The sequence below is a fragment of the Anoplopoma fimbria genome, chromosome 20 (genome assembly GCF_027596085.1).
Source record: "Anoplopoma fimbria isolate UVic2021 breed Golden Eagle Sablefish chromosome 20, Afim_UVic_2022, whole genome shotgun sequence".
Lineage (NCBI taxonomy): Eukaryota > Metazoa > Chordata > Actinopteri > Perciformes > Anoplopomatidae > Anoplopoma > Anoplopoma fimbria.
Window position 1 is genome coordinate 8887325 of NC_072468.1, and position 71500 is coordinate 8958824.

The 71500-nt window shown below is 41.2% G+C and overlaps 4 protein-coding genes across 10 annotated transcripts in view; all 4 read left to right on the plus strand.

The window, feature by feature from the left end:
* The first annotated feature begins 969 nt into the window (after nucleotides 1-969).
* pnisr (PNN-interacting serine/arginine-rich protein) lies at nucleotides 970-8076 on the plus strand. 2 transcript variants are annotated; one of them, XM_054622462.1, is made up of 12 exons: nucleotides 970-1041; nucleotides 1591-1699; nucleotides 1841-2017; nucleotides 2349-2602; nucleotides 3017-3179; nucleotides 3930-4120; nucleotides 4333-4473; nucleotides 4560-4659; nucleotides 5272-5325; nucleotides 5710-5904; nucleotides 6095-7193; nucleotides 7711-8076. In XM_054622462.1, exons 2-12 carry the CDS (start codon nucleotides 1612-1614, stop codon nucleotides 7742-7744), a joined length of 2496 nt encoding a protein of 831 aa, XP_054478437.1. In that variant the 5' UTR covers nucleotides 970-1041; nucleotides 1591-1611; the 3' UTR covers nucleotides 7745-8076. The 2 variants fall into 2 exon arrangements, with proteins under 2 accessions (XP_054478437.1, XP_054478438.1); XM_054622463.1 differs by lacking the exons at nucleotides 4333-4473; nucleotides 4560-4659; nucleotides 5272-5325; ... (1 more) ...; nucleotides 6095-7193; nucleotides 7711-8076 and having other exon boundaries at nucleotides 2349-2538; nucleotides 3930-4018.
* Nucleotides 8077-8933: 857 nt separating this feature from the next.
* Nucleotides 8934-17429, plus strand: coq3 (coenzyme Q3 methyltransferase). Its single transcript, XM_054622043.1, has 6 exons — nucleotides 8934-9201; nucleotides 9887-10023; nucleotides 11979-12079; nucleotides 14178-14444; nucleotides 16164-16323; nucleotides 16667-17429. The coding sequence occupies exons 1-6, from the start codon at nucleotides 9032-9034 to the stop codon at nucleotides 16852-16854; spliced, it is 1023 nt and encodes a 340-aa protein (XP_054478018.1). The 5' UTR covers nucleotides 8934-9031; the 3' UTR covers nucleotides 16855-17429.
* Nucleotides 17430-19510: 2081 nt separating this feature from the next.
* On the plus strand, nucleotides 19511-32816 carry faxcb (failed axon connections homolog, metaxin like GST domain containing b). Its single transcript, XM_054621751.1, has 6 exons — nucleotides 19511-20076; nucleotides 24009-24144; nucleotides 25676-25872; nucleotides 29287-29504; nucleotides 31163-31279; nucleotides 31815-32816. Exons 1-6 carry the CDS (start codon nucleotides 19817-19819, stop codon nucleotides 32135-32137), a joined length of 1251 nt encoding a protein of 416 aa, XP_054477726.1. The 5' UTR covers nucleotides 19511-19816; the 3' UTR covers nucleotides 32138-32816.
* A 25409-nt stretch (nucleotides 32817-58225) lies between these two features.
* fbxl4 (F-box and leucine-rich repeat protein 4) overlaps nucleotides 58226-71500 on the plus strand; it is a 15999-nt gene continuing 2724 nt past the window's right edge. The window contains exons 1-10 of one of the 6 annotated variants that reach the window (XM_054622096.1): nucleotides 58263-58390; nucleotides 58548-58632; nucleotides 59686-60322; nucleotides 62470-62806; nucleotides 65094-65338; nucleotides 65613-65826; nucleotides 67611-67682; nucleotides 68942-69066; nucleotides 69266-69453; nucleotides 70730-71500. The exon at nucleotides 70730-71500 is cut by the window's right edge and continues 2724 nt beyond it. In XM_054622096.1, the coding sequence (XP_054478071.1) occupies nucleotides 59826-60322; nucleotides 62470-62806; nucleotides 65094-65338; nucleotides 65613-65826; nucleotides 67611-67682; nucleotides 68942-69066; nucleotides 69266-69453; nucleotides 70730-70893 (1842 nt within the window). In that variant the 5' untranslated portion in view covers nucleotides 58263-58390; nucleotides 58548-58632; nucleotides 59686-59825 and the 3' untranslated portion in view covers nucleotides 70894-71500. The other 5 variants (XM_054622097.1, XM_054622098.1, XM_054622095.1 and 2 more) reach the window with 5 other exon arrangements.

The window sequence follows — 71500 nt, forward strand, 5'->3', positions numbered from 1 at the left end:
TAAATAAAAATGTAATTTAACATTGTTAACCTTTTTTATTCATGTTGTTGACAAGATGGGATTAATATACACATTTCAAGTGAAAACCATGTTACTGCTCAGTGGCTGTATAGCAGTGCAACCTACTGCAATTACTGTAACATGAGACCTGGTCTAACTTTCTTGCTTCATCTGAAACATGTAGAATGTTGACAAAGGTGCTCTCTGAGTATTAGTAGCAATCAACTGTAATACATATGACAGTCTGCATATCACAGTGTGATGAATCTAGATCACACAACATCACTTTAAAAAAAATGATCACAAAAGCTTTGACAATATCTTCCATCATCTAGGTCACTTAAAAAGTGGCCTATCAATTAAGCCTATTCTTCTTAGTGCTCATTGTAAGCAGTCTGATAGGTTAATAGTCAGATAAGTGTGTGTTTGTGTGTTTGTAAAAAAAAAAAAAAAAAAAAAAAAAAGACCCAAATCTACAAACTTGAAGTTAAATTTTTATTGATTGTGTTAAATATGTACAGGCAAACCGTCATGGAACTTTTGCATCATTCTTGTACACGTTTTAGTTTGTTCAGCATCATTGTGCTCATTTTCATCCACCTCATCAACATCTGAATGTCTCGCGGTCCCTATGCTGCCTTCAAGTGCTGCTCGTAAATTCTCACTTCGAAATGAAGAAGTCATGGTAAAAAAGCAAAACTGGTCAAGTAATTGGAAAAACAACCTACATGAGTGTAACTGATGGTTTAACTAGGCAATTCACCGCAAAATCTGCCCCAAATATACCAAACCATAAATCCCCAAATCGAGGATTAACTTTGCATTTATTTAGCTGATGTGCTTTGTGTGTTAGAGGTGACATTTTCAAAACGGGAGAAATCCACGCATGGAAAATCTTTAAAGATTAAAATGGCAAATAGTAAAAATTCCCGACCGCCTCTGAAGGCAGCAGTACCTCGACTCACACTTCCTCCGAGTAGTCCACTGGAGCAGCCATTTTGATTCAGAACCGCAGAGCTGGAGTGAACCCGTCTGGAAAAGGTGGGGACTATGTTACTCAAAGCACAGCGCTGATAGAAGTTCCTTTCACACTTTCCCACCAGTATACTCTTTGATTTCAATGCATATTTGTCCACCCGGTAAAATAACGTTAATGGTGCAACTATCTACTAGCTTATATATTTTAGCTTAGCTCACGTTAGCTTGGGTGAGCTTCCTTAGCTCACAATTGCATGACCACAGGCAGCTTAAGAGGTTGAGATTTCACCGGCCCAAAGTTTATTTCAGTACCGTGCGTCAGTCATGGCACGGTACGTTACCCCCATACCACATAACGCTGGTGTTTGTTTCCACCATTAACTGGGGAAATGGTTTCCAGCGTACTAGTCTCTAAACACACGACCCGGTCAGCTAGATGTAACGTTAGCACGGGACGTTTATTCGAAGCTAACCATCGCTCTTTTCTGACCACTGGAGGAGGAGACCCAAGTGAAATGTTGTAGCGCATTAACGGTTGCAGACCTCGGCATGTAAAAAGAGATGCTGATGTTGCAAATCTTACTCTAAATCTAGCTGGCCTTGATATTTCAGTTGTAAATCCAGAGACGAGAGATGTGGGACCAGGGAGGACAGCCCTGGCCGCAGTGGCCTCTGAGCCAGCAGCAGTGGATGCAGTCTTTCCAGCACCAGCAAGATCCAGGTTTGTGAATGATGCATTACTAGCATGCACTATTTAGGTATTTATTCTTCAAAAGAATTGGTCCCGTGCAGGGCTTCTTTGCACATATTTAACTAGACCTGTAATACCTTCTGCATCGGTGTATTTTCTGACTGTGTGCAGGTCAAGTGGACTGGGCTGCCCTGGCACAAGCATGGATAGCTCAAAAGGAGTCGACAGGACCAGAGCAGCAAAACATCCATCCCAATGGCCAGGACATCCCAGGCCTGGAATCAGTTGGACAAGGCAACCATGGTGCCTTCCAGGGTGACCCAGCATTTGGAAGAATGTGGCAGCCAGGTACAATTTTAACCCCTTTTGATCTTAGCAAGTTTCACCAAATTCTATGTAATTATTTTTTTTATGAACTGCGCTTTTTCCTATTCTGGAAAGGGTGCAGGAAAAAGTCAGTTCATTCAGTAACGGCTTACTCTTCTTTATTAGACTGAAGAGAATTAGTGTGATTTCTGACACAGTTTATGATCTCTCATGTGTCTGCACTTTGATAAACCGCAGGATACCAAGTACCTTTTTAAGAGATTTTGAGAATAATAAACAAATCTATTTGTGTTTACACATGTATATTTGCATTGCTTTGGCTTCTGTTTATTATTTGTGTTGTCATAAACAGAATGGGGAATGCATGGACAGCCCCCTCCTCCTCCTCCTCCACCACCACCACCACCCCCTGACCAGGCCTGGATCCCTCCAGGGTCAGGACCGATGGATGTGGTGAACCCCAGCGAGGACAGCAACAGCCAGGACAGCGTTGAATTCAACTCTGAGGCCCACCACGGGGTTTACCCCCAGAACAGCCATGGGTATGGGGCACAGCCCGACAGCTACGCCATGGCCCCCATGGCCATGAACCAGTTTGATTATCAGGTATGCAGATGCTACAGTAGAAACTCTTGAAGCGTTTGGGTTTTAGTGTGACAACCAAGTAACTCGAGACGGAGAAATCCATAGAAACTGTGCCGGGTCCCAGCATCTAGGTCTATCAGTCATTGCTCTCTTGATGCGCTGCAGAGGAACGTGTTGGCTTTTTGAGGATCCAGCATGGTTTGGTTTTATTTATTAGCTAATATTTTTATTTTCATTTTATTTTTCTAAATCTTTTTTTGAAAGCAAACAGACTTTCTAGGCCAGTCAGGAGCGGTGGATGGATGTCAGCTAACTAAATCAGGGGAAAGACAACAAAGACCCGACACCCAGTGCGTGCCACTTGATGGCAGTTAACACAGGACTTTATATACTTTGAACTAGCTTTAAGTGTCTGTTTGTGCTGTTTCTCCACAGCATGGAGCCGCCTCATCCTTCGCCCCCACACCCACAAGCTTCCACTCCCCGTACTGGCAGGGTCCTCCACAGAACAGACGAGATACCAGACCACCCGGCTTCAGAGACCGGCCCAGATCCCCTATCCAGATCCCTGTCAAACAGGAGGCCCCAGCACTGCTAGGTAAGTGTGTTTTCACTCAACTAACAGCCAGCATAAATATTAAGGATTTTTTATTTTTAGGGTGATGTGCATCGCTTCATTTGAGAAAGTAAAAAAATGACATTTGGTACAGCCCTAGGTAAAATACAACGCAGCCTTTTTTTCTTTTTTGGGAGCAAGCGGTGAGTCATTTGAGTGAAGCGGCTTTGAGCAGGAGAGTGGAGGGAACAAACAGCTCTGTGAGTGAGGAGCAAAAATTCTCACAGCTCCACTCCACTTGCACGCCCTGAACTGGACACGGGATTTAAGCAGGCAATCTCACCCAGCTTTTTCCGCAAATTCCCTGATGATTGTTTTACAGGCCGTGTGGAATTTTAACCCGCTGTTAAACATTTTTTTTGCAACAGACATTTCGTCTGTTATTGCTTTCATATGCTGGCAGGACAAAACAAGCAATTTCATGACATACACTTGATCTTTAGGAACTCTGATGGGCTATAGGTTACATTTTACTGACATTTCATAATCCAAATGACTAATTCAAGATGGAACATTTTTACAACTGATGGCTGGAGCCAATGTTATATTTGATAAACTTCATGTGGGATTGAGTCTTAATATAACACAGATCCCAGTTGAGCTCAGTAAACTGTCCACATGGTAAATGTCAATTTCCAAGTTGTAAACAAGTGTATAAAGACTCAAAATGGGTTTATGCAACAACATTGCAGTATGTAGATAACTCATTTTGACCTTGTATTTTAACCTTAGATGCAGTAAAAAGGCGCACACTACCAGCCTGGATCAGAGAAGGCCTCGAAAAGATGGACAGAGAGAAGCAGAAGAAGCTGGAGAGAGAGCGAATGGAAAAGGAGCGTTCGAAAATGGCAAAAGACGATGGCAAAGGGCGTGAGGCAGAAGAGGGAGGTGACGGGCCACGTGTGCCGCGCAAGAGTAAATTTGTAAGTGACACATTTCGGCCTTCACAGCAAAACATTTTACTTTGAAAAAGTTTAAACTTCCTGTGTTGCATTAGTGATATAAGGACATCCAGGGTCATGAACAGTTTTCCCTAGCACATGTATCGGTACTGTAGCAATGATTGCCTTCACAAATTGTGCAAACTTTGCTGCTTGTTGATTGACTATCAGTCCTTGTTTTCTGCATGCATCAGGATAGTGATGATGAAGGAAATGATGACCATGACGATGAAGAAAAGGTCTCCATCAAGAAAGAATTTTCCGGTCGGAGCCCATCGCCTCCTGCAGAGGACAGTGAGCCTGAAATGACAGAGGAGGAAAAGGAGTTCCAAGTGGTCAGTTTGACCATTCAGATGATCTATTCTGCATGTAGATGGTTGTAGTTGATCTGATTGAATATTATCTTTTTCTCGTCATTTAGATGATCATCACAAAAACACTTCTGACGGAGATCCTTCTTGAAGTCACCAATGAAGAGATCATTCATGTGGCCAAAGAGACTCACCGCAAAGCAACTCGAGGTCTGCTCTTGATTTTTCAAGATAATGCATCATCTATGCTTGTCACCAAGACATGTTTAAATCTGAAGATTATCCATCATGTGCATAATAACCTATTTAAACAAAACTCAATTATGCCCTGTAAACTAGGGTGATTGAGCAACAGACATGGGAGTATGTCTGATAAGCATTTTCAACCAGTCTCTGCTAATGCATCAGAAGGAGAGAGAGCAGAGCAATGCTTTTCACAAACAGTATTTAAGCACCTTGTGTTCTGTTACATGGTATTGAAGGTCCTGCTGAAAGACATATGAGTGATTTAAGTCTCAGAATTGAATTGGACCAGCATCCACCTTTAGATACAATGGACTTCCTCCATTGAAGTGACTGTGCATTAGTACAGATTGGTTCTTTCCCACCTGTGCGACTGTTTGACTTGGATTGTGTGCCAGAATGTTGTTCGTTAACCCTCTCTCTTTTCTCCATTTTTTTTTACTTTTTTTCTCTTGTTACCAATGGCAGCTCTTGTGAATAGTGCTTTATCAGTGACCCCCTTCTCTTGCGACTCTTGCCTATGAGAAAATGGCAGTATGTGTTTTAACATGTTGTTCCTGTTGTTGATGTGAATCAAAGCTCCTGCAAAACAGCTGGCACAGTCAAGTGCACTGGCTTCTCTGACTGGTCTCAGTGAGTATTCCCTTTTCTGTCACCGGGAGGGGAGGGAGGGGGAAATATTTAGTAGGGTGTTAGTAGGAACATAGGAAAAGCTGTTGGCACAAGCCATAACACCCAAATACTCTTCCTAACTTAAAAGATACATTTAAGTAGAAATGGAATCTCAGTGATGGATCTGGAAGCATGCTCTTGAAAACAAAGAATTTGTAGTAGTTCTTCTAAGGGCTATATCTATAAGTTAGTTTTTAAGGGGTTTAACAGTGTGAAATATAAAGTAAGTGCCTTTCACTGGGACTTTGGGTTGGGATTGAGGGTTTTCAAAAGTGAAACCCTGATTGTGAGAATGTTTCTTTGTCCTGACCAACACTCAACAACCCGGGGGTTCTGTTGTGGCAGGTGGGCTTGGTGACTACGGTTCAGATGGGAGCGACGATGAGGACGAACGCAGCGTGCGAGGGTCAGAATCCTCCGACACTGATGAGGAAGAGTTGCGCCACCGCATCCGGGAGAAGCAGGACGCCTTCCGCCGCAAAGAGCGGGAGATGCAGCAGCTGCAAGAAAAACAAGCACAGGAGGCTCTGCTTGCACGTGGTAAGACATGATGTGCATGTCTTAATAATTACATCTGGAGTTCAGTTGTCTGTGCTAGTGCAAATTTAGGGCTGACTTGATCTCATCTTGAACGTCACTCAAGATTACAACCAAAGTTAATGTGAACGTTGTGTTGTGTGTCCCCAGTCTTTACAGCACCTCATGCTTCCTTGTTGTTTTGTTTCCACAGAAGAGATGGCGAAGGAGAGATTGAGCAGAGAAAAGGGGGATTATGATGAGGGCCAGCCAGAGAATCCACACAAACAGGAAGTAAAGGAGAGGGAGGCGGAGCCCTTGGTAGAGAGGCGTAGGTCCCGTAGTGAGAAGGAAGGTAGCGAGAGCAAGCAAACGGGGAGAGGGAAGGAGCGATCAGGGCGAGGCGTCAGCAACTCTCCAACCAATGGTCACAGCAGCAGCTCCCGCTCCACCTCCAGCCACAGCAGCCGTCGTTCTTCCTCCTCCTCCTCGTCTTCTTCCTCAGCGTCTTCACGCAGTTCATCACGATCCTCCTCCCCACGAAGGAAGAGGAGGCGTAGCCGCTCCTCTTCCCACAAAGCTCGTAGACGCAGCCGCAGCCACAGCTCCCACAGGCATCGCAGTGAGAAGGTCAGGGACAGGAGGAGGAGCAGCGCTGAGAGATCAGGCCGCCACAAGAAAGATCGCAGTGATTCCAGGGAGCGGCGTAGCCGCAGGAGCAGATCCAGATCCAGAGAGCGAGACAGGGCCAGAGCCAGAGCAAGAGACAGCCGCAGTCGCAGCAGAGAGAGAGAAAAGGACAAAGAAAAGGAGAAGGAAAGGAAAAGGAGCAGGGATGGCCGGGACAGCAGTCGTAGTCGTAGCAGCAAACACAAGCAGAAGGCCTCCAGCAAAGACAGAGAGAGGGTGAGGGAAAGGAGTCATAGCCATGAGAAGGACAAAAAAAAGAGGGAGAAAGATTCAGATAAAAAGAAAGAAAAGCCAAAGGCCAAAGAGAAAGAGAAGGAAAAAGATAAAGGAAGCTCTGTAGTTACCGAGGAGAATGGCAAATCCAAGAAAAGGAAAGAGAGTGACTCCTGCACGGACTCTCAGAGTGACAAGCACTCTCGGCAGGATAGCAAACCCAGCAAGAAGGGCTCCGCCAAAGCTAGCAAGAAGCGCTCAGACTCTGACTCAAGTAGATCCCCTTCCCCGGAAGTTAGCAAGGAAAAGAAATCTAAAAAATCCAAACGTAGTCGCTCAAGGTCGACGGAAAAATATCACAAGTCTGGTAAGAAGGCAAGCCGCAAACACAAGTCTAAGTCGCGATCAAGGTAGTATTCGTTTTTTTCCTTTTTTTCCTACTGTATGTTTTCATTGTATGTCTCATTGTGATTTTGCTGGAGTCCTTTTTAATCTATATATGTGCAATAACTTTAGAATGATGACTGAATATTATGAAAATGTACTGTCAACTGCAGTCACTTCTGCTTAACTGTGTAAGGTCAAGTTGGATGCAATAAAGGGTTTGAATGCTTCATGCTGGTCTTATCTATCAAATGCAAAATGCCGTTTCTGAATTTCTAATAATAGCTAGAAGATTTCTCAACATCCCCCTTGCTATCTTAGTAGAGTCCAGTAGAGTCTGTTTAGTAGCACCTTGTTAAAAGCCTTACACTGCACTGCTTCTATAGAGTCTGTGTGCAGTTTATGTGCAGTTTCTTGTACTCTGGGAGTACAGTATGTCTGGTGGGAGGTGGGCGGGGTGTTTGTGCATGTTTGTATTTTGCAGTCTGAGTGGGTAAGTGTGATTTGTGCAGTATTAATCTTATGTCAACATCTCTCTTTCAGGTCAACATCCCCCTCCCGTCGTAGCAGACGCTGAGGAGCACAGTTAACCTCCTGATCTGTGCACTTTACCATTTTAAATTCCATGAGTTGAACAGGCTTGTCTCATTATAGAGGCAGTTGTGTAGGTGAACCCCCCTCATACATCTTTCATCTTTGTAAATATGTTGTTATTTTTAAAGTGTGACTGAAGAAACAAGACTTTTTTTGAATGGTAGGAGTTTTCACTTGTATCATTATGCAAAGATTAATAAGCCCCTATGGACACTAAAAAACTCAAGGTGTATCATTTTAAACCGTAACAGAATTAACGTTTTTTTTTCCTCTTAAAATTATTGTCAGATGTCCAATAAAACTGTTTGTTCATTGTCTTGCCTCACCGTGTGTTTTTGTTAATGCTACATATAACAACCAACAGCATTTGAACACATCACAGGGATTCCTAAAGTTACATTAGTAAGTCATCATAAAATCACAGAGAGTTGCTTTGATTCCCTGTTTGTCCATAATGGTTCATATTTAAGCTGGCTGAGTACTATTTGGTTAAGAATAAAATTCTTGAGGTCAGATGGGCTCGACAATTTCATCCCATTCACATCAGCTAATCATTTTTTTCCTGCTAAAAATAAGTGCTGCAATGCAGATTTGGCCTTAAAGCAGTTGAAAAATTTGTGTAATTCCTCAGAAGATAAGTCATATTTCTAAAAAGATGCTGTCATTTAACAAACCTGAAAATGGATGCCTTGAAATATCAAATAATACTAATAAACCTTGGATGGCACAGTTTACCATACAGCAAGAATACTTCAAATATTCTGAAAGCTGGCTAAGCAGCAATGATTGTAACGTTCATACGTTCAAACGTTCAGCTTGGGGCGGTTGTGGCACATGAGCTAGAGCGCTTGTCCCGTAACCACAAGGTTGGTGGTTCAAACCCCTCTACCGGCAACATGCCGAGGTGTCCTTGAGCAAGACACCTAACCCCAAGTGCTCCCCGGGCGCTTCATTGCAGCCCACTGCTCCTCCGGGATGGGTTAAATGCAGAGAAATAATTTCCCCATTGTGGGACTAATAAAGGATTGATTATTATTATTATAACATAAACATTGAGATAGTCAGGAATATATTACACAAGTAAATGTCTATAAACAACATTTCCTACAGGGTTTAGATAATTGTTTCACGTCGGTTTCAACCTGTACGTGTCTGACAAGTAGGAACTAAAGTGTATGTTGTTTCTGCCCGAGCAGAAAATACGCGCGCACTGTCGGTCAAACTGTCAGGGCAAGTTCACAGTAGCTAGCTGCAAAGCTGTCCGGACAGCATGTACGCGAATAAGTTCGGCCGCCTCATGTTAGGGTTGTTCAGCCGTAAAACGACCGCGGCGGGACGGAGCGCGTTTAGCTGGACTGCGGTGTGTAAACAGCGGACACTGTGGCTGCAGAGGCGCGCCTGTCTGGAGACCCAACCACACACGGTGCCCTGTCACACCAGGTACACCGACCACACTAGTAGGCAGTCACTTGGTTGACGGAAACGTACTTTAATTTTGTCAATCTTATTTCCATATTTGGCGGAAAATATGTAACGGTGCCGAGTTGTAAAGGATCAAAATTTTGGGACACATTAACCAATAATTTATTCAAGCTGCCAAACCAATCGGCACACACGTTTCCTAAATATGCAGTGACGCTATTATATACTCTTGTTAGAGGCTTGGATTTACTGGGTATAACAAATGTGGGAAATAGGACTGCAACCAGCATTTGCCTCATTATCGATCAACCTGTCAACAACCTTTTCGATTAATCATTTGTCAAATAAATGTCAGAAAATTGTAAAGAATGCCAATCACAATCAATTTCGCAGAGCCCAAGGTGATCTCTGATGCTTTTTTAGCCCAACCAACAGACCATTACCTGTATATTAATTATTCAGTGATTTGGAAAGAAGAAAATCCTTATATCTGAGAAACTAAAACCAGCTAATGTTTGACTTTTTTTATTTTTTAATTTCTTTGCTTGGTAGATGGCTGCAGCGATCTATGGATATTTAGACATGTTATAATTTATCTTTACCCAATTGACTTATAGACGAATCATTATAGCACCGATTGAAATATTTTGTAGTCATAAACATTGTTGAAGTAGTCCTGTATCTTTTTTTTCTCCATTCACAGTGCTCGGTCAGCCTCCCAGTCCACAGTGGACCCCGATGAGGTGAGGAGGTTCCAGTCACTGGCCGGCAAGTGGTGGGATGAACGAGGAGAATTCGCAGCTCTTCATGCCATGAACGACCTGAGGGTGCCTTTTATACGTGTGTGTGTGTGTGTATTTGCACATAATATGCATCTCAATAGTCGTATATTTTTGAAAGCCAAGATGTCCCGCCTGAGTCACTGTCAACACAGGATGGATTGATAGAGGCGTCAAGCAACTGTGGCAAAACATAACCTGGAGGAGATCCAGCCTTGTGGTATTTGAGAGCAGAATAAAAAAAAAACACACCAGGGATACGTGGAAGTAACATGAATTTGAAGTGACAGGATTCCTCCACACATCAGCGTATTTTCAGCAAATAGCATTTCAACAGTTTTGGGGCTGGCTGCGTCTGTTTTGATTGATAAGATCTGCTGTAGGGGCCCCCGCAAGATAATCAGTGCACTACCCATCCAGCCAGGAGCACGTCTCTGCTCTCCCCTTCCCCCCTCTGTGGTCCTGATGGTGGTGGTGACGGTGGTGGTGATGGTGATGTGTGTTTATGGTGACAGTATGACAGACCCAGGGCCAGTGTATGTCTGAGTGTGGCTGATTTGCCTGATATGAGTCTGCCCTCAGGGTGAGTCTAAATGAGACGCGCCACTGTTGCTGCTGCACCTTTTAGACTCCGACATTCTTGCTATGATGCAGCCAATCCTGCGTCTTGAAAACTTTGGTTTTATTAATGGGATATGTACTGTGAATATAGATAATCAAGTCATCAGCAAACCTTAAATATTTGAATCACTTATATGTTTACTCATCTAAATTACAGCCAGCTACAGTAATATTCAACCATAAATGACTCTATTGCATCAGACAGAGAAACATTTTGACAGTGATCAAAAGGGGAAAAATGCATTTCTTGTTTTTTTTTCTTCTTTAAAGAAATTAGCAATTTTGTTGCACTGCTTATCCCCTGGTTAATGTCAAAACAAGCAGAAATGCATTCAAACTCACGATGCATTGATTCAGAAGTCAGAACGCTAAGTAATACGCCTCTAACGTTTTGCAGTTTTTCTTCTCTGTTTAAAGGTGAGAATTTAGCAAATCATTGTGGCTTTTTTTTAATAACAGTTTTGCACATTGAAACTCTGTTGTGACGACTTGCCACCATACTTGCAGAAATACTTTAATACTTTTTGTTCCCCATTTATAATTTGTAAATGATTTCAAATGAAAGGCAATGACATGTCGAGGTAAAAAAGTAACAAATTTCTTTATTTTTAACTGCACTTTAACAGTAAAAAAATCTCTAGAATAATAGTTCTTATAATAGTTAATCATGTGGAGATGGCCTCACATTCCTCTCCAGACTGTGGCTAAGTAGTTTGTCCGCGTCTCTCTGTGCTGGGCTGACGTTGGGAGCTAGTTAGGTGGATTATCTGCCAACACCTAATCCTCTCTCCCTTACTGTTTGCACGAATGCTCTTGTGCCCCAGCAGAGCTTTAATGAGGATGATGCACACCAAGACCTTGGCCTGCTCTGGATGTTTATAACGCCTGAGGCAGACAGTCGTCAGACGGAGTGTGAGGGAGGCAGGGAAGGAGCGGAGGAAGGAACGCAGTAGCGCCAGAGGATATTTGTGGTTGTTAGCTGGCAGACACTGTAGCTCACGGTGAAATGGAGATGGTTGTGACAGTGGATGGCGTAAGCCAAATGAGCTCCAACCTCCCATCCACCTCCTTATGCTTAGCAGAATAACGATGGCTGTGGATGTTTAAGAACGCACACATCGATCTGGTTGGCCGACTGCAGAAAGGGCGCCCAAGCTTTGTTTTCACAACTCATAGCCCTGTCAGTCAATCGACATGGTGCTAATGTTTACAAACATTTGAATAATGTCATTCATATGTATTTTAATGCAACCAGTTTATGTTAACTCATTTATTTATTCTTGATGTGCAATTTGGCGATATCTGTGCTGTCGGTTTCTTTGTTTGGTTTTGTAAAATCTTGGTCCGATGATCTTTTTATTTCAACATTTAACCCACTTGTCATTTACCTTTTCAGGGATAACCTGCTGAACGTGCACGGAGCCCGTCATCCTGGGAAGCCGCTGGGAGGGCTCAGAATCCTGGATGTGGGCTGTGGAGGAGGCCTGCTCACAGAGGTAAAGGGTCGCATGTGTGTGTTGTGAGAAAGATGCAGTGTGAAAAAGGACATGCCGGCAGAAATATCTTTGCCCCTGTACGTTCCTGTATCCATTGCTAATAGTTTCAGTTGCTACCATTTCAAACTACTACACAGGGAAACCAGAACGCTTTCTATGGCAACATCTTGTCTCGTTACAGATTCTGCATTCAGGCAAAATCTGTTTATAGATATATGTTTATTTTCTATCCAGACAGCATTCAAGGTTGTGCCTTCAGCATTCTGCATTATAGAGCCAGTCCTTTCACATGAATACCAGCGCCCAAAAAACATTTAAACGTCAGCTTAATCCTCCCTCTCTTTTGATTTGACTGGTCTCGGTGTGGTGGAGTGGACAGTCGGTCATTTACAGTTGTTTATCTGTTTGTTAGTGTCGATAGCCGGGCAGCCGGGACAGCTACGTCCGTCTCCGCCTTTATTTGAACTGAGGACATACCAGCTGTCCCGGGTGATTTGAGAAGACAAAATCAGGTCCTGTGCTTATATGGCTGTGTCACACAGGATGTCATGTTCAGACACAGATAAACACACACAAACGTAAAGAAACAAACAAAAAGTGTCTGTTAAGATTGCAGCTGTGGTTGTGTCTCTGGGTGTCTTGTCACTACAACTAGTCCCATCAGAAGGGATGAGTTGTGGGAGGATGGAGGATGGCCCCTGGGCAAGTGCAGCTCACCACACAGGCCTATTGTGTTCACTTTTATTCAGAAGAGGGCGTTGTAGTTCACATCCAAACACGTCTGATGCTTATTACCTGATGTAAAATACTGATACCTTCTTTTTTAAATACATATTACTCAAAACAGAGTTGACACAAGTTCATGCATTAAATGACCACATTTTATAAATTTCATGAATTGTTTTTTTACTCAAACCCAGCCACCACCAAAACTCTGTGTATTTAAATTTGGTTTGGAAAACATACACACACTATTTTAAAATTCTATTATAACACAAAAGTATTATTCATTTGTTACAAAAGTTACCTTCAGTTACATTTATTAAAAAAAAAAACCACATAGTGGAATTATTTGCCTTTATGGAGGTAGAAAGTGTATGACCCCCCAGCCACATGATGAGATATTCCTCTTTGATACAACAAATTCTGGATACCTGGACATATCTGCGGGTAAATTTACTACGGGTAAACTTAATATATCTGTATGTATCCTACACATGTATGCATGGTGGATATAGACATGTTGAGTGGAAGTACTGGAATGACTTTAGTTGAGGAAAATATAGCCAACTGAAGTATGTTGCAGCATTTTTATTATTTATTTTTTATTTTTCTGTAAACGTATACTAGGAGGCAGCACAATCCAAATAGTAAAAAAAATGCTATGTATGTATGTATGTATGTATGTATGTATGTATGTATGTATGTATGTATGTAGTGTTTTCTAGTTCATGCGTTATTAGTGACCAAGTGTAACTGCTGGGAGACAAATGTTATCAGTGCTCTGGTACATAAGTTGATCCTGAGATGTGAATGAAGAAGTGTGTTGGATGCATTAGGGTGTTTTAGACACAGTATTAGCTTTTGTGCTGAGCTGTAGAAGTGTGTGCAACTAATACAACATTTAAAAAAAATGTAAAATGGTGTGAGAACATATTCATTAATATTAATTATTTTTTTCCAATTGTATGTGCCTTGATTTAGTCTAGGTTACACAAAGCACAGTTAATGTAATAACTGATAATAAATGATGACAGTGCTTATTTTAACCACATGTTTAAGTTTAAGTTTTGAGAATTTTACAGTCCGTAGTTGAATTTGGAGTGACAAGTATCAACATCCTCTAAATCACAGAAAGTAGCATAGTTTATGGGAACTGTAATCCGAGGAACAGCTACACTATCCACTGTTCAATCAATGGTCTCTTATTGTTTTTCAACACTGTGTGATGGAGCCAAAGGCACCTTTCCATCTTGTGGAATAAAGTTTATAACAAACTATCACTCTAGGACGGCATTAAAATAATACAAATTGACATAAAGTAGATCCCGTTTTAACTTTCCTCTATCTCCACTCTCCTCCGTGTTCTTTTCTTAAGCCCCTCGGTCGCCTGGGAGCTAACATGTTGGGTATAGATCCAGTAGGCAACAGCATCGGTACAGCCCAGCTGCACTCCTCCACTGACCCGGACCTTTGTGACCGGGTCTGCTACCGGGCCTGCACTCTGGAGGAGCTCTCAGCAGAGAGGGAGGGAGGAGAGGAGGAGCAGGGGACGAGCCAGTTCGATGCTGTTGTGGCCTCCGAGGTGGTGGAACATCTGGCCGACCTGGAAACATTCGCCTTCTGCTGCAACCACGTGCTGAAGGTGTGTCCCGGGATAGTTTGTGTATGTGTGTGTGTGTGTGTTTGTGTGAGTTCTCTTCCAGCTGTTCCAGGCTCATGTCGGATATTTCTGCACCATCACAGTGTGTGTCTGTGTGTTCATCTGAGCGTACGCTAACATGCAGATGGTGATTTTGTTTTTTTGTTTTGTTTGCATCTGTTGTGTTTCACTGGGAATAGGTTAGCATGTGTTTTTTATGTGCAGGGGCTGCATTGAACCTTGACATGCTTTAGTGAAAGCTGTACATCAATACTGAGACCAGATGATTGTAATCTCAGACAGCCTAATCTTGAGTTAATGCAGCTGCATTTGGTTTAGACACGAATGGACTAGAGGTCGCAAAGGTCGGTACATCTCCGGAAAATTTCCAAGAGAGAGTGAGTTGGAGGTCAAATACAAATAAAAAGGCAATACTAGGTCTTATGGCATGTTGTGGTTAAAAGTGTGCCGATTGAATTGAATTGTAACCGCGCACTGCATTCAGCAGCACGCGTACAGAAAATGTGCCAGCATTCCGTTAGATAAGAATTATTCTACATGTACAATGCATTCTCCCATCACATGTGCAGCCCACACTACTGTCTAAGCTCTTACATTTTAGTTAACCAGCAGATAGTAGCCTAAAGCAAAGTACACAGTTTTTAACCCGTTAACACCTTATGCTAGTTATCCAGCTATCTGTTAACTGAGGGGAATTAATGAATATTTTTCAATTCATTCTTTTTTATAAAACATTCTTTTTATAAATGAGTTGTTCACTTTAAACCCTAAGTTTGGACACTGACCACATTGTGGGCTACTATGTACTATCCCAATTAGTTAACTTGCTTTCTAGCTAGTTCGCCACATGGCCCATTTCACTGTCTGTATGTATTTGACAAATTAATAATAATAATAATAATAATTAAGCCTTTATTAGTCCCACGGTTGGGGAAATTACAATTCTCTGCATTTAACCCATCACAGAGGAGCAACTTGGGGTTAGGTGTCTTGCTCAAGGACACCTCGGCATGTTGACTGTAGAGGGGTTCGAACCACCAACCTTGTGGTTACGGGACGAGCGCTCTAGCTCGTGTGCCACAGCCACAGCCGCCCACTTGGCAACTTAAGTGATTATGTCTGCTTGTGGTTAAATGGTTGTTACTATCTGCACATGGCAAATACAGCCTGAACAAATAACTCCTATATTTCCAGTTTATAACTGTTGTTTTCCTGTTTTCCCCAATGGAAAGTTTCCAGCTTGAACATTCCCCGATGTTTTGCAACCCTAGACTGGACTTTCTCTCTTTCTCTCACTTCTGCTCTTTGACTAAAAAAAAAAACTTTGCTTCAGGGCACCTATGCAGAGAGCATTAGCATGCATTCTTGTATTATTTGGATTCATTTTACTGCACTCTAACACTCTCTCTCCCTGTCCACTCTCCTTCTTCCTCTCCTCCTGTTGAAATTGTTAATCTTGACCTAGGTTGAACCTTGAGGTTTGGCACTGCTGCTCTCTGGTCTTACGCATTGGACTCTGTCCATCTAATCCATTCTATAAATACCGTTATGATTCAGGGAGCAGTAGCACCTCACTTGTGTGCATAGTATCTGTAGGGTTTTGATGTAATTGTAAAACATTTTCTGAAACAATATTACCAGTAAAAACTGTAAATCCTTAATATTATATAAACTAAAACTGTTCCTTTTCTTTATGTGCAGCCGGGCGGCTCTCTCTTCATCACTACTATTAATAAAACCAACCTGTCCTACGCACTGGGTATTGTTGTAGCCGAGCAGCTGCTGCGCATCGTTCCCAGCGGGACACACGACTGGGAAAAATTCATCAGCCCCGTAGAACTGGAGCGCCTCCTGGAGTCCAGTAAGTCCCTCAAAATTTCCTCTATAAACGACAAACAACGGATTATGAAGTGTCAACAACCAGCACAATTGACCTGTAAGGCAATTTATATTTTTGGGAACACTGTTATTGTGTTAATCCATATGGGGTTAGTAATTATGGGGAGATTCCAAATTACACAAATGTCTTTTATTAACTGCAGAAGTAATTAAAGCATTTTCACATCCACACTGTACAAACACTTTGTTGAAGTTTATAAACAAGCCAGAATCAACTCCGGAGTTGAACATATTCTATTATACGTATGATTGGAATAGTATTTTGTGTTGCTGTCATGCCCTCTCTTCTTGTCATCGTCTCTCAGACGGTTTCTCAGTGCAGTCCGTCCAAGGGATGCTATACAACCCGGCATCAGGAGCCTGGAGCTGGACTAACAGCACCGCCATCAACTACGCCCTCCATGCTGTCAAAGTGAGAGAGGATCCCCACGCAGAGCAGGCTGAGGAAATCGGCTCCCACCCAGAGGACCACACCGGAGTAGCACACAGCTGAGCCAAACGACTGGAGACCAAGTCAGAAAAATAGAAGAAAAAAAACATTCAGATGTGTGGTGTCCTCACTCCACCCTGGCCAGCTGTGATGCAGCAAATGAGACTGATGTTATTAAAGAGAAAGGGTACAAATGGCCTTGAGATAGAATCAGAGATGTACTGTGGTTGCCAAATCGCAAACAGAATAAGATTGCATTGCGCTTTTGGTTTTTCTATCAGCCTCTGCTCTGAAGTAATTCAAACAGTTAAAGCAATGTTTGGTGTTTGAGCTTGAAATGCAACAGTGAATCCTCTTAATTGTGTAATTCAGTGGCAGAGCTATGTAATCCCACATCGCCAGAGATTGTTTTTCAGTACTTCCTCACTAAAACCGCTTTCTATTTCAGGTTGAATATGTTGTGATTTGCCATATACCTTATTAAAATCATCCTTTCAATGGTTGCATTTTCGAGGAGTAAATGTACAACAGTGTCTTGATTTCTCTGCTTCTGGCTGCTAACAATTAATATCTCATGTTGGTTTTGACTTCACACTGAAGAGCAGTTTTAGATGCTAAAACCCGTAGAAGATGTCCCTCCTCTTGGATTATAATGGGTCTGTGTGGAAGTATTATATAATAGAAATAAAGCCTGTGGCAGAGAATAAGGCATGCTTGCATGATGTTCTTAAAGAGACCAAGACCAGGCTCTAAGTGCTCTCAAAGATGATATCTCTCTGTGATGCAGCAGCTAACAAAGCAGACTCTGTGAACTGAATGATGGCTTTCAGGGGTCCAAGCAAGCCAGGGAATTTTACTTATGTTATTTAAATTTGTATAAGACTGATAATAAATAAAAAAAACACTGTATTGACAATTAAGTAGATTGGGAAAACCTCTAGGTCTCCCACATATTTAACTGGGCTACAGCAGTGCCTGCAGTGGGCTACTATTCCCACATAAGTTCAGCTGACTACAATAACAAACAATCCTGCTCCAATGCGCGCTCCCTAAAGCTGCGGGAGTGCGCAGCCAATTTGCAGTAGCCATGGCTGCAGTGAGGACTTTTAAAGTACATCAACGTGCTTCGGATTAAAATGCACATCGTGAGTTCATCCTGTTCTGTTTAAACACCTGTTAGTATCGACCTGGACAGATCCGTCCCCTGTTGACCGGAAGGAGACGGATTTTGTATTGCCATCATCAGCTTCACAACATCTTTACTCGAAGCCGTCCACACCGACCTGTCGGCATGCTCCACAAACAGGTTCAAAGAGCAGCCGGTGGGTTTATCCGTCAAGATGAATATCTTCTTACACTTCCGAAGTTGTTGCAGAGTGAGTAGACCTTCAATCATTCCTGCACACACCCGTTTATGCCTTTGTAAATTAGCTCACTTTGTATTCAAGCATATACAGTATATAGCAATAAGAATATAATACTTGAGAATGCGAATATATAGCCTCAGTTTATTGCCTATGGAAAGTGAATTTTGCGATTTTAATCATCCAAAGGTAAACAAATAAACTCTACAAGCTACAGCAGAATAAGCATATCACATAACTCTGGAGAAGGCTGCAGCCACCGACAGGCACATGTCTAACATGGTTATCAAACGGGGACTTGTCTGTTAGTGTTGTCATTGCGTTCATCATGGTGAGCTACTGGTTTCACTGGGATGCAGGGGGCTCATCTGGGCGGGGTGACTCCTCCACTGGAGCAGACAATAGGCCAGCTGCGTCAAGTTATCACGGTAACACAAATTCACACCGGATGTTGCTCGAGTTCACCGAGAAAATAAGGGCATGATGCTACACAGCATTACTTTTTCTCAACCTGCTTACTTTGTTTAATTGACTTTTACTGGTGATGCATGTTATCTTAAAAAAGTGTCCTAAGATCCTTGTAGTAGCTATTTTAAGAACATTACTCAGATCTCACCTTTCTTTCATTTCTATCAAAGTATAATTAAATGGTCAATAATGAACTTTATGCTCAAATATGCCACAATGTTTGTTGAGACCGAGATAGCCTTCTGAAGACCTACAGATACAGAAAGATGGAGCTGAGCAATACATTAATCTACACGAAATATATATCACCAATCATATGTAGACTGTTTTGGAAAAGGACAAATAATACAGCACTGAACCAGGAAGTTTGAGTCCCCTAAAATAAATTAAAAGCATTTCTCAGCCCAAACAATCAGTTTTAATAATTAACCTTATTACATTTAGAGCTGAAACAATGATCATTAGTTACTTAGTTCGCCAACAGGAAATTGATCAACTACTCTTTGATAATTGAATAATCGTTTGAGTCATTTTCAAAGTAAAAACTGCCGAAACTTTTCTGGTTCCAGCTTCTCAAATGTGAGCGTTATATGATAATAAATTGAATATCTCTGGGTGTTGAACTGCTGACATCTGCCATTTTATAGACAAAACTAATCTGGAAAATGATCTTCTATTTAATTGAGTATTAGAATAATTGTCTTGATAACTCTAGAAAAGATTAAAGTAACTGTAAAGGTGAATGTTCAAATTAATTAAACCATCAAAATTTAGTTTACAGTAAATGTAATTGAATGTGTGAAATGTAATTATGATTATAATGATGATAATGATGATGATGATTATACTAATAGTAAGTATTATTATTATGGTACAAGTCATCAAAATAACACAGCCCCAGCAGTGAAATCCTGTTTTGAAATATGTGACCGGAAGTCAAGCTGTAGTGTTTCTGATTAGCTTGACAATACTTTCTAAACCCTGCAAAGGAAAGCGGACTGGTCGCAGAGCATCATCCTGGGGAGGGCGAGCCGAGATGTTTACACCTTCTGGTTTTTCTGGAGAAATATTAGCCACGCGTCGCCGCCGCCGCCGCCATGCCGTAGACAACCCACCGGGCGTTTAGATGAAGCCTAACGGGGACCTCAGCAGGGAGGAAACGGGGTGGCTGTAACCGAGGGTGGGGAGGGAGGATGTACTGGGCTGCCGGCTTTGCCTCTTCCCAGCCGTGTGTGGTTGAACTCGGGCGGAATCACAGCCTGCCCCTCGGGCTGTGCGGCTCCGAGCAGCAGCAGTCTCTGTATGGCTATATCATCGCCGTCCCCTTGCAGGACTGCGGGGGCATCATGTCGGCTCTGGGGTCGGACTCCTGGTGGAAGAAGACCCTGTACATCACTGGGGGGGCCCTGCTGGCTGCTGCAGCCTACCTACTGCATGAACTGCTCGCCATCAGGTAAGAACCCAAAGCATGCCTCGTCGCTTCTTCATCATCATCATCATCATCATCATCATCATCACCATCAATTATGTTTTATTTAATCCTCAGAGCCGTGCAGGTCTGTTAATCCCACCTGCAGTCAGTGACCTATCCGTATCATTGGCATGGGGCGTGATTAAAAACATGAATGGAGACGGGAGTGCCTCCGTAGGATGTCAATTCTGTGCAGATCTCGCGGTGGTTGCTGAGGTTTCAGCCCCTGTTTTCCTCCTTTCCAAGGACGCGACGCTAGATGGAGAGAGATACAAATAAAAAATGAAATATATCTATATAATAAATAATAAACTGAGTCACGTGCCCGCTCCCCGTGCCAGCTCCGTCGGCACCTGAGCGTTTATAAACGAAGCGCTCCTTGGGCGCTGCGGAGTCAGACCGACCTCTAATGAACTCTGCTGCCTGGAGACATTCAGAACGAACACACCTGCATTAGATTAGTAATGATGGCGGATGGATCAGATGTGATCAGCCCCTGCGATAGAACAGTGATTATCTCGGGGCTATTGTTAGTGCCTGTCAATGGGGGGGGGGATTATTTTTGGCCAGGCCAGTGCCAGGGAGTAAGTACATCCTGTAACAGTGGCCCGGTAGTGTCCGCTTTCACTCTCACCCCCCCCCCCCCCCCCCCCCGTCATAATCTGTGTAACCGTGTATTTCGTGCAGAAAACGCTGCTGCATGGAAATCACGTGCGGACTACTGAGGCCGGACCCGCAGCCCGCCGGCATCGTCTGTTTCTGCCATGTGATGTGTTGTTGGCACTGGCGCGAGCTCTGCCACAGTCAGATGTTATCTCCCCCCCCCCCCCCCTTTTTATGTTCGGAGAGCTCGTTAAGTGGCTCTTCAAGTAGGACATTTAAATAAACACACAAGGACAGACCAGGCATGATAGCAGAGTGTACAAAGATGAGATCTGGAATGGTTTCAGCACCGTGTGACTGTGGACAGCGACTTTAGAGACTTGGATCGGGGTTTCAGCATAACATGACAATGGACAGCGACACACAATATGCACAATTATACAGTTCATAGATTTTACATACAGTAATACTTCTCCCATTTATTAGGGAACACCTAGCTCAAACGAGTGCAGCATAACAGTCCTGCAGTTAATCTTCCCTTCATGAAGGTTATTAAAACCGTTTTTTTTAAAGAGGTTTTGATTCTGCAGTTTGTGCCGCTGTTGAACTGTATTGAATTATACATAGAGGTGTTCCTGTTATTTAGCTTAGCCTTAGCCTAAGCCTAAACATTGGGTGGACAAAATGTCATGAACAACCGTCAGTAGGCCATAATGTGATACAATTCAACAGCACCAAAAGCTACATCTACCAAAATCATCACAAACATGAATGTAGAAGTGTTGAAGCCATTGCCATGGGTTATGTGTGAATATATATTTGCCAAAAAGTTATTCACAAACAAAGGCATATACAGTACATTTTCATACAAAGTATGAAGAGTATAACACAACGTTAGGGTTAAAGGTGCAGTCAGTTTGTGTTTTAAAGGATTTACCCTCGTTTTCATCTTTACGCTGAGCCCTTTTGCACAGCTCAACAAGGAATTGAATCAGATGTTACCTTATCATGTTACAGCCCAAAGAGGGTTTTTTTTTTTTTTTTACTTTATAGTAATTTTAGAGGCTTTAGCATGTTGGTGGATTGAATTGTGTTATACAGAGAGGCATTTCTATGATCCTATCCATTTATATCACTGAGGGGGATATAAATGGATTGGTTGAACAGGCACTAATATGGGATAAGAAGCCCCGGCATTTGTCATCAATGCTGTAAACCATCATCTAACACAATAATATAATAGCTGACCAATGATAAGAAATATATTAGTAGCTAACTAGCTTACTTCCTGTTCCAATAATAATGTTATAGCACTATAGGCTTGCTGAGGAACTAGCTAGCTAACTTGAATTCTGCCCTGTAAGCATCCATGGTAATGTGTGTGTTCTGTAGCATTAGTGTTACTGTTAAAGTAAGAGCAAGTTGCAAATTTGGAAATAAAGTTTGTATATAAATCAAAATTAGGTGTGAGGCAAGATCCCTCATGGGGGCTTCTTCCCCTGGTAGTAGGACCCCGGGATATATTTATATAATATATATATATTAAAGTTATGAGATATGTTTTAAACTGGCAACGGATTCTACTATTCATATTATTATTCAATTTTGTTAAATATAAATGTGGAGTACAACTGACACAGTTATATTACATTATTCAGACTTGAGGAACTTTGGCCAGTGATGATGCTAATGTTTGCTGCATAAATTACATCTGGTGAGAAATAGCGAACCATAAGTTTGACATGTTAGAAATAAAACTGGGTTTCTCCTTGATTATGGTTAGACGCTTAAGTAGTATACAAAGCAGGTCATGGAACTGGTCATAAATACATAAATAAAGTTCCCATGTTGTGGTCAGGAAAACAATGTAGTCTATTTGTTTCGGGTATGCCCTATTTTATATCCCTCTCGATGGTTATCCCAGCAAACAAATGGTAAATGCAATTAACAGGAAATGGACAGACACATTTGAGATCAGCATATTGGCACAATTGCTACATGGACAATAGATCAGCAGCAGTTAAGGGAACACAGCCAGACAAAGAGCATCAGTAGAATAGTTTATAATTGTATAATTGTTTTCAGCAGGCATGAGGGATGGGAAATGTCCTGCAGTGTGTTTGCTTAAAACCGGAGCAGTGCGATGACTCAGTCCGTCAATAATTTTAATTTGAAAAAAGAAGCATCTAATGCCATCCAGCTCAGTGGTGATAGTGATACAGCATTAACAGTATTGTGCACATATAATCAGCTCTTTTCTCATTTTCAAAGGACAACCTACCAATAAAACAGTCAATATAATACCTTTGTTTTCTATGGGTCATATTGGTCACCTTAACTAAACCTAGACAAGTAAATATGGGAACTCATTTACATGACAAGAGGAGGGATAAAGTTGCAATATTGATTGAAAACATAGAAACAACCTGTGGTTGAATCGAGCATTACAGAATGGATTTCTTTCTTCATGGAGTTCAACCAGGACAACAAAATGTAGGTCTGCACAAAGATACTGCTTGAAAGTTAATGAAGTGAAGCCGCCGCTGTCTCTGAAAATAAAAATGTGTGTTGGTGGGTGGTTGACAGGTCGGGGACCCAGGGACTTGCTGCTGTGTCACCGTGCTATAATAAACTACAGATGTGACCCTTTCCTCCCAGAAAGGTTTATTAGAGCCTGAAACTGAACAGCAAGTCCCGCTCCCTGTGCAGACGCTAAGTTCTGTTTTGGTATTCATCTCACAGCACTGGCTGACCTAGAAAACAGGTAGTAACACCGGTCGCTCTCAGCCAGACTTGTGACAATTTAACATTTAAATCAAAGGAAACCATTACTGTCTGTGAAGTTTGTATCAATGCTCTAAATACTTTTGTTCCTGCTGGTGTCTACTTATAGTCAGCAGGGTCAAAGATATCAAAGCTTATGTTCCTCCCTGAAGAATCAGCCATTTGCTGTGCTTTATTTCTAAAAAACAGAGTGGGAAGATCCCATCACAGCATCAAACACGAAGCTTTGGAGGGAAGTGATTTTGCATTCTGCTTATTGTCAATCAAACATTACTCCAAAGCAAATATTATTGTCACATTAAGGTCTTTTTATTTAGAAAATAAATACATGTTTGGTTTGACACCATGGATTTTAAATTTAGATGTACCAGTATATGTTAAAAGACATTAACAAATAACCGTAAATTATATTCACTTATCTTATACAATAGGCATGTCTAACTGATCTCACAGCGTACACTAATACGTAGATTAGTCCAAACATTACTGTTGGCTTACTAAAGATATTGTGTTCTTTATCTGTGTAGGAAGGAGCAGGAGCTGGACTCTAAAGATGCCATCATCCTCCATCAGTTCTCCAGGCCAAAGAACGGCGTGCCCAGCCTCTCACCCTTCTGCCTCAAGATAGAGACGTACCTGCGCATGGTGGACCTGCCCTACCAGGTGATGCTCAGCAGAATGTCTCACAGTTTATAACACTTGAAGCTATGAAGACGGCTCTTAGGAGCTCTTTGCTGTGGTGTTTCTGGACTTTACCTCCCAGAGATCTCCGGCTAATCAAACAGCCTCTACGCCTTTTAATTCTGTTGGTGAAGCTTGCGTTGCTGTCTCAGTTTGTAATGTTGCCTCTTCAGCCATGGCTTCTCATGCTAACTAACCAGTTCTTTCAACATGCCAAAAAAGTAAAACATATGTCTTTCTGTGTGCCAGTAGATATTTCATTGTGTCGTACCAAAATGCATATCCAATAAGAAAGTTATCATGCTTTTAATTCATTACAAGTAGGCTTATTGCATAATTTCCTTCATTCCAATTCATGTCTGTTTAAGTAATGTGATTGAAGCATCATCTCCACTTTTTGATCTTCCTTCATTAATACCTAGAAAGATGATAATTGCTTGCCTTCTTCTTTTAGAGACACATATTTAAACATTAAGTGGACCGATTGGTTACTAAACTACTTGGCTTTTGACCCCTTGAAAAGAAGCCTTTTATACACAAAAGTGATTTTTTTTTTTCCTCAGATGGTTTTATCTGAATATGTTTAAGGGGCGTGAACAGATTTATTAACCAGTAATTCACTAGAGTAAGCTAAATTTGAAAAAAAAAGTTAATAAAAACAAAAATACACTGTGTAGCCAAAGTTTTTTTACTGTTCTGCTTTCCCATCTTGTTAAAGGAATTCAGTTATTGCATATTGTATATCCACAAAGTTGGTTGACTTGAGAGAGAATGTTCTAAAGCTGTGCAGCAAAGGCCAAGCTCTCCTAGCTTTAAGGTTTTAGTATGAGATAAACTTCAGAAACAATCCTACAATTCCCACAATGCAACTCGATGTCATATTAGATCCTTGGGGGCGGCTTCATTGCGTAGTGGAGAGCAAGGTAGTTCTCCAATCAGAGGGTCGGTGGTTCGATACCCGGCTTCGGCAGTCGATGTGTCCTTGGGCAAGACACTTAACCTCAAGTTGCTCCCGAAGGCTTGCCATCGGTGTGGACTGGATGTTGCATGAATGTTAGTTAGAGTCTGATGGTGGTGCCTTGCATGGTAGCCTGTCATCAGTGTGTGAATGGGTGAATGATATGTAATATACTACTGATTGTAAGTCGCTTTGGATAAAAGCGTCTGCTAAATGACTGTAATGTAATGTAATGTAATCCTTCTTGCTCTGTAAACACACTTCCAGGCTTCCTGTTAAAAATGTGCAGTGTTCAAGTACAAGCCAAGATAATCTTGATGGCAAGATAACATGTCTGCTGTCTGTACAGGTTGAGTTGTATTCCTCATGACCAATAAACTGGACTTATTGTGTAAGATCGGTTGAGTGACCCATGAGTTCTAAACTGAAATACACCATATTAAAAGTCAGCAACAGGAAAAAAAAAATGTCTTTGCATGTCAGTCTACAATAACACGCCCAGGACATGTATGTAGAATTCGACATATTCTTATATGAGGCTGTTTCTCTCTGCAGAACTACTTTGATGGAAAGCTGTCGCCGCAGGGTAAGATGCCCTGGATCGAGTACAACCACGAGCAGGCGTCGGGGTCAGAGTTCATCGTGGACTTCCTGGAGGAGAAGCTGGGTGCCAACCTCAACTACAACCTCACCCCGCACGAGAGAGCCGTGTCCCGAGCTATCACCAAAATGGTCGAGGAACACCTGTACTGGTAGGGAGATCATACGTAGAGAGAATGTCGTGTTGATTACAGCTGTGTATTTGGAAACCTGCTAGAAACTATAATTTTATTTGCTTAAAAACTTGTTTTGGCCTCCAGTGAATCGAATGGAAAAATGAAATTATAAATACCGTTTAGCTGATTTTAAAAGCAGAGTACAGTGACTTATCTGTAACTCAATGTAAATGTTGTGCTTGAGGGCTAAATTGATTCATTTGCTGACTTGAATATAGTACATTTATTTTTTAGAAATTCATATTTAAATACATATTTTAACACCTAAAAGTTATGTTAAACAGTATCAGGAACCGCCCACACAGATCTCAATGAAAAAGAGTAAATCATTTTTACAGCTAAAATAAGATCTATTGAGCTTTATTCATGCAGCCTTCCAGGCCAGGCTGACTCCATCCTCAGCATCAGCATTGTGTTATCTGCCATCCTTTGCTGTGGTGAGTCATCACAGTACCTCTGGATGAGAAACATGCCGCTGCTAGGAAATCATTTACCACTCCTTTTACGCCCTCCACAGAGTGTTTTCCATTACCTAAAAGCGCTATCCATCTTTCATTCCCCCCCCACAGACACAGACACACACAGACACACACAGACACACACAGACACACTCACTGTGTGGTCCAGGGTGATGTGCCCTATTCTACATTTAATATTGTCAGGACACATTTTGAACTGAACCTGTGGATCTTAGTTGTCACCTTCAGACCGTTAAAGCATTTTCATCTGTAAAGAAAGAGAGTAAATGAGGATGTGTTATGTGTAACACCGTTCAATGTGTTAGGAGATGTTGTAATTGGGCGAAATATAGGAGATTGCACCTTTCGTGTGCTGTAAAAAGGGAATACCATAACACTCCTCCAAAGCTATAGAGGTAATGCATGTAACCGACATCATCCCTCCCTGCGTCTCCTCCTTGCTGTCTTTTCTCTGCTCCTCCACGCACCCTGTGCCATGTTTAGACCCACATATAGACCTATTGATTGAATTATTTATGTCAGGGAAGGGCAATGTGGCGCCTGAGTTGCTCATTGAAGAGCTACAGAGCTGCTGGCCAGCAGCAGCAACTGATGGTGAAGTCATACACACACTGTTTCCCACAAGTCCTTCTGGTTGATGTTGCTATGACAATAAGATAACAGGAAACTGTGGTGACTGTGCCTTATGCTTTATCTACCATTGCTGTTCTAGCATTACATTGAATTGTTAGTTTTTGGAGATAATAGTCAAGAAAGACAAAAAATATCTTAATATTTCCAATAATCTCATAAATCATTCTCGTAAAAACAATTGATCAAATTACTTTGTGTAATGGCTATGGATCACTTGGAGTGACCTTTTCCCAGTTTAGCCTCTTAAAGCTCCCTTTATTGGTTTTACGAGCTGTAAATTCTGCTCTCACATCAACTCTGTGTCTAGAAGCAGCAGGCAGCTGTTATATAAAATGGCAGTAAATAATGGACTTGCATTTATCAGGTGGACACAATCAAGACTCCAAATGAATTAAATTTTGGCCATGTTTCTGCTAGAAGTGTGTCTTACACATGATCTTATGTCAGATTTTTTACAGTAAATTCCACTGCCCCAGTGGCTAAAGTAATCAATAAAATCAATTTTAAATCTAAATACAACTTTTTTTTTCTCGAACATTTTTGTGAAATTCTATAAAAACACAATTGGTTGGTATAATAGTTTTTTTAAACCTAAATAGCATTTTAATTCTAAAAAGGCCAAGGTGCCATTCTCTGCTGATGAGTTTATACATTTTATAAATTGTCCAGTAGGAACCAATTTAACTAGTACTCATAAAATCCTACTGACTGCAATTGAAAGGTGCAACAAGGACAAATAAGATGACTGCCTTCTTGCATCCCCTGTCTGACCCCACTGAAACTGACTGGCTAAATCTTGTTTTAATAATTGAATCTGCTAAGCAAAGTTTTTTCCAAATCTTGAAACAAAGGACTGTTTATCCTCTTGGGACAACAGATACTGTTACAGGAAGTAATGTATGGGCTCTGGACAGTCACCACTCCCAGATGTTATGTGGGTCAGATGCTTTAATTCAATTTCCATTGAGCGACTAGTCATCTAGAGTGATCCAGAAGACTGCAGGCTTGAGATGGAGGCTCCTTTACTGTCGTATCACAGCTTAGGGGGTAACCACCACCAGAGAATTATGACATGAGGCTTCCAGGCTTTCAGATGAACTGTGAGAAAAGCTCGGTCTGTATTTCCACTGAGCTGGTGTGAGAAAGTGCAAGTGTGTAAGGATAAAGCAGCTCAATCTTGTTAGTGTTTAAGCAGCTTGGCTGGATAAATATCAACAGAGCAGATTCCACATTCACTGTACCAAATATCAGAGACAGTTACTCTTTTCATTATGTGTATTAACGGGATCAATGCAGGTAGAACAACTGTTTCTTATTGGCTCTACTTTATTGAAGCTGTAGTCACAAAATAGGAGATGTAGATAAGTAGAAGCAGATGTTAGATAGGCTTGTTTGCACACATACACATGATCCGTCCGTTTACTGCTATCAGGATGGCTCGTGTAGCTGCCCAGGATTCCTTTTGGAAAAAATATTTGAACGCAAGCAAGAGGGAATTTCAATGACTCAACAATGCAGCAAAAAAGTGTTTTTTCAATTTTTTTTATCCAAATCTGTAATCACCTTTTTGCCTCTAACCTATTTACTAAAGGAGAGACAGCAAAAGACTCTTGTGTTTTTCTTATGTACACACAACAGCAGTCTGACGGTTTGAATATATTGTGTTCTTGCAGCATAGCTGATAAATGGGCAGTTGGACGGAAGTGGTGGTGCACTTTTATTGATCAATAGCCATAAAGCTTTGATGGTAGCAGAACACAGCAGCTGAACCTCAAAGTCTTATTGTCGTCACTACCATACACGCTGCATGTTCGATTCCTGTCGATCTCACACTTACTTTTGTATTTAGAACTGGCCTTGCTGATTAGGAATTGTGTGCTGCTTTTAAGAATTGCTTTATGTTGCTAAAATAAATATTAACAAGGTTAACTTTTGGACAATAGTTCACACCAGTGGGATTCCCGTTTTCCGACATGTCGCCAAAAACTGGTTCACGCTGTAACATCCAGATGATTGGTGAGACTATAAGAGGGTGTAGCATCTTTGTAAGTAGTCACTTTTCTCAGCGGTATGATCCTGATACCTGTGAGATTGTGTGTATGCTGAGTGTGATAACTCTTTGTCAGTCTGGAAATAGACTGAACTTTTACTGCCCTGCTGATGTGTAAAAGTTGTTTTGTTTTCCGTTACAAAACGGAAAATGACAGACCCATTCGTGCTCTGACACAAAAATCACATGACGTTAACACCCTCTTGTCTGCTGTGCGTTCTCTTTCAGGACGATAGCCTACTGTCAGTGGGTGGACAACGTGGAGGAAACTCAGAAGCTCCTGGCGATGAGCGGGCCCCTGAGCGACACACTGAAGTGGCTGCTGAGCCACCTGAACGGCAGCATGGTGCGCAGGGAGATGTACGGCCACGGCATCGGACGCTTCTCTAAGGAGGAGGTCTACACGCTGATGGAGAAGGACATGAGGACGCTGGCCACACTGTTGGGTAGGACAAGGGCTGTGTGTGTGTGTGTGTGTGTGTGTGTGTGTGTGTGTGTGTGTGTGTGTGTGTGTGTGTGTGTGTGTGTGTGTGTGTGTGTGTGTGTGTGTGTGTGTGTGTGTGTGTGTGTGTGTGTGTGTGTGTGTGTGTGTGTGTGTGTGTATAAGCATTCTTAATTCCTCCAAACCTTTGCCATCAAAATGTATTTACCTCATCAAATGTATGAGCAGGGATTATCCAAACTCTGTTATATAATCTGATACAACTGTTATCAGATTTTTTTTTATTTGGGTTAAAATAATATTATTATATACTATATTATTATTATAGTATGCATCTTATAGTATGCCATAAGTAGGAATAGTTCTGTTTCTAAAAGAAGTGGAATAGTCTTAAATGTATTCAGAAAATTAGTTGGTGGAAAGGAAGAAATTAGGCAGTTATGTTTTGCAGGAAATCATAAATAATTACCAGTGACAGTTTAAAGATTAAATTAGGCATAGGAAGTATTGTCATGTTGATGGCAGTACATTTGTATCAAGCTCATTTGTTACAGCACAACGAGGCGATAATGGCCAAAAAGTAGTTGGATAGCTCTGGCAGGCTAATGGGGCCTGATGAAGCAGTAGTAATAATGACTCATGGAGCTGACACTCTATTTCAGAATACATGTGAACAGTGATATATCCTTGGATTAAAAAAGGCATGTTTTATAATATCAATAAGTATCTGTCCCAGAGTTAAGCAGCGTGTAAACGTATATTATTTCCTTGCAGAGAAAATACCAAAGATTCATTCGAACATGTCAAAACAAAACATATCTGTCATTTCTCCTCCGTGTTTGTACTTAGTGAGGTATCGAAGAGATGGGAAAGTTCTGGACGTCAGCCACAGGGAAACAATATCAGTCTTCAGATGGAAGCAAAGAGTGGAAAGAAAAGTGATTTGCATCGATCTGTTTGTGCCATTTCAACGAACGACCACTTGTTGTAAAACGGAAAACGGATATTCCTAGAGTGAAAGCATCATCAGTACACTCAGCTCCTCTGTTGTTGTTTTCCACGCTCGAGCACCAAAAGTGTGACTCTAAAATCTGTTGTTACTGCCAGAAGTGCAGGTCTGCCAGCTTTAAGACGAAAGAAGTTGATTTTAAGTGTGTTAATAATATTACATTTGAAGTGTAAAAGTACAGGATAAACAGTTGAAATAGTTAACTATTTTTTGTCTTGTTATTATTTACCCTTCTCTTATCCAGGATTATCCCGTTGAGATTTTGTATCTCATTTACAAGGGGGTCCTGGCCAAGATGGCAGAGTAAAAGTTTCACACCAGCACCACATAAAAACACAAAAGAAAGACTTTAAAAACTAAACAGCAAAAAGTTAAAAATAATAATAAAATAAATTCACAGAAAACAGACTTAAACAAACACCAAATTGCATCAACCAAAGAAGAATCATTCATTGCCAACTAATAGTAATGGATATACAGTAAAAATAATTGACTAAAGGTAATGGATGCGTTTAGTTAAAGGTTTTATTGCTAATTAACCACCATTAGCTTGTTTATTCTCACTCTGTTTCATTAATTTATAACAATTTTTAAAAACGGAAAAATGTCTTTGCTTCAGAACTTCAAATTGCTATATATTCTCTGTCCCGTAGGAGACAAGAAGTACTTTATGGGCTCTAAAATGTCGACATTAGATGCTACAGTGTTTGGGCATCTAGCCCAAGCTATGTGGACTCTGCCTGGGACACGACCAGAGCAACTCATCAAAGGTAAGTGGATCTGTGAAGTACTCAGAGTAGAACAGATAATCAGATAATGAATTCAACTAAATGAATTAAAGCATTGCATATTTACTGTAGATACTGATGCTTTAGTTTGAGCTTTGTTATCGGCATGCTTTCAGTATATATAATAGTTTACAATGTTGTTTTTCTTGCTGGTTTGTCACACATGTATTTGTTTGTTCCAGCCACTAGATGGCAGTGATATTTTACTGCAATGCAGTGCTGCTGACACAGGCTTTGATTGTTGCTTTCACATCTTGCACAGAGTAGGGCACAATTGAGTCTCTGATCAGAGCTTGTAATGTCACAAATGAAGGTTCTCTGTTGTTGTTTTGATGCATCATTTCTGATGAAAGGGCTCATAATGAGTAGAAAACACAAAACATAAAGTATCCCAGATGTATTGTCTTCCTTTGTATCAGACTCATGATGTCAGTTAGCACCAGCGGTACCTTCTGCTGGTTTGAAACTGTATCTGTAGAAGTGTATGCATGTGAAACCTGCTGTGATTTCTTTCCAGGAGAGCTGATCAACCTGGGCATGTTCTGCGAGCGGATGCGGAGGAAGTTCTGGCCCGAGTGGTTCGTGGAGGTGGATGATCTTTATTATGACGGAGACAGCGAGAGCAGCGGCGGAAGCGTCTCCCCTACGGGCCTGCAGGACTTTGGCCTCTTCTCCCGGACCGACACTCTGGAGGACAGCGACGCCAGCGGCCACTCAGCCGGACACACGAACACGCACTCCCCCAAATCTGACCACTCGCTCTTTGACTCGGACGTGGGCACGGGATCCGACAATGACATTCAGCTCAAAGAGGAGCCCATTCCCGACCTGGAGGTTTGACCTGAGAGCGGTCGTGACCGGCTGACAGGTTGAGACTGACACGTTGAGACTGACACGAGAGGAGAACTGTGTCGGTTAGCTGGAAAAATCTGGCAGTCTGAACGGGTTGCCATAGAGCAGCTCTCACACAGCTGAAGAAAACTATTCCAGCTCCTCCATCTCCAATACCCACAACGATATACCTTCCTGATGGACAGACTGGGTATTAATATGCAGAGCATACAAACTGAACCTCTTAATACACATTCTACTGTGTGGTCTGCCCCCCTCCTGTGACATCAGAACTGTCCCTGTGGCAGTTTCTATTTGCCTTATTTGTCTCGTCCTAAGATGCAGAAGCCGGTGTGAAAGGTTAACGCAAAGGAAACATCTCGTGGAAAGTGCGGCGACGACGGAATAGTGGTGCAGAAGCGGCAGGTGGCACTTCACTTGCTATGAAAAGATGCAACTAATCACCACTCCGCCACGTGTCTTAACACACAAACCCCGTTGGAACAGGTGGAGATCGATCATGTGGCTGAAAGGAACAGCTGCTGCGTCTCGGCTGTTAACCATTCGTGTGCTGGAGAGGAAACACCGATGACACTGGGTGCCAGTTCATTTTCTAGTCTAGATTGATCCTCGTGTCATTTCCTTTATGCTACTACATGATGTATGTCTCCATAAGACCACGTCCATAAATGCACTCGTAGTCCTATGAAAGAGAAGTCAGAGGGAAAGAGGGGCAGATTTTTGCTCATTTCATTTACCACTTATTATCCTTACTTCTCTCTTATTAGTTGTTATTTTCTTGCACTTTGTTAATGGGTAAGTTGGTGCTTTCCGTCAATGATTTTAACATCTTTTTGTTCTGGTAAAGTGCTGCAATTTGTATATTTGACCACTAGATGGAGTTACCAGTCAGCCTGATGCCTTCTTTATTCTGGAACATCAAGGTCATTCCACCCTGAGGAACTGCAGTCCATTAAACACAACAAAATATTTCTCCTACAGTCCCAAACTTTAATATTGTGGTTCCCAATCATAGGTAACCTGTCTGTCTGTGTGCAGGTGTAATGTGCGTACTGAGCTCAGCAACAACTCAGCCTTAGTTCTTTCACTAAATACATGGGTGAAAAATAGTCTGCAACAGTTTTTGTTGTGATATAATTTATTATCAGTGCCACTTTACTATTTCTTTCTATATGATCTTATGTGTCAAATATATATTTTTTGTTAATATTTGCTTTCTTACTGCTCTCACAGAGAGATGTTATTTTGCACTAGTGGAATTTATTTTCACCTTATTTCAATCTGCTGCGGAGGTAGAGAACAGTACAGGCTAAATGAATGGGAAACAGCGTCCTGTACTTCTGATATACACTTCTATGAGTGTTCTGATCATGATTGTGCTGCGAAGGGACTGTGCTGTGTGGATGTGAATTTTACTGGTTGTGTATGTCGTCAATGAACCAGTTGATGAAGTCTTTGCAGAGACAGTCAGGAAACCAAATCAACAGAATTGAGCATTGCTAGTTTAAAAACCTTTGGTATAAAAATGGACCAAAATGTCTCGGGAATTGTTCGCTTTTGTCTTTCACGTTAAGCTTGCTGGAAGTGCTCGTAATGGCAATATGATTGCTGTAAAAAAGATTGTGGTTAATATAGAGTAGATGTGATTTAAGGTTAAGGGTCAGTTCAACCAAATAACAAAAAACCTCTCTTACTAAAATCTGGTGTTATTGAGCCATGCAGATAGTTTTTTTTTGTTTTTTTCTCCAGGTCTTGAAATGTGTCTGTTAGATTTCTGCCTCAATGCAATGAAGGTATGGTAAGGAATGGTAAGGTGGATATTTGCTTGTTGTGTTCATAGTATGGAAAACCGACAATGTGAAAAATTCAGCTCATGATAATTCCTGTTATTCAAACGGTTGTTTGAATTTAGAATAAAAAGTGAACCTGAGGGTCGGTCGACACTTTTACTTTAAGCTGCTATAGTCAGTAGTTTTTATATTAACAAGGGATCAGTTGTGTAGTGCAAAAGGGGTCCATTGTAATGATAAAACCACAGAGAATTATCACCCGACCCGGCAGATTCCCTAAATTGTTGCTGTTGTAGTTTAACAGCCCACAGCTTTCTTCTTTGGGTTTGCTCTCAGTGCTCTTGTCAGCCTCATTTTTAAACGCAGTAAGCACGTGGTTTGAGCAACAAAGCTCTTAAAAAAACCCACTTTACGCTCCCTGCTCTGCACAGAACAGCAGCAGACAAAGTTAGTGACGGGTTGGTGACCCTATTGGAGCATTTTGTGGCATAAGAGGCAGATATGTCCCTCAGGGGTTGGTGGATAGCAAAAAGCATGGTGAAGATAGGACTTACATTCCACCCAAAAGTAATTATATTGTGGTGTGTGTCTGCTAGATGTAGCTGTGTGCTAACATGTTTGCCATGCCAACTTCAAAATAAGACTATCTGCATGGCTACATACCACTTGGGGTATTCTGAAGATATGTAAAGATGTGTTTTTGTGAAGTTTGGGTGAAGTGACCCTTTAAATAAGAAGCCTGGATAGATGGGTGAGTTATTGACAGGAGGCCAGAGTTTGATCCAGATACCTGGACTCTAGAGAAACAACATTCTGCCGTCACGTTGCCCTGCGGTTCATATCCCCGGCGACCCGCCCCTGACCTGGACTGTGCGCTATTCAGTCACCTCATCCAGTCCTGGGCATCATATACAGTTGGACTGCTTTAATCAAGCCATGTTGAAACTAAATGTCTTGTTATCATAGCATTACTGCCGGGGTAATGTCAATATTGTATGTGTGACAAAGTGTACCATACTGTATGTAGAGCTGACTGAGCAGTCATAAACTGGAGCGACTGGTTGATTTCAATAAAGAATAGCTGTGACAATTTTAAACAGGCTGTCGTTGTGAGTTTAATTTGCATCCTGATTATGTGTCTCGGGTTAATGAAAGGGTGTTGATGTCATGACGCTGCTTTATTGAGCTCTGCACTGTAGTTTGGGAATCATAATAGCCCACAGATTGTGTTATGTTGTCATATCTCTGACTGTTTTTTATGCGTGTGGTTGTGCGTTTTCAATCAGGCTAACAAGTCGCAATCATTCAGGTGCGGAGGGGGGCTGATTAAGAATCTGCCAGCTGCTGGAGGCGAGACGAGGAGAGAGGAGCAGGAACTGGAAGAGGAAATGTTAAGAGAAAAAAAAAAATAGACGGATAGGAGGAAGTTGAGCCAGGGCAAAGAGGCATAACAAAACGTGGAAGTAACCAGGAGCAAGAGGAGAAGGAGGGATAAAGAGGAGGAGAGGAGCAGGTGGTGGAGAGGAGAGAAGGGGTGAAGAGGCCAGCTCTGAGGAGTGAAGCGGTAGATGGAAGACACCGGGGAGGAGGAAAGAGGAAAGGAGAATCAGGAGTTTTTTGGAAGCTGAGAATGGAGGAAGAGTTTAGGTTTAAGAGGAGGAGGATGGAGGAGGCAGAATGGAAGGAAAGGGAAAGAGAAGTTGATGGGGAGGAGAAAAAGGAAGACAAGAAAAATAGAAGTAGGAATTAAAGGAGAGGAAGGGAGGAGAGGAAGGGAGGAGGCTCATGGGCTAGGGGGCCCGGGGAGGAGAAGCGAGGGCCACGGATCAGGAACCAGGCTCCCGGGGGACGGAGCAGGTGCAGGCTGCGAGCGAGGCCTATGGGCCTGAAGGGGGCTGCCAAAGCTTAAAACAATCTGCACTGCTCCTTTTTTTTATTTGGCTCTCTGAACAGCCCACCCTCCACACTGACTGTCTTCCCCTCCCTCTCTTTCTCTCTCTCCCTTCCTCTCTCTCTCTCTCTCTCTCTCTCTCTCTCTCTCCCTCTCTCTATGCTTAACAGATCAGCGATCCACAAAGAGGGGTAAACACACACAGAGCAAAATTAAAATCGGAACTCCCCTGGCACGGCAAAACAAATTAGAGCAAACAAATTACAGAGAGTCAACACACAAACAGTGGAGCATCTGTGGCTCTCTGGACTACTGGAGCCGGTGGCTACCTCCCACACCCACCACCACCACCACCACCTATAGTACATGTTCACAATAAGCTCTGTGTCAATCCTACTCACTCTTAGCATATTCTCTTTAAATCGCTATGAATGTCTCTTCCTCAAAACAGCCCTCCGTATGGTGTTGTTTTGGGCATTGTTATAAAGAAACATCTCTCTTCTTTTGCGTGCTTAAAAATCAGAAGGTTAGGAAAGAGGCTTGATGGTTGATGGATCTGTGTTCATGAGCATCTGTGTGTCATCCATAATAACATACAGGGCAGTGGTGAATAACAATTAAGTGTTTTCTATTCTGTCCTGACTTTTTTAATGTAACACACCTGCCTTATTCGTTGTCTTCTAGTGGTCTCATTCATCTGCTCTAAAGCTATTGTTCAGTGGGGCTTTTAGCTAATTGCTAACGTTCTAACATGTTGACAGTGACAATGCTAACATGTTGATATATATCAGGTATACTGATTAAACTTCTTACCACTTAAAATGTTTAACTGATGATGGTGCTAGATGAAATGTCAAGGAAATCAGCAAAGTGATTCCGATTCATCCTGTGGGGGACATGAATGGCCTTTTCCAAGTCCATGGCAAGCCATCCAGTTGTTGTTGAGATAGTTCACTCCCAGCCATAAATATCAAACTAGAAAAACAGAGCTGAGGCTCACTTAAGTCATTAGGGTTCATTTTCTGGCAACCATGAATGTCCCTGGCAATCCATCCAAGACGTTGCAGTCTGAACCACAGTGGTTGAGCTACCAACCAAATGACAGTCCGGCATTGCCATCCTTAGAACCACGTCAACACCATGACTAGAAATATTGGCTATAACATCAGCGAGGAACATCAGGATTTGGTTCCAGCACCTTCTTACCTTGCAGCAGTTTCCAATATTTCATGAAAGCTTTGCAGAAAGTAAAGTTCTAGTGAGAGAGAATTCTAAAAGAGTATTGGCTTTCATTTTCTCTACCAGATGAGTTAGGCAAACCTGGGGCCCTGTCAAACTTCTTTTTGGCAATGTTGCTACCTTCCCAGATCTCAGCAATTACTTTAATATTTAATAATAACCCACATTTTCATAGCCGATATTAATGATGGCCAGCCCTATAAAATAAGATCCAATAAAAAAATACAATTCAAGTCATAAAATCAAAATAGAGTTAGTGAAGCAACTAAAAATGTAAATATAGCATAATACACGCAGTTTACTGCACACCACATACAGACCTTAAACAACACCACTATATAGTTTTTCTCTTCTATGATCATTGCTTGTAAAAAAGTGAATATCTGTCTGTGTCTATAATTTAACCTTTAGCAATTAAGAAAATATGGGAAAAAATGATAAAATTAATATCTACAATCAGTATAAATTCAATGATTTTTGTGTTTCACATGTATTTCATCTGTTACTCTGTTTGTGTGTGGTTTTCTTTTCTTCCTTTTTTGTGTGTAAGTGAGCTCAGTTGGTCTTGGTTGGCCCTCTCCCCTCGGCCCCGTGGCCCCTCTGGCCCTCTGGCAGTGGCTGTGGCCTGTCCATCTGCCTCCTACTGTCTGGGTCTGGTGGGACAGGGGCCATGGAAGACCCCCCGCACCCCTCTCAAACTTACCCCCACCAAACACCCTCACCAGCCCCCAGGCCAGCTGCTCAGACCCGAGAATCTGCACAGCGCTGCCAGGTGGGCCCCAGGACACGCAGTTGGACCCCCACACACACACACACACACACACACACACACACACACACACACACACACACACACACACACACACACACACACACACACACACACACACACACACACACACACTCACAATACCAACACATATGCTCGGTAAGCCTCTTTACAAATGGCCCACATGAAAAAACTTCCTCTCTCACACACACGCACATACACACTTTGCGCATGACTGCCAAGCCAACCCCTTAACGTACAGCCACTTGCAGGCTCAGGTGTTTCCCACAGCACCCTAATGGTCTGAGTTCACAAGGGTTGGACACCAACAGGTGGCGCTGTTTTCTTTACTAATTAAAGCTTTATTTATTCATTGGCATGTGGAAGCTTCCAGATGACTTTGGCTGGCCTGCTCATTGAGAGGATAAAAGCCAATATGTGTGTGTGTGTGTGTTTTTTCCATGATGCTTCATTCACTCCCATGAGAAAAAAGCCATCACCTGCCTTTTAGCACTCATAATATGTTAGTTCTTCTGGTGAGTATTTCGCTTCACCGTAACAAAAGGAATTATTTTAGATAACATATTGTGCCATCTATAACTATGTCTATCAATGCCAACCGACCAAACTAATGCTTATGTGGCTCATGAGCTGATGATGCATTAATAAACATATATAGTCAAAACTGAGTGACAATATACTGTGTCTTACTGGTCTAATACGGAGTTCCACAGGGATCAGTTTCTCGACCACTTTTGTTCTTTTGTGCAAATGCTGCCACTTGGCAACATCTTAAAAAACTAAAGCACACATTTCATTGCTCTGCCGACGACACACCAATCTATTTACCTATAACAACTAATGGCTTGTGAAAGCAGAGCAGTGCTACTTCTCACTGTTGCTTCTAACCAGACATAAAACCAGTTTTAATTGATGTTTCCATAAATATCGATGGCTGCTTAATAACTCATACAGTCAAGAATTTGAGAAAAGTGTTCTTACTTTTGATTCACATAACAAGAATGTCACAAAATCTGCCTTTTTTAATTTACATAACAAAGCCAAGATCCATGAAATTTCATCCAGTTCAGACACTAAAAGAAATCCAGAATTGATTACTGTACTGCAATCCAGAATTGATTACTCTGCCCTACCCATGACAGCACACATTCATTTGATCAAAAAATAAGCAGAAGAAGTCTTTACAAAATTTAAGAACTCCGACACCTGTCCCAATGTGTTTGCTTTTGCAATCAATACAAGCCAGAGCTGACTTAACTCCCACGAATCAAATAATACCCTTATTTTTCCTCTATGTCATGGTCCATTATAGATACACTGGCTGGATAGACATTCAACTGATTTCTACTTTGATAACTAGTTACCGGTAACACGCAAACACACATGTGATTGATTGATTAATTTGGAAGCTGAACATTGATATAAATTAAATTGGCAATACAAAGGTCATAGGGATAAAAGGGAATTCTTTTATAAATAGGTCAGAACTTAAATATGTAAAAGCCCTTTTAAAAAAAGTGTTGCGAAAGAGGTTAAAACCTTAAAAGAGGAGAACAACCGGGTCAAAAACTTGGAAAAAAGTATGAGAATACCTACCTGCTAGAGCAGAGTGCCATAGGAGCTAATCGATCACCTGTGACGCCTGTAATTGATGAGTCATGCCTGCAGAGGTCGGAAGGGGGAGCTGCCGGCACCGATAACTGATTCTTAATGAAGCTATCCTGTTTGTGCATATTTATTGATATATCACCTTCTCAGGTACGTTTTTTTTGTTTTTGTTAACATGCTGGTTGAATTGGGAGTATTATGGCCGCAGATTGTCAATTTGTAAAAAGATTTAAGCAGCTAGCTAAACTCCTGGTTTCCTCAGTGGCAGCATGTGGCCAACATATATGAGGACACATACTGTGTGCAGTTTGATAAGCTCTCAGTTTGAGGTTGCCTCTGTGTGTTTTTAACTGTGTTTATGTGTGTGATTAATTACGAAGGGGTTTGTTTGTTCATTTCTCAACTATGATAACTGCAACAAGGGCTGTAACCAATAGAAGAGACAAATAGCTATTGTTTGGTTCCAGTGCATCTGTTTTAATCTTTAAGTATGCTTATTAAATCATTGACCATTTTGATAAATACTTGCATGTCGTATTTGATTTTACATGTTTAAGATTAAGTGAGAAATGACAATATATTAATCTGTTTGCTTACCTGTGAAAGAAAATATAATAAGACGGGAAAGTTGACCTTGAAATGGAAAGAGAATGCATATGTTGTTGGAATACTTCATATTAAAATAACTTTCTAGCTATGTAAATACTTCTGAAATTAATAAATTTCTCGCTGAAGCTGCATCATGTCCGAGTAAGTTATATTATCGACATCTTCCCTTTTCAGGGCCGGCACTTCAAAAACTAAGTGGAAACTCAGAAATAAAACTTGAAACATGGCAAAATAGTTGCGGTGGAGAAGTTGTATCATTAGCAACTAAATGTGACACACAAATGCACTGGAAACAGAAAGTAACTAAACCATGATCAACATGAAGCGTGTGACCTAAAAGTTGTGTGAAGTAGTAGCTTCAGTAGAAAATATCGCTGCACACGGAAACATCAGATATGTGTGGAGCGATGAGCAGGGCCACCAGCTGTTTATCGCAATATTACCATAATAATATACCATAATAATAATGCAGATACAATATTCACTCCGCTTTTAATTCTTTTTTTTGCTCGCTTTTTTGCTCTCCATAACTAGTTGCTAACTGCTGCCGTTTAGTGCTGTAAAGGGAGTATAAAATCCTGCTGTGGCCAAAAAATGCCCTATGAATGCCAAAACAGTGAAGTTGTAGGCCAGAAAACTAAAGCAATGCGTTGAATAAAAGCTTATATAAAGCTCTGTAGAAATGAGGAAAACTGCAGAGCTCGGTGATAAATCTCTGTGGGTTCATCAACATGAGTGACCTTTGTCACATACAAATAGTCATGTGTTCCATAAAAAAAAAAGTGAATTCAACCTCAATCCTTTTGTTATATTAACATTATTGGTTGTTTTTTTTAATTTGCCTGTGTGTGTGTATTTGTACATGTGAGGTCTCAAAGATGTTTGTCTGATGCTTGTGTTCTAACCGGTGTGTAGAGAAGAATTCTATCATGGATGTGACTTCCGTTCTCCTTCACTCTCTCTGGTTTTTGGCGATCCATAAATCGGCCAACGTTCAAAACTTTTCCTTGTCAAGTTTCCTTCACTTTTCAAGTTCCTTGGAGACGGCAGTGAGTCAGTGAGTCTCCTGATACTGGGGTGTGTTGTTGCGTAGAGAGCAGAGACTCCGCCATGGACCAGACCCTATCATGGCTCCCCTTCTGTCGACCCATTATCTTTCTCCCCCAAGCTCCTCTTCCCTTTTCTCCCCTTTCCACCCCCTCGCCTTCCTCTGGATGTTATCTCCAGCCGCTTATGCCCTAATACCCCAATTGTTGTACTGTAAAAACAATAATTAGCAATCCCAAACGAGACTGAGGGAGAATTTAACAGCTTTCTTCTGATGTGTTCACCCCCCTTTCTTTCTCTTTATCTCCCCCTCCTTTTTTCATAAGAGCAAAGGGAGATGGGTGTAGGGGTGTGGGGGGTTCGGAGAGGTATTGGCAAAGCCTCTTTAAACTCTCTGGTATTATGGAGGATTATTTTGTGCCGAGATCCTGGCTTGTTTGTCAGGTTTCTTTTTTCCCCCCACCGCCTTTTCTCTTCCTGGTTGTGGCAGACACGCTAGGTAAACAGTTTGTGTCACACTTGATTGCGTTTGAGAAATTAAAAAACAGGAATGACAATAGGCCAGGGCTGGGGATGAGGACTGGGGGGACACTGACACCATAAGACCCAGGCCCTTTGGGGACCCCTGGTACGCCGTGTGACAGAGCGAGCCCTCGCAGCCACAACAATACAAGACCTCGTCCTTCAGAGAACACTCCTCGCTCCCAGTCTCTGAGTCTATCTGCACTGGGCCATCTGTCCTGCTCTCTCTTCTTCCTCCTCCTCCTCCTCTTCCTCCATGACTCTTTTTGGAGAGACGGTGTGTTTCAATCTGGCTCAATTATTCAAGTGTTTACAAGCACAAACACTGCCAGGTTGGAGGTGTGTGTGTGTGTGTGTGTGTGTGTGTGTGTGTGTGTGTGTGTGTGTGTGTCGGTGTGTTTTCTAGACATATTCCCCTTGTGATTCACATACAGTCTGTGTATATACACACATAGGCAGTGCAACATCTGCATCTGTGACTGAAATTAGTCATAAAAGTTAGAAAGCAAGCCATTTACAGTTTACACTGAATGAAGCTCAACTGAGGAAAATGTTGCTAAGAAGCTCCTCAGCGAAATGTGTTTCTCTCCGTGTTGAAATCTGGATCAGTCGAGTGAAAAACAGCTGGGGAGGGTATATCACCGAAATCCACATCTCTGTGTTGAGGATCAGTCCAGCGCAGTGAGGATTCGTCCCTATAGAGGGCAGTGTGATACTACAAAAGAAAACTGGTCCAAACATCATGTTTTTTAACGACAACATCGAGCACTGGAACCACAGAAAGGTGTACAGCGCTCAGTATTGACAACCTATAAATATTTCTACAGTGTTGCTTTTTTGCCTGTGACTTCAGCTTTAAATAGCACCAATCACAAGCAGTTAATTTAAAGGTGGTTAAATGTCAAGTTACAGATTCAAGTTTAGGGTCTGACATTTTGCTCGACATGGGGAGGCTGCTTATACATGCCTTTTTATTTTAATCCTCTTTTGCACAATTAAGTTGTATTCTCTTTCTGTACAATGCTAAGCGTTGTATAAATGTTTCACCTTATGTGTTGTGTGTGTGTGTGTGTGTGTGTGTGTGTGTGTGTGTGTGTGTGTGTAGTTATAGCCAAATAAAGTTGAGTTCCAATTCTAAATCAAGTTAAACAAGAAAAATAGTCCTACTGTGGTGTTAAAGCTAAAACTACAGCTACAGTCAAACCTGAAGTTATAATGGAAATTCCATGTTAATAAGAGACATGAATACCTAGTGTAACAAATAAGAGGCTAAAATCTAGCTACACAACTGTAAACCTTAAGTTTAACTTCTATTGAATCTAAAATTGGAGCTAAATGTAACCTCAAGCTAACTCAAGCCAAAACATAACTTAGAGCTGAAGAGAATTCTGTAAACTTCACGTCTAATCCTACAGAAATACAAATCTAAATCTAAAATTAAATCAAAAACATTTACGTAAACGTGAGACCAAAACTTAATTCTGTAAACCTGTTCACCTTGAATTTTGTGAAATTAGCTTTTGTCTTGTGCTTTGCATGTGAGGACTGTCTGCACCAAACAAAAGGATTGAATGAGCTAAGACTTTCTAGAAAAAGGGCAGCCATGTGACATTGAAATGTTATGGAATGCAGAAGTGTCAGGGTGGGGGACAGGAGGATACAGTTGAACTCCAGGGACACATACTTAAGTGACACTGCGGAAATAAAATAATCCTAATTTTCATTATTCCAGCAGATATTTTTTGTTGTTTTACCTAACAAGTGGATTGAAACCATTAGCTAGCCTTCTTAATTACAAAACACATCGAAACATCATGTACTCATTCATATTGTATGCGGAACCTTCACATTATTCATTGATAATTTAGTGGTATTCTGTTTGTGTAATCTGCATTTCAGAGTTAATCCACATCATTTAAAAAAACCTGCTATGACTTTTGCAGAGGGCTAAAGTATTTCAAACTAGTTTGTGTCAGCCTCAGAGACCCATGGCCCCGTTTCATTTCCTTTAGTCGTTACTTTGTGCAGAAGCATTAACTTGTGGCCGGCCAGAGCCACAGAGACTAGCTTAAAGCCAAACACGGGCGCTAACCCATTCATCACCCTGGGCTTTCTTTGCCTCTTGTTTGTGCTCTCCTTGTGTTACAATCAATCATGTTTAATTCAATAGACCCCCACTTTGCTAAATCAAATCTGGAGTTTTGGATACAAGTTTTGTATTTACTCGTGCGGCACACATTTGCTTATGATTATTTGCATTTCACAATTTAGCAGGAGTGAACCTGAGACAGGTTCCACCCAAACTGTCACACGTCGCGCCTCCGTCGAGGGACCATCCTGCACCGGTCTGCCTGCAGCTCGAAGGCCTCCCCTAATATATAATCTGTTGTTACGCTGTCACCGCAAGGAGCACAGCCAACCCCGCGGAGACGCCACCGAAATTCATTAATCTAATTAAATATGTCGTATTGCCCAAATGAGACGCTGCTATGGCTTTGCTGCAGGATAAGCGCAGAGTAAGGCTGGGTCCCACAAGGGTAGCATACAGCCGACGTGCGCTAACGCTACTGCGCTTCATTACACTCTTAATTACCTATTGTTTCTAACTAGTTGGTGGCGTTTTAATGAGAATCTACAGGCAGTTAAATGTAATCTAAATTTTCTAATCTACTGGTCCATTACCAAGGAGTCAAAATGTTATTGGTTTTGTGAGTAATCAGACTTTTAAATGGTGCTGATATCACTCCCGGAGGGCAAAGAGTGGGTTTCGACTGTGTAATTGAATTCAGTTTTTTTTTTCTGCTTCTTCTCCCTCCCTCCTCCTCTTCTTCTTCTTCTTTTTTGGGGAGCTGAGAGGAAGAATTTTCTGTCGGGGCTGGTCGCTCGGGTTGAGGAGCATGTCTTCGGTTCTGGTCGGATCACAAGATTTTTTTTCCGCTAGTGGGTCACCATGGCGACCCCATCAAGGATATGTGTGCGTGTGTCTGCAGAATGTGTGTATATGTGTTTATGTGAAACTGTGTGTGTGTGTGTGTGTGTGTGTGTGTGTGTGTGTGTGTGTGTGTGTGTGTGTGTTTGTGTTTGTGCCCCAGTCAGCCTCAGTGCTCTGCTGTGCTGTCACCTGCAGCCAGATAAGCCAAAGGATTTATCACCCAGTGAATTGCATTTGAGTGGTGGATAAAATGGCTCCAATACATTCTCATATGAAAACGCTGCGAGGTTAATGAGAGCCAAATTCACAGAGGGCTAAATCTATTAGGTTTTCATGGATGGAATCAATCAACATGCACCACACCGGCTGATTTGTCATATTGAAGCATTGCCCGTTTGAATTCCAAAACACAATCCTCCTCACGGAATGATTCACTTTGATTTTGATTGCCTCTTCATCAGGAAGATGACAGCTATGAACTAATTTTCTTTTCTATCATGTTACACACTTATTAGCTCCGGCTGTCCTTGGCAGATGACTGATTCCCTCCTTTTATAGAGCTACTGTTGGATTTTCCTCAGGTCTGTTCAAACAGTCACAATGTTCCTGTATTCTTTTTTAAATCAGATTATTTAGTCGTCGGGCATTTTCATTTACATAAAGGATTAGCCCCGGACTAATTCAGTTCCTTTAGAGATGCGCTTAGTCACGTTCTTGCAGATTGATTTTCCTCATACTAGGTTTTGTTGCTTATAGTGATTATACATATACCTTAACATTCCCCAATGGTACAAGTTTTAAAAGTTAAAGGAACAGTTCAACATTTTGGGAAATTCGCTCATTTGCTTTATTGCTGAGAGTAAATATGTAAAAATGGAGCTATAACACCAGCGGGTGGTTAGCTTAGTTTAGCACAAGGTCTGGAAACAGGGTAGCCTGGCTCTGTCCTAAGGTGACAAATTTGCCTAAAAGCACGTCTGAAGCTTACTAAGCAACACCTTATATCTTGTTTATTTACTCCCTAAAGCCAAAATGTAAAACTGACACATTAATTTTGGGAAATTATTTCTTGGTCTGTCCAGGAGTCTCAGACAGCTGTCTCACAGGGTCAACGAAACTGCAGGGACATGTCGTTTTTATATTCTGCTTTATCATATGGATTAAACAAAAGAGACATAACATATTTATTAGTGAGCTTTAGAGGTGCTGGTAAAAGGAATTGGTGACCTTTGAACCAAGCCAGGCTGGCTGTTTTCCACTCTTTATGAATGCAGGCTGTAACTTCATATTTACTATATGATATGGGAGTGGTAACGATCCTCTCATCTAACTCTTGTCAAGAAAGCAAATAAGCTGATCCCCAAAATTCAAATAATTTCTTTAACAGAATAAAGAAAGCCTAACAGAGAAACTGAGAGTCCAGTTCCTGTTTCTGAATCCTTTTTGGATGCCAAATTATACTGATGCTTTTCTGCGTCTGGTGTGCTAGCAGCTTCATTATTGTTCAGTTTGCTGATATCAGAGTTGATAAAGGATTTCCAGCTGCTCAAGTCTCTCCTGGATTCTCAGATCTTTCTTCAATAGCTCTTTTCGGATGGCAACGTGCACAGTGTGAGAGAGCTGGCATCACTTTATTCTCTCTGTCTGGATGCTGTGACGCTCCACCGGAGGAAATGTCTAATCATTGCGGAGGAAATAAAAAACAGAAGGAGGCATTTGTCTTGAGCAGCCCGTACCTTTCTCCCAGTGCGGTGATGGATGACAACCTTGGTGTTGAGTGTGTGTGTTTGTCTATCGCAGCGGTGCAAAGTGACCAGGGACAGGCGCCAACAGAAAAAGGCCCTGTCCCCCAACTAATGAGCAGCATTATTCAAATGGAGTCTTTGTTGTCAGCGAGCTGCGCTGTAGTCCGCGCACCGCTGTCACAGGCAGCACTGCCTGATGCACCACTTCTTCATTTTGATGCTCTATCAGTTTATCGCTTATTGAAATGCATGTGGGAAAACAAGGCACCTTGAAACTGTTGGTAGTTCAGGCTTCACTTACTGCACTGTGTGCACATCATCCTTCGGGTGATCATACTGCATGATAGCGATCATCTAATTAACGTTCTCATCCACTATAAACAACAATAGAAGTCATTTTGTTGCACGGTAGCCCCAGAGGATTCCGATGAAAGGTGTTTCATAGAAGGATTACCCTCTGTGCCTCCACTACATGGTGTCAGCGTCGGATCAGACAGCAGGTGGGCACTGAGCAAAAAGGCACAAAAAAAAAGCAGCAAACACAAAATGTCAACAAATAGAGAAATATCACCCAGTTTGTCTATCACACTGTGGAGTCACAAGAAAAAAGAAAAAAAAGGAAAGGAGCTTTCAAGGCCTACACCAGTTGACAGGAGGAGCAGCGGTGAATAAAGGAGGAGGAGGGGGGAGACGGGAGACGAAAGAGTAAAAAATCAGCCTTTAGGACGGGAGGAAAAAAGAAGGCAGGGTTGTTGGAGGAAGCTCCTCCGACCGAGCCCATCTCCAGCTGTCACAAATCATTTCTGCTCGGGAAGTGAGGGGAGGCGAAATGTCAAAATATTTGAATAAATTCCACGGAAGCCTGTTGAGAGAGGGGCGGTGCGGTGAGCGGGGTATTGTTGGCGTAAATGGGGTGGAGAGGGGATGAGAGGGATGGGGAATGAAGAGGTGGGGTTGGGGTGCAGTGGCGGAGGAGGATTGCATGTGAAATAGCCTTCACAGGCCTGATGAGGAACATGAGCTAAATGGAAATCAAAGGTTTTGCCACTGCAGTGATACTTTGGCTCATTTTAGACAATTTCTTCCCTTGATTTGGATTACTAACAATGACACTGACAACAGACGACAATGCAGATACGTTTGCGCTCTCTGCTTCTGTACACTGTATGCAGCACCTCCTGATATTTGGACTACTAGAGTCACTTTGCCTCCACATCACAGTCTGTACATATATGGTATCTTCTTCTGTAAAATCATATATTTAGGCTATGTTTTGCAGCACATTTATACTTTCCATACCTACTGCATATGTTAATGTTTAGCTTCAATATGTTGTTTTCACATCCTGTGGCTTTGATTTAACATTTGTTTTTGATTAAAATGTGTTTCCAATTTAGTTTAGATTGTATATCTTTTTTTTATATATTTGTTATTTGTTCATGTCATATGAACACTAGTTCAGCTCTTTTTTTCATTTTTTACATGTTTCTTTGCCCCTAAAAACTGTACCAATCCTTACTGTTTTCTCTCAATTTCCATACACATATTTCTAATTAAACCTTTAAAATATTGTCATGGTCACACTGACATTATTTCCATTTGTCATATTGTTAATATATTTTGCCATATATTTAGCTGTATCCCACATCTATTTAAATCTCCAAATGCACCCTTGGGGTCTTTGCCAATGAGACTATGACTATCATGGCCCTTTAGTGTCTGTACTCTGCAAGGGCTGGTAGCATTACAGAGACGTTAGAAGGTGAAAAAGTTGACGTGTTTTAACTGTTTTCTGTAGGTCTGTGTTACTGACAAATGTTGGAAATGGTAATAACACCTAGGACTGAGGCTTGTTACCAAGCTAATGACAAGTTTCTATAACTTTTCTGAAAAAAAAATAAAATAAATGTACAGCCCTCCTCCTCTTCTGTGTCACTACACACATCTTTGTTAAAGTCAGACAGCAACTGCATGTTTGGAAAAGTAAAGCCAATGTAGTGCGTCAAACTTGCATTCTCTCTAAGGGCCATCAGGGGGGACTCCTGGTTGCAAAAAGAAGTCTGAAAATGAACCTACTTCTTCCACAGTGTGTTTTCAGTAAAAAAAAACGCCCAAAAAAGTCTTATTCAGCGTTCAGTCGTGCTTAGCTCTTGTGTCACTTCTTGTTTGAAAAAAACAGGATGGCGACGGCCAAAAAGCCAAACTCCAGGCTTCAAAAAAGCAACTGATTGGCAGTTGACGTTTTCAGCCTAACCCCAAATGTTTTGACAACCGTTCCTGCAGTATTAGAAGGGATTAAGTGTTTGCGGTGCTGTGTTTTTTATCCTGCCGGCCTGACCTGAAGCCAACATCATCATGAGATAATGTTTTTAATTTGCGTTAATTCCTCCTGCCCTCCTATTAATATGTATTATGCAAGGTGAAGAGTGAGTTAGGGACAGGATCTGGTGATAAAGGTCTGATGATGCTTGTTTGTTCAAAGTCTCTAAACGCATGTAGTCTATCAGCCTGTGTGCATCTACTCTCTTTGTTCAGATGATCCCCGGGGTGCATTAGAAGTCGCAGGGTCATTGTCTCCTCTGTTTGCCTCTAAACTCAGTAACACTGTATTTAATTAGGCCTCTAATCAGCCACTAAACACACAATAAAATGAGACATTCTGTATCTGTTTACCTCCATCTTAACTCTCTAGCACACATACACACACACTTTGCATATTTGCATGTATAGTTGGTAAAAAAAAAACAATCATTTATCAGGGAGAAAGATCAAGGTCATGACTCCTCTTCACACCCGATTCCCTGAAACCAATTAAACTGTCGGTCGGTGAAGTTCAGTTGGAGGACGCCGACTGAAAACAATAGCAGATGACAGCTTCTCCGCGCTCTCTCTGGCTGCGTTTTCTTGCAGCAGTAATTATATTTGCAGATTCTGTCATTAAGACTAAAAAGCCGGATAAGTTTTGCAATCAGTCAGATATATTTGCAGCGTTCTGCTAAACGGCATTGTCAGCATGTGGAAAAGGGAGTCGGATGTCAAAGATTCTGATGGAGGTCAGACCTGAGCGGAGGCTTAAAACGATGAGATGTGATCTGCAATGGTAAATCAATCGTGTGGGCTTTATGAAATGAAAAAGTTAGTGAAGTAACAGAGCATCCATAAACACATAATAAACGACAATATAACATAATGTCATTGTGTTTGATCAAATTTATAATTTGACACATGAACAAATCCTTTCAGCATATTTCACAGCATGTTTTAAGTGTTTATACACATGTCAAATATTCGGTTTTAAAACTGTTTATATATGTTTTCAAAACTAAATTTATTTTAATATAAGGTCCACATACTAGCTTTATCCCAGTACTTTTAGCCACATCTCATGACATCCGTAGTGGAATGAATTGGCTCTGCTGTCACGGAGAGTGAAAAGTATTGATGAATAGATTAATACTTTATTAATAAATCTAACTATTAAATCTAACGGATGAATACTATGAATATTTTATATGATTACAACTGTGTTATATTGTCAACCGTTAACAGTTACAGATCCTTCACAGGATTGTTGACAAATTAATCACTAAATGCTTTTAATATGTCCAAATTATTTAATTATTGTATGTTATAAACCGTAAATTATTATTGTTTATATACTTTAATAATTGAGGCGTTGAACTAAAGTTTTAGAAGACATTTTGAGTTTTTATTAGCAATCATAGTTTCATAAACAAAACAAGATAATGAAGTATTTTATTCTATCTTTATTTTCATACTTTGCTCATTCACTCTTACAGTTTAAAATTTGCACTCCATTACCTCTGCTGGCTGATTAACACTAAAGCAAATCTTTACCTGAGAACACCTGCACTGCCATCGCCCCTCTCTGTTGTCAATCAAATGTAACCCTCTCAGCCCCAGGTACTTCACACTCTAACTGCCCACGCAGGTTTTGCACTGCTGACAGGACTAGATGCATAAAACATACTGGACACTCAGATATATTTAAATGAATGTGAATAATAAAATGTCCTGCCACCTGGAAGTCATTTTTTTAAAGGCACGGACCACAGACCTGTCTGAGGTAAACTATGCTGTACCATAACTTATGACGATCCGTTTATAAATCACAAGCCTCTACATCTCCTGAGTCCCAAGTCCCGGAGTGCATAAACTGGGACAATACATTTGATGCACTGCTATGTGTTTTCTTTGTTTCTTGGGGAAGATCTTCAAAATAGGAGGTTAGCTACAGTGCAAGGCTGCCTATCACCACCTTCAATCTAAACCAAGATGGGCAGGCATGCCTGGATATTCTCAGAGTCTCTTGAGACGTTTCCCCATGTGACCGTGCTGCAGCTGGAGGAAAAGCACCCATACACGTTCTATACAACAAGCAATAACTGGCTCCTCAGCCTCTATGCAAAAAGGAAGGAGAGCAGCCGACTCGTTATCTAACTGGCTTTTGACAGCTGGGGCACAGCAGAGGGACAGAAAGCGTGCGAGCGTGTGGATGTGTGTGTGTGTGTGTGTGTGAGTGACACAGAAGGAAAAAGACAGAGTGTGAGCTTACACATGTAGCTGTGCATGCGCTCAAAACCTGTGTGTCCATCCCCATTTGCATTTGTGTGTGCTCGGCCGTGTGCATATGTATGTGTGGCACACTGGACCAGAACAGAGCTCTGACAGAAGCAGGACCGCTGCTCGCTGATGCCTGCCTGGAGGAGCTGACAGCGGCCCGGCCCGTCAATCACCGAGCATGCCCACTAGCCCTCTATTCACATCATCCCATCTTGTTAACTCTAAATCTGGCTGGGCACTGTTTGTACACCCTGTGTGTCTGTCTTTTTTGTGTGTTGTCTGTGAGAGAGAGTGTTGGGGTGCTTCATCCTTTTTCTCTGATGTGTTTCTGTGTTACGGTCTTAGCTCCATGTTTCTGACAGAGATCAATCAAGACAAAGTGATGAAAAACTGCAACAGGGATTGCTAAGAAACGTGTCATTCTGTGAGAGTTAATCCTTTTGTTTTTGTAGAAACAAGCCCAAGCAGTTGGTTTAATGCATTGATGCCGAAGTGTAACTGATTATTCAAGAAGTATTACAATCAAAGCACCTTGCAATTGCACAGACAAGCCTCCTATCAAAAAAAGAGGAAGATTTAGTCACACTGGGTATATTTTTTATCTCTAAAGCGGACCGCGGCCTCTATCACAGGCCAAGCATTATTGCCATTGGGAGAAACAGACCAAGAGCTCTCGTAGTCAACGGTAATTATCTCCTCCTGTCGCCCACTATGGATGCCTGCTAATGAGAGCTCAACTCGTGATTGGTTGCCCACGGGTCTATGGAGAAGCTCGGCTCTTTTGGTTGTGACAGTAGAGTCCCGGTGCACTGCAGAGACAGAGTGACCGGACAAGTCATTCATCTATGCAAATGCCAGCCAAGACATGACCACCACCCTACACACACTTACAAGTTCCATTAGGCTCCTAATTATCAGCCCTGTACCCCCTGTGGGGTGTGTGTGTGTGAAATAATCTGTGAATATGAGGTTGGGTGCATGAGTCTGTTTTCTTAATTTATCTTGGAATACTTTCAATAGAGGTTATAGTAGAAATAAATAAATGCACTTCATGGGCTGACCATGAATACTCAAGTCAAAGTACAGAATAATTTAATATTTTAAGTAGGATTGATTTTTTTTGAAGCTGTATCATACCAGCAATATCAGTGTAAATTTCCACACATCTTCAATATTAAGCTCAGCAGAACTCTACACACAGATTTTGTCTGTTCGCTGCTGCCTTAGGCCTGAAATGAAACCCAATTTAACCTTGCTCTTGTTTTGTTTCTGAATTTCATAATCCAAAACAAGGTCAAAACGCCTCTCATTTCTGGTATAGTTGGACAAAAGCAAGCTACTTAATGTGTAATATATTATGACTGTATGACTTGTTGAATCATATACTGTATCTCTAAAATAAAATTACCACACCAGATGTGTAACTATTAGAAACGGCAAGATTTTCAACTTGGTATTAAAAAAAGTAATTTAATAATTTTCCATGTAAATGTAGCCAGCTCCTTATACAAAGACCACGTGTGCCTTTCTCTACATAACCTTATAGTGTTTAACTACCTCTGACTGCCACTGATTTACATTCATTTCAATTTCTTCAAGAAAAGTCAACCTGTACTGACTTAAAACATTTGTAAAAGGCTTTGGGGTAATGCTGTTCAAACCTTTAAACACAAATCAATAAATTCAAGTAAATACAATGATGCTAATGCAATGATATACTCAGTTTTGGTAATAATAATAATGCAGTTATATTTGGGAATATATTTGCTAATATTTTATAATGTCAGACACTTTCACTTTTTGATGGTTAAATTATTTTCTTCTGTCACAGTTTAAAGGTAGCAGAGACTGTTGTACAAATACATTTTGGTAATTGAATGCACAAAATGTTTATTTATTGTTTTAAAAAAATATAAAAATATCTTATTATTGAAACACACATTTTTATAACATAAATTAAGTTGTTGAAGGGGTTTATATGCATACTGCTCTTAGGCAGTGCTACTCAATATTCTGCATATCTGGGACCAGTAAACTATGTTACTGAAATTTGTTGCCAGAGATTAAGTATAACATCATCCAGGTTACATTTATTTTTTGCTTATATCTTCTTTAGAGTGCAACAATGACACCTTTTGAGAACACCATCTTCTTAAAAAATATACTACAAAGTTGTTGGTCTCTAAAAGCACTCCTTCTGCAATTTGGAAAGAAACATCATGAGTATTCTCCAGTGGTATCCCCAGCTAATGATCCGCAGCAATATGACTTTATGCGTTCAATTACGATTTATTAAAGCCATGATCTGTAGGCTTTTGTAAAACGGATGTTAGCTTTGTAATTTAGTAGGATCCCATGAAAACAAAATACTTCTCAAATCACTAATAACTCACCACTAATTGCTTTAGCCTTTGCAGGACACAGTTGTGATTTTGACTCTTTGTATTTATAGGCATTGGAGTGTTTCCCAGACAATGAAGACATGACCATCTCTTCCCTTGAGAACCTATATCAGCTCACACACTATCTTCTGTGGGGGTTTTTCTTGGGACATGATGATATGTTTCCCTTTATGGTCACCCCTTTTCTAGCTCTATCTAAACATGCCAAGTTACCACTAAGAATGACCTCCATGACCTCCATGAAAAATTCTGCAAGCAGGGAGTTTTTCTTCACCAACACTGGAGGGATTTAAGTATGAAAATGTTTATCTTTGCTTGGAACTACACCTTGGATCTTATGCTTGTATCATGCTCGGTGACGTCTTGTCTGCTGTGGGTGGAGAATTTTGGTGGGATGGAGTCACAGCTGAGGTTAGAGGCTGCAGAGAAGAGGCTTTTAGCACTTTTCTTAATATCTTTGAAAATGTTAATGTTTGCATCTATTAAAGTCAATGCACCACTAGAAACAACATTACAGCATAAAATTTCAGATAACATTAGCATTATTTATTGATTTAACTACAGCGTATCTGCATTTTAAGCTATTTGTTAATAATTAAAGTGACATCATAAAAGCAAGCGAAGTACTGAGAACATTGGCAAAAGTATTTAATGGCTTTTTTGGCAAGTAAGAAATGTTTTACAATACTTTACAAAACTAAATTGTGGCAGATAGTGATGTTATTGGAGCTTTTCAAATGTGAGGACTTGTTGTTGTTTAACTGAATACTTTAAAGAAAATCTATTTGGGCTTTTGTAACTTGCATCAGCTATTTTTAAATGTCTGATGCATGTAACATTAATTTATGGTGCATATATAACCTTTGGTTTTCATTCTGTCCTCGAAAATGTATCTCTTGGAGAGAGCAGAGTAACTCTAAAAACACATATAAATACACTAAAATAAATAATGAAATAATGGCTTGATTAAGTATAACAGCCACAATATGTTCCATGGTTGTAACTATAACAGTAAGGAACAAAACTATTTACCATTATCTTTTTTTATACAGCAGGTAGAGCCGGAGGCTTGACACAGAGGTTATGTGCAGACCAACCAGGTGTTTATTCCACCAACAATTAACAAATAAACGTGAAAGACCTCTCATCATACAATGGAGTGACACTACTTGGTGATTACTGGCAGCATTATATAGCATGCCCCTTAGAGGACCTCAACCTCACCACCGTATAGGTAACTCTGCCCCTCCTAAATCACACAAATACATTCAAATAAATGTCCTATTACCCTAATGCCAATCATCTAAATGGTCTCTATTGGTGTTACACCTTACAATAGAGTAATTTTAAGCCTGAAGAGGAAATTCAACTTAACTTATACCCCTCTACTCATTTAATACTTGGTACCTCCCGGAACTATAAAATGGTGCTCAGGTACACTGGGGACTCTTTTAGCCCGAACACCCTGGAGAGGAGACACAGCAGAGGTAAGTGACTTTAACACAATATACATTTGCTGTTATTTGACTGCACAATCAATCACGGTTTATACCCTCAATCATCATTGGAAATGATTATCTATCCAGCCAAACTAATCATGTTTATCTTTACAGGCCCAGCCTCCAAACACCTGAAACAGGGGCAGCTACGACATTCAACAGAAAACCAATCAACACATCTCAATAAAACATTCAACCCTTTGAGTGTCTCTTCTTTCTTGAAGCAGTCCTGTATTTAAAGTTCTACAATTGCTTGTAATGGAGAGTCCCTTCATTACAAACAGTTATACCAAGTTGTGGTAATGTGGAATTTTGTTGTTGTCTTCTTGACAACCTTACTTTGACATAGAGTGACATTCAGATGTTTGTTTTAATATGAATACCTGGCAAATGTTCACCTTAAATAACAGAAAGGCACTGTCTGAGTCTGGCATGTACTGTGGAGCTTCCTAAGGAATTATGTTTGGCCTTGTTCTCCATGTCAACTTTACTATCTCAGTACCAACTGTCGAATAAGAATTCTGGATGAAACACAGAAAACCGATCCCTTTGGTCAATAAAGAATTTGTGTATGCTCATTAACATTTATTCTTGAAATTACACAAATTTTGTCTGAGAAGTCACTCTGCAAAATATCCTCTGGAGATAACATCTATCGGACTGTGAGCTGACAACATCCCGATCATATCAAAAGTCACTATCATATAGCTAGCAAAGCATGTGCATGAGGATGCAACTTGATGATAAACAGTGAGTGAGTATAAGACTTTGTGGATTTCCTTCCCAAACGTTGATTGTAGTTATAACCTTAAACCATAAGATATTTACAACAATCAACTGTAACTTTATCAGCCAATTTTTGTCTTTGAGGCACCAGCTTTGAAAAACAAAAAAAGTGTATATATGAATATATACAGCGGGTAAAATAAGTATTCTCATACAAAGAAAACCAAACATAAGTTCAGAAATTAAGTTGTGTGTAATAAAATGGAATGACACAGGGAAAAAGTATTGAACACATGAAGAAAGAGAGGTGCAAAAAGGCATGGAAAGCCAAGACACCAGCTGAAATCTATCAGTAATTAGAAAGCAATCCTGCCCCTTGTCAGTGCAAATTAATATCAGCTGGTTCAGTCTCAACTGATGGCCTATAAAAAGGTGTCTCATTACCAAGGTGTCACACAAGAAATATCTCATGATGGGTAAAAGCAAAGAGCTCTCTCAAGACCTTCACAACCTTATTGTTGCAAAACATACTGATGGCATTGGTTACAGAAGGATTTCTAAACTTCTGAATGTTCCAGTGAGCACTGTTGGGGCCATAATCCAGAAGTGGAAAGAACATCATTTCGCCATAAACCGGACACGACCAGGTGCTCCTCGCAAGATTTCTGACAGAGGAGTGAAAAGAATTATCAGAAGAGTTGTCCAAGAGCCAAGGACCACTTGTGGAGAGCTTCAGAAAGACCTGGAATTAGCAGGTACAATTGTTTCAAAGAAAACAATAAGTAATGCACTCAGTGGCCGTGGCCTGTATGCACGCTCACCACGCAAGACTCCATTGCTGAAGAAAAAGCATGTTGAAGCTCATTTAAAGTTTGCTGCACAACATTTAGACAAGCCTGTGAAATACTGGGAGAATATAGTCTGGTCAGATGAGACCAAAATTGAACTCTTTGGATGCCATAACACACACCATGTTTGGAGGTCAAATGGCACTGCGCATCACCCCAAAAACACCATACCAACAGTGAAGTTTGGAGGTGGGAACATCATGGTGTGGGGCTGTTTTTCAGCATACGGCACTGGCAAACTTCATATAATTGAAGGAAGGATGAATGGAAAAATGTACCGAGACATTCTTGATAAAAATCTGCTGCCATCTACCAGGATGATGAAGATGAAACGAGGGTGGACATTTCAGTAAGACAATGATCCCAAACACACAGCCAAGGAAACTCTCAATTGGTTTCAGAGAATGAAAATAAAGCTGCTAGAATGGCCCAGACAATCACCTGACTTGAATCCAATAGAAAATCTATGAAAAGAACTAAAGATCAGAGTTCATAGAAGAGGCCCACGGAACCTTCAAGATTTGAAGACTGTTTGTGTGGAAGAATGGGCCAAAATCACACCTGAGCAATGCATACAACTAGTTTCTCAATACAGGAGGCATCTTGAAGCTGTCATTACCAACAAAGGCTTTTGTACGAAGTATTAAATAAATTTCAATAAGCGTGTGCAATACTTTTTCCCTGTGTCATTCCATTTTATTACACATAACTTAATTTCTGAACTTATTTGTTTTGTTTTCTTTGTATGTATGGATTACTTGGGTTGTTATCGACATCTGGTGAAAATGTCATGTCAACAGCACCTTTAGAAATATATTTACTGAGAAAAATGGTGACGTGTTCAATACTTATTTTACCTGCTGAATATGTATATTTTTTAAATGCCCTCCTCCAAAAGGTGCAACAAATTTAAGCTGTTCACTGTAAAAACATATAGAACAAAAAAACTCCTGCACACTGTCTTCTTCACTTGCATTTAAAGATATTGAGTGACAACATTTCGGCACACAGACCTGTGATAGATTCTAATCAGAAATGTGTTTTCATGTAATGGCATGTCTAAATATTTAGGGAAAGGCACATTTCCCCATAATGTTGTAAACAAAACGTTTAAACTCTCAAATATCATCAATATGGGTCAGGCTGTAATTAAAAGAACATGCAAGAGGTTCAGAAGTTCTCATTGACAATATGTCACATAGCCAAGAAACACTAATCCACCACCCTTAACTGTGGTGGTAAAAGGATGGTTAATGGTGAACTATGGACAAAATGATTGTACTGTATATAGTGTATTTGCTATATTGCACATCCCATTGTGATATCACATATTGTAGAAATAGATAAACAAAGATATATTCAACATTTGTATGTAGGTAAAGATTAATCTGCATACATCCATACATTCATCCATCCATCAGGAACTATTATACATCCATGATTAGCAGACTACCTGCAGTTTACCACCACAGTTAAGGGTGACTACTGTCCCCAGAATGCTTTGCCTAAAATTGCTAATTTGTTGGACGGAAGTAATGCTGCTTTTACTGTTCCCACATAATTGCTCCAACCAATTTCCCTCATTTTGATGTAAATAGTCTAAATTAACATGTCGTAGCATACCTTTTTAATAATAATTGGAAAAAGTAGGTGACACCAGCTATTCAGTGCGGCAGCGGTGCAACAAAATGGATACAATTGTATTTCTGCGGAATTGATCACTTTTATCCACAGCTGACGACACAACGTTTGCTGAAATGCAATTTTTTTCAAATAACATCCCAGAAACTCGTTGCTATAAAAAGTGTCGGTATTCCCAGCATTACCGTGCAGATAATGGTCGGTTACGGTTGGATACAATGTGAGCTCAGTGAGTGTTTGCATTGTCCGAGTGTTCATGAAGGCATCACAGGGGAAACGGCAGGAATGTGGTTTGGTTGCTGACATGTCCTTTAAAAGGGAAGAAGAGGATTGATCACCATGAATGATCATATCGATCTACGTTCACCGTAAAGTCAAATTATGTCCTGTCCTCTTCCATTGCTCAATTTTGCAGAGCTTGCTACGGAAGCTAACAGTTGTGTTTTGACAGCTCAGCGTGTTTGTATAGCGCTAGGCTAGCTAACGAGGGCTAGCTAGCTGACTAACACCAGCTCTCTTTAACAGAAACACAAACAACATGAGCTGAGGGAGGCGGCTCAGCTCGCTGACTAACCTCACGTTGCTTCCGAAAAGCAACAGTGTCTGCCAGGTAACGTTAGTTAACGTAAGTGTAACGTGAATGTGTCTACAGCTGGAAATGCCTTTAAAGTAGCGTCAACCTCAAGCAAATGTTTCATAACAAGTTAGCTACCGCTAGTTACATTTGGACAATTGACGTTGTCTTTAGCTAGTTCCCTGTCCTCGGCTCACGTAGAAAACCAGAGCACAGTTGACATGTTACAGACGTAATGCTAAACAGGATGGCCATTCCTCAGTAGCATTGCTAAAGCCAGCTTGTTATGGAATAGCCGTATGTCTGTGTACTGGTTGGCCCTCGTAACATCAACTTCAGAGCTGTCTGTCAGTGCACATAGAAGCATTAAGGCTTCATGCTTTATTTATTTTTATTGTCTTCAACTGTTGGGCCAGTATTGAAAAGACCTGTCAAACCATCTGGGACTGATACCAGCTGTCCCATTCCTGTTTTGAAGTATACTTATGGGACTGTGCCTTTGTTTACATATGGATCACAGGTTGTCACTTTAAGTTGTTATTGATTTGATGTGGGAATATCTGGTGAACACAATTCAATGAAGTGATTCTGAAAACCCGTATAGCAGAGGTGTTGTGCCCCAGACCTTGAGGTTTAAGGCGTCCTGGCAGGGCAGTGCCACCTCCTACTACTGTACATTAACGCTAGCTAAGTGATATCTTAGTAAGACAACAGTCCACCTATGGCAGGATGCCATCTGCTTGTCAATAAACCTTAAAAGCTTCAACTCTGAACAATCGGCTTTAAAAGCAACACCTCCCATCAATAAGCTTTACCTTCACTCTACGTGAGCTTTTGTTGTCTGAAAGTTTCCTTTTAAGTGCTCAAAGTAGGCAAGGATCTGTTGATTTACATTGTTTTTGAAGAGGGTGTGATTTTGGAAAGCCTCCATATATTTTCAGCTACTAATCTAGGAAACATACATTTCTCCCCTTTAACCTATTTTGTGAACAAGATAAGCATTCACAATTGTGTTGACTTGTACTCTGTGTTGTCTCAAACCTAATGTCTTGGTGTTCTCACTTGTGTTTGTCTCTGCCTAACCTACAGGTCATGCATGCAGCCGGGCCTCTAGCCTGCGCTTTGTACCCTCCCAGCCACTGATCCAGTGTCCTTCCAGTAGGTGGAGGCTCTTCCTCCCTCTAGCCTCCGTTTCTCCCCACTGCCCCCCATCAGCCCCAGAGTTCCCTATGCTAACCCTCTTGAGCATGTTTTACTATATATGTCTGCGGCGACGCTCCAGGAGTGGGACTCGAGGCGAGGCTCTTACCAGCCGGAGGGCCGTTGAGTCCGGCCAGCGGGCAGTGTTGCCGGTTAGTGTGGAGGTGGAGCAGTATGCCAAGGAGGTTCTGGACTTCAGCTCCCACTATGGCAGTGAGAATAGCATGTCCTACACCATGTGGAATCTGGCCGGGGTACCCAACGTCTACCCCAGCTCAGGAGACTTCACTCAGACGGCTGTATTCAGAGCTTATGGGACGTGGTGGGAACAGTGTGCCAGTGCTCCGCCACCTTTCCGCCGCAACCCTAAAGGCTTCCACAGCCAGGATTATATTGAGCTGGGTTTCGAGGAGCCTGTCTACCCTACAGCAGTGGACGTGCTTGAGACTTATTACCCTGGAACCATTGTCCAGATTCTGGCCTGCTCTCACAACCCCTTCTCCCAGAACCCACCAACTGATGTCAGGTAAAGACAACCATCAGTCTTAAAAAAACATCAGTCATTCTCAGAGCACCAACTGAATGATGGGTTCAAGGTTCATTTATTGACATTCTATAAAACAGAGTTGCACAACGCAATGCAAGCTTTAACACCTTTTATACAGAAATGTATGCAACACTTTGCTCATTATGATGTACTTATGTAATTGTGTGCCACACAGAGCTCATGAAAAAATAACAAAGCATTATTAGTATTATTAGACTGCAAATTGAACACATGTTATGCATAATGACCAACGGGTAGAGACAGTCGCCCCTTTGCGCGTGTCCAGATGACAGTTTGTTTGCTTTCACACCACAACTGTGCTGCGTCAGAGTCCGCTTGGAGGTGGACGGTGACCCATCTTTTCAAGTGGTTCTGTTGTAGGTCCGCACCAGGGTTTGAGTGACCGCTTTCACAACAGCCCAAACGAGCTGGACTATCCAACGAAACGCTCCAGGGTTCGGTTAAAACATGCCTAACCAGGTTAGGTGTGGAAGCAACCTTACAGCCTGAGGAAAGAAGCTGCTCTGTAGTCTGTTGTTGATTAACAAGTAACGCCATGCAATAAAAGCAGGTACACACAACTTTGAAGTATAAGCTAGTCTGCTGGTTTTAAGAATAAACCTTGGAGACACTAGTTGCCTTATTTGAATTTGTATTTATTACTTGCATTGTTATGCTATTACAGATTGATTGACATTTGTATTCATTATGTGTGTTTGTAAAACACGTCATTGCAATGTCATGCAAAGTGCTCTATAAATAATGTTTACAGCTACTTAAGGAAATTGTTTCAAGTCCCACAGTGTCCTAGCAGAGCACTAATAATAATCAACAGTGAAATCTAAAGGTGCAAATGTAGTAATAACTGAAAAAAGAGAAAAGTCTAAGCAGTGTTCAATCAAATGTAGGAAAGCAACAGCAAAAGCTAATATCTGGAAGATGAACAACATTCAGTGTGTGATGAGAAAGAGGAATTTGATTAATAAACAGATTCTGATGACCCTGTGAGGTGCTGTGGAAAAAGCACCGGGAACGTACAGAAGGTCGTTACTTTTGTAGAACCAACCTCATCAAATCAAGTGAAGTTAAGAGGCTAGCCATTTTTTTTATCACTCTGTCTGGCAGAGGCACACTGTGTAACATGCCTTGAGGTGCATATTCACACAAGGCACAGAAATGACTCCAAATTTGCAATTTGTTAAACTGTGCCACATCTCATATCAGTAATCCACAAAGACTATAGATTTAAGTGACTAATGCATTGTATTTTTAACTGGATTTTTGTGTGCACAGCTGTCTTATCCAAGTAAAAATAATTTATATTCTTATATGTTTTGAACATGTATAAAATGAATTGTCAGTAAACTCATCTCTTTATTTTAAAAATGATACAGCATGATTGTTGGACAATCATACATTTACAGTTTACTCCGGTTCCTTGTGTGATCTAGAAACGAAATCCTGTATTTTTAAAACATTGCTGGCATGGCTTGTTGTTTGTCAAGCACCATAGCAGTCTGCTTATACAGCACTGTGTAGGAATACAAGGTCATCATCCTACATAAAAAAAATCATTTTCAAATATGATTGGCTGGTCCTTTTGAGAGAGCCTCCTTAAAAGTACCAAAAGAGTTTGGATTTCTAACCAGTGTCAATATGAACATAATGGGATCTTTACCAGTTGCCATAAATGTAAAAATCTGATGCTCTATTTGTATTGATAATCACAATAATACCATAACCACAGTATAACTTGTATCTTCTGTAAGCAAGTAGTGTGGAAAAGAGAAGGGCGCTAAAATAGTTTATCGCTTCCTATCAATCTTCCTTGATGAGTCTTTTTAGTTGTGAATGCGGCATGGCGTCGCAAAGGCCAAGGGTTTTTTTTTCCCCAGTGTATGATGCACACAAAACAAGCTTACAAGCAGGTGAAGATGAGAGACAAAGTCAGGGAATGCCATTTGTTGGAATATGATTATAGTCAGACATTATTAGCCATATAAACATCGTAGTGCCACTGTTGAGTTAAATAGATGACTCCGAGACCACAAACTAACAGTGTTATAGGCCTAATTTCAGGTGCCTACTGGTTGTGGCTTTACAGTACAACTTTTTCTTCTGCCCAGGTGGGAGGTGCTGTGGTCAGGTGAGCCCACCAAGGTGCTGACACCCCAGGCACGTCAGTTTTCCCCTAACATCAAGCACATCAGCTTCCCCACGAACCTGCTGCGACTGGAGGTCAACAGCTCTCTGCTGGACTACTACACCGAGCTGGACGCTGTAATCCTGCGTGGGGTAAAAGAGAGGCCCATGCTGGCCCTCTATAAGATGCCTATGATCGACATAAATGACCTGAGTGACAGCGAGGAGGAACTGTCTGATGTGGGAGGTCCATACAGACAAGGAGGAGATGGCAAGCACCAGAGGACAGGCAATGGCTACTTTGACAAACTGCCCTATGAGGTGATTACAGACCTTAATCATGTGGACAATGAATCACTTAATTTTTCTTTATTAGAATACTTTTTTAAACCAATAATTGGATTTATTGGCCCCTCTAATCACTTTGCAGTATTTTGAGAAGTATGGAGGTCCCATCATACTACTGGCACCCGTATTTGTACTAGTGGATGTCATTAAAGGCGACCAAAGTTATGTTTAAATTCAGCGTTGCTCATCAAAACTCGGTGTGTGTGTATATTTGAGTTCTAACAAACATTTCTTATAGCATGTGTTTTAAGTAGAGATCCACTTATCTATCTGTTTACTATCAAAACTGGTCACATGATAGTTTTACGTCAGCACACAGCTGCACAGACCGTAATCTCACAACCACACACACCCTGCCTGTGTCGGTGAGAGTATTTGTCACTACTGCAAGTCCAATTTAAACCGAGGTGGAAAAAGCTTACTTAATCAGACACAATTTATATTGTAATTTATTTCAATGCATGCTGATCAAGGTATTCGCAGCTCTTCTGCAGACAGCATGGAGCTTAACAGCTAACATTAACGGATGTTACATTGGCATGCATGGCGTGTTCCCACTCTACTTAGTAAAAATGAGTATTGCCAAAAGGTAAAATGTTACGCTATCATGATTTGTCCCAATGTAATCTAGTCCAATGTAGTATTTGGTGAGAAATTTAAATGAAAACAGTAGTTTGAAAGAAATGTTTTCACAGAGAGGGAATTATGACACATTAAAATTATTAGCATTAGCTCTTTGGAGCTTATAATACATAATTAAAACTGCTATTGCAAAGATTATTTTTTTTTGTATTTCAATACAAATTCGATAATTTATTTACTGATTAATGTATTACGTGCTTTCTGCAAATAACAACTACAAATTACGATAGCAAAGTAAAAAGGATAACATTTAGAAATTATTTTTCGGGACAGGTCTGGTTTGATGGTAAACAAAGAGTTGTCTGGAGCCTTGCTGTCAATTATAGTTCTTTGTGAGAAAATTGGTATCGGCAGGTCATACTTTTATAAAATTGTATCTCTAGTTTGAAGTTCTGCATCGTTTCCCTCCATGTTTACGAGATTGCAGTCCTCCTCTTCATTGCCTTTATCAATGAATTGCAGTGTTTCTTGGCACTTCACTGCCACCTGTAGATCAGTGGAATAGTGTGTAAGACCATTGGGTCCCACCCGTAAAAATACTGCTCCACAGCGCTACTAGAGGTAAAATACTCCAGAGGACCCTTTTAAGCCAGTGCCAGTTAGTATCAATTGTCTGGGTGTATTTTGCACTAAACTATGAAAAGGAGCAACATTTTACATTTAATCGCACAAGGATTTTAGTAGGATCATAACTAATTTGCATATGGATAAATCTCAACTGTATGTTAATTACAAGCCAAAGAAAAGGCCTTAGTAAATATTCACATTACCAGCAAAAAAGACTGACATTCTTGGATGTTAACATGTCTGTGTGACAATAACTATAAACGGTAGCTTCAGTATTTTTCAACCTGGTCCCTTTTTTCCCATGTTTTTGTGTCTACGTGACTAATCGGGCAAACTATTTTTGAAATTGCTGATGCTGATCACAACTTACAAGAGTGTATATGTACATTGTGTTTACCAGCATTCCACACAAACGCATGAACATTGTGGCATGGACCCATTTTGACACTTGATCTTACATGCAGTCACGGACACAGAGTCATTTTCATGCCATGCAGGCGTATACCGTTGTCTGAGGTGAGCTTCAAAACACCGGCAGTGTGCTTGATATTCCTTCTCTTATCTCTTCCCCAAACCGCTGCCATTAACAGCAGTCTTCACAACCGCCGTGTGCTTGTTTCAGAAACACAATATAGCTATTATCTGTCAGCTGATACCCGCTTGAACACGGCGTATTGTTAATTCACTGCAACACACACTTACACGAGTGTGTACACGTCTTTGAGAGGCACATGAACACAGTGCAAAACAAGCTGGCTCACCTCTCTACTGATCCTGCTATCAGTGCTTTGTGTCCCAGATAAACACTATTTTGATCTGTCTGACAGAGGGGACACTATTAACATTCTCCAGACTACTCTGTCTGTTATTCTCTGTTCTCTACTGTGTTCAACTCTTTAGTGTTCTGTATTTTACTCTGCATTCTGCTTTGTTTCCCTACCAGACCTAACAGTTTCATATTTTCTCTCTCCTCTTTTCTTTTGGCTTTTCCCCCTCCCCCTTATCTTCCTTTCTCTCACTCTCACCCCTGCTCCCCATCTTCCAACCATAGCTCATCCAGCTGATACTGAGCCACCTGACCCTGCCAGACCTCTGCCGTCTGGCCCAGAGCTGTAAGCTGCTGCACCAGCACTGCTGCGACCCGCTGCAGTACACCCAGCTGAGTCTGCAGCCCTACTGGGGCCGGCTGAGTGACGCCTCCTTGGGCCACCTGCAGAGCCGCTGCACCCTCCTCCAGAGGCTCAACCTGTCCTGGACCGGCAACCGCGGAGCTCTCACCCTGACCGGCTTCAGCAGGTCAGGCTGTCAGCAGGCTAGAAAACAGGAAGATGACCTTGGAGAACAAGCAAATAGTTACAAGCGTTTGTTTGAGGGAGGGACATGCAGAGACAAAGAAATGGATTGAAACTTTTTTCTTTAATTCATGGCTAAAAGAAAATAAGAGATCATGTAAAAGGACTTTGGCCTTATTGTCTAAAATAGGGACAGGTGGACTAGTAGGTTGCTGATGTGTGATGCATTTGTTCCTCTCTACATAATCTCATCCCTCTCCATCTATTCTTCCCCTCAGCTTCATGAAGGACTGTGGTCTAAGCCTCGGCAGCCTGGAGCTGTCATGCTGCCACTTCCTGAATGAGGCCTGTCTGGAGGTCATCTCTCAGACTTGTCCTGGGCTGCAGGAGCTCAACCTGTCCTCCTGCGACCGCCTCCACCCGCAGGCCTTCGCACACATCTCCAAACTAACACGACTCCGCAGGCTGGTGCTCTATCGGACCAAGATAGAGGTAGGCATGGTCAACAGTGTGACTGTGAAACCACAACCAAAATTGTCCCCTGCACACATATGTCACGTCCAAATTAGCTCATGATATGTTTGTATCCCAAATTGCTGCCCTCGTTTTTGTAATCTTCAGGTTGCTTTGTTCCCAACGAGGTTACATTTGTTTTCATGACAATTAAGCAAACTTCATCTGGTGATGAAGACTGTGTGCTATGGTTGAAAGCACTTAGTTGAGAGTCAGCAGTTTAATGCTGGTATTGGAAGGATTTTTGAGGTTTGATTTTGCTTTGTTGTTATCTGTTACTCAGGTAGTGTATCTCCATCCTCTGTAACAACTAATATGTAAGGTGGTGAAGAGAACAAGAAGCACATCTGTTTGTTAATTACAAGGCTTCTTACATACTTTTGCTGTTTCTGCTAGGTAGCTTGCCTGAGTTCTGGTTTACCAAGAATCTACAGCATGTAAAATACAGTAAACCTAGTCTTAACAGACTAGTTTCCAACCTTTTTAAACTTTTGAGCCTTTAGTCAATTCATGTCTTCCCACAAACCCTTGTCACAGGTTAAACAAAGTTGGTCTTTGAGCTGTGAGCAGTTCAACCAAAGAGTGATGTCCCCTTTTCAGATTGTTTCATTTTCATAATTTTTTTTAAGGCCTGGAGATTTTATCACGAAAAAATAAAGCGGAGCATAAACGTTTGGGTTCTTTGTTTCTAACTAGTGAATCATCTCAAGACCCTCCAGACTTATTTTTTGACCCTATGGGTGATCCAGTAACTTCAGTAACAATAAAATAAATGTATAGTAAAGGTTTGACTTCAAATAAATAAAACATTTAGTAGCTCTACGCTAATGTCGCACTGTCTCCACAAGCTGCTTATTTGATGGTAAGTGTTTTGGGTTGGGAGTAGCGCATTCTATGTTGTTGTCTTTTGAGATGAACCGAGTCAACTCTTAAAGACACGTACTGCATGCATGTGTTCAGGCCTGCCTGGCGAGTGAAAACAGATGTATTTTGTTTTGGTGTTACACCTCAGCGTTTCTCCAGTGTTCGTCATGTTTCAGAGCGGCGTTGTGGGCAGGAGGCAGTGTAGAGTTTCTGCGGTAGAGCCAGGCAGCATGCTGCAGGTTGTTGATACCCGGGCAGACAGAGCAAGCTGTGTGTGTCTATTTGAGGCCCTGACATCTCAGCTGTCATTACCCTGTCACTGCTCTAATTAAATGGCTAGCTCGCCTGAGAGAGGCGTTTATAAAGATGCCAGGGACAGACTCGTGCACACACACACACAACCACACACACACTAAACTCACACCGACACAAAAGGCTTTCACTTTCATGTCTGACACTTTCTCCTGCCACTGAGGTACATGTGTTGGCAGTTGCAGTCTTGTGTTCCCATATCTCTATCCAAGCTCCAGTGCCACTAGAGAGGTCTGTGTCCTCAGGATGCCAGACTTTGTGATGAGACGTAAAAACTAGCTGTTGCGGCATATTAAATTCACTTAAATACAATAAGCATTATCTGAGTGCCCCAGGCAGCAGACAGGAAATCACTTAGGAGGAACTTTGGATGACATGACTGGATATCTAACTTCTATTTAAATGCATATATTATTTAAATGTATACATTTAAGATCCACAATCGGATGTCTGCGAGTTTGTTTGTTGATTAGCTGGTAAATAACAGTTCTTTTCTGTGTTGTTTCATTGTTCCCTGATTTGTTGTGACGAGTAATAAAATGACAACTCTGCATCTCACTTGTCTTTCTCGTTGTTGTCCTCTGCAGCAAACAGCTATCCTGAGCATCCTGACTTTCTGCATAGAGCTGAGACACCTCAACCTGGGGAGCTGTGTGAGGGTGAGAGCGTACATGCACAAACACACACAGGAAGAAGTCCAAATAAAGCACAATCTGTTAACAACAAAACTATCCAAAAGATGGCAGCGACTCCAGTAGTGTAACTTAACATAAAGACTGGAATCGGGGAAACAGCTAGCCTGGACCTGTCCAAAGGTAACAAAATCTGCCTACCAGTAACGCTAAAGCTCATTAAGTCACATGTTATATTACGTTTGTTTAATTTATACCAAACTGAAGTGTAAAGCAAACAGCAAATTGGCATTTTTTACACTTTACACTTTTAAACAAATTACACGAACATGATGTACAGTGGCATTTTAAGTTTTATGTGCGCTGGTAGGTGGATTTTGTAGAACAAAGCCAGGCTAGAGGGTTCGACACTTAAAAGTTAAGCTATACTCATAGGCTGGTGGCTGTGTCCTTATTTTTAAGAGATGGATATGAGAGTGTATTGATCGTCTAACTTTCTGCCAGAAAGCAAATGCATGAATTTCCCCAAAAATGTGAAACTGTTCTTGTTAATGATGTTATTCTCAGGGTATGTGGGATTTATGGACAGAGAAAAATGTTGTCATTAAAATACAGCATCATTTCTAATATACATTAATAAGAATAAATGAGACATTATAGTAAATGTTCAGTCTTTAATGGCGATTATGGTGTTGCAGATTCAGTGCCTCTAAATACATATCTTTTTAAAAGATAATTAAAAAAGAATGGAAAATTCTCCCCTAACATGTTCCTCATTTACAGACTGTCTAATTTGCAAACTCACACTGGCTGAGTGACTCAGTAACTCAACTACTCAGTTAATCACTAGCCGAGGTTTCATCCAGCTGATGGATATTGTATTATATTTGATGACTGACTCACATGCCATCAGCCTGCTGTGCTGAGGGCGTACGGCTATAAGTTTGTGAACTTTTGGTTTAGCAGTACGTGCAAAAATTTGACACACCCTGTATTCTGTGTACGGCTGCATGCATCTGCATGCACCGAACTGTAACCCCTGTACCATGACTGTTCGGTATGAATACACCAACCATTGCAGCCCTAATTCATAAATCATGTGCTCTGAACCAATGCAAACTTGAGAAGGCTGCTGCAGAGTTGCATACTTTGAGGGTCCATTTTAAAGCTGATGTGAACCCTCAAAAGGCCCTCCGTGAAACATTAAACAGACTGTTGCCCTGCAAATGTTGCATACGATGGAGAGAAGGTAAATAGTTTTGAACTGCTGCCTGTCGCTACTGCAGATTGAGGACTATGACGTTGTGGCCAGTATGCTGGCTGCTCGCTGTCGCTCACTTTGCTCGCTGGACCTGTGGCGCTGCAGAAACCTGACTGATCGAGGCCTGGGCGAGCTTGTCTCTGGCTGCAGGTAGGCAATACCAATAGTTTAATTTCTGTAAACAATGATTGTTTTATTGTCCTCATTGAGTGAGAATAAACAGGATTGAAGTCATGTTCAAAAGACAGCACATATAATCAATACCCTTCTATTTTGATGGCAGCCTTTAATACCACTAACACATTTTGCATGTAAACATTTCCCTCTTCCATGTTCTGTGGTTCCTCAGGATGCTGGAGGAGTTGGACCTGGGCTGGTGTCCCACGCTGCAGAGCAGCACAGGATGTTTCCAGCAGCTCGCCCGCAGCCTGCCACGCTTGCGCAAACTCTTCCTCACCGCAAATCGCACTGTCTGTGACTCAGATGTAGAGGAGCTGGGGGCCAGCTGCCCCTCACTGCAGCACCTCGACATACTGGGTAAGCTCTTACCTCACACATGTGTGGATATAATGATGATGATCATAGTCAACTTATTTAACTTTAGGTGTTAATATGTTTCAACCTTGATATGTAACAGAGCATTATTTAGTGTGTGACTTGGTCAGATGTCTTTGTAAGCTGCAACAAACCAAGAGCTTCATGTCATGGGGGGAGTCAAAATAAAAGCTACAGGAATAAAAACAATCCTGATTATATATGAGTTAACTGTTGTTTCTTATTGTTTTATATTTAGTTTATGAAAAGCTCTTTGTATCAATAACAGCTTTATTCTTTTTTTGTTATAGTACAAGTGCCTCAGCAGCAAGAAAAAACTCTGTCATGCTGTGTGTTTAGCTCTGTTAACTGTAAGCTCCATTAGACAAAAACACTGCGAGGCAATTCTGCACATGGCTACTAACGGCTAACTTGCTCACCTCCAAATGACAGTAACTACAGTAACATTAAGACGCACTATGTGTAGTCAACACTCGGTTCTGTGCAGTTTTTCATCTGCTAAGCGATTGATCCCCTCCAGGCTTACGCCTGGCTGAGATAATAAGGGACTCTGTCATAGAAGCATGGAAATAATTTTGCATGACAAATGTGCACTTTGTGTGTATACTGTATGTTCCTGGATTTATTTTCCCCCTGGCATTAAATCGTTCTATTAAAGTTTAAAGTTGAAGACAGGAATGATAACATTTTTCTTTTCCATTACTTTATCTATTTCTAACATAACATTGCATGTGATCCCACATTCAGTTATTGTCCTGTGAATATGAAATCAGGAAAGTTCATAATTATTACAAATTCATACCAATAACTGATTACTTGCCATGAAAAGTGATCTCTCTTCTGCAATTAAACAAAAGAAAAACATTTTTGGAATGATTGCATTGAATTGTGATTTTGCATGTTCAAAATTGAAGCATTTGTGTTTGCATTTGTGATTTCTGAAAAACTGAAAGTTTTCTACAAGCAGAAACCTAAATATTATGAATGAAATACCACTCACTAAGCAAAGTTGCAACAGCACCCCAGAGCACTAGCTGCTGTGCACAAACACTAAAGCTCCAGTTTAATAAGGTGAAGGGGTGTCAGCATAATAGGATGACAGTGCGTTATTCAGGCTGGTTATGCTGATGTGTCAGTTGTGCCACAGTAGTAAGGTTGGTGTGTTTGGTGCAGAGTAACTCAAGTGGTGCTTTATTTCTTGTATTTTTTCTCTGTTCTTGTTATGTTTTAATAATGAATCCTCTCGTCTAATGTTCAGGTACGCGGTTGGTGAGTCCTGCCTCACTGAAGAAACTCCTCAAGTCCTGTCCACGACTTCTCCTCCTGGACGTCTCCTTCTGTTCTCAAATAGACATGCGGGTCGTCCAAGAGCTCTCCAGCCTCTTCCCCAATGTGGCCATCAAGAAGAGCTTCACTCAGTGACCCCAGCATCGTCTCGTTTCCCACAGTCCAGATGAAGTAAGAGGAGGGAGGTGCTCGCCTGCAGACACTGCCCCAAAGTAAATAAGAAGCAGGTCAGATGTTGTAGGAGATTGCTGGCCTGCCTGTATCACAGACAAGATCTTCTTTTAGCGGTCTTACAGACCACAGCAGTTGAAACGGGTGAGGAGGTTATTTGGATTAACTGGCTGAACACAAACAATTACAGACTTCCAGTCACAGGATTATAGAACGTGAGACTTTTTCGTTGTAGTTTTTTTTTTTTTTTTGAACACTTGAAATCAGGGTTGTTGCAGTTAAACTGCTACATCTTCCTAGAATCTGAATCACCACTTATGTATTGCCAAGCAACACTAGGCTAGGGATTATGCCACTGGATGCAAAACACAAAACGAAAACATTTGTGAGCAATCCTTCCTTGGAGTTATCTGTTGGAAAAGCAGCAGTAGGATTTGGTAGTCACAAATTTATGTTGGCTGGTATTGTAATTAAAGATCAGGGCCATCGCCAGTACAGTGCGTTTTGTGTCAACTCACAACTGAATGCAAGTATAAAGAGTTATTTGTTGCTGCAGCTGACTGTAGAATCA

Coding starts and splice junctions, on each gene's coding strand:
- pnisr (XM_054622462.1), top strand. CDS start 1,612: ATGTGGGACCAGGGAGGACAGCCCTGGCCGCAGTGGCCTCTGAGCCAG. Junction 2,603..3,016: donor TGAACCAGTTTGATTATCAG/GTATGCAGATGC, acceptor GTTTCTCCACAG/CATGGAGCCGCCTCATCCTT. Junction 4,474..4,559: donor AGGAAAAGGAGTTCCAAGTG/GTCAGTTTGACC, acceptor CTCGTCATTTAG/ATGATCATCACAAAAACACT.
- coq3 (XM_054622043.1), top strand. CDS start 9,032: ATGTACGCGAATAAGTTCGGCCGCCTCATGTTAGGGTTGTTCAGCCGT. Junction 10,024..11,978: donor CCTGAGGGTGCCTTTTATAC/GTGTGTGTGTGT, acceptor TTTACCTTTTCA/GGGATAACCTGCTGAACGTG. Junction 14,445..16,163: donor GCTGCAACCACGTGCTGAAG/GTGTGTCCCGGG, acceptor CTTTATGTGCAG/CCGGGCGGCTCTCTCTTCAT.
- faxcb (XM_054621751.1), top strand. CDS start 19,817: ATGTACTGGGCTGCCGGCTTTGCCTCTTCCCAGCCGTGTGTGGTTGAA. Junction 24,145..25,675: donor TGGTGGACCTGCCCTACCAG/GTGATGCTCAGC, acceptor TTCTCTCTGCAG/AACTACTTTGATGGAAAGCT. Junction 31,280..31,814: donor ACCAGAGCAACTCATCAAAG/GTAAGTGGATCT, acceptor ATTTCTTTCCAG/GAGAGCTGATCAACCTGGGC.